Source organism: Mytilus californianus, unplaced genomic scaffold (assembly GCF_021869535.1).
Source record: "Mytilus californianus isolate M0D057914Y unplaced genomic scaffold, xbMytCali1.0.p SCAF_2, whole genome shotgun sequence".
Lineage (NCBI taxonomy): Eukaryota > Metazoa > Mollusca > Bivalvia > Mytilida > Mytilidae > Mytilus > Mytilus californianus.
In genome coordinates, this window is record NW_026262668.1 from 115,978,990 (window position 1) to 116,051,078 (window position 72,089).

Below are 72,089 nucleotides of genomic sequence, written 5' to 3' on the forward strand. Positions count from 1 at the left end.
TTATGGTAAAATTTCACAGAGATCCATTCACTTAAACTAAAGTTAGAGTGCGAAAACTAATGCGTATTCGGACGACGACGCTGGACGACGACGACGACGCCGGACGACGACGACGACGACGCCAACGTCATACCAATATACGACCACAAAAATTTTTTTGCGGTCGTATAAAAACTGCATTTGACCCCTATGTTCTATTTTTAGCCATGGTGGCCATGTTTGTCAATGGATCAAAACTTCTGATACAATTTATAAACAAGATACCCTAAGAAACATTTAGTTAAAGTTTGAAGGTAATTGGCCCAGTAGTTTCAGAGGAGAAGATTTTTAAATGTTAGCAAACTTGATGAACAAATTGTGTAAAATTGTCTTTAAAGGGCAATAACTCCTTAAGGGGTCAATTGACAATTATGGTCATATTAACTTTTTTGTAGATCTTACTTTGCTGAACATTATTGCTGCTTACAAAACTGCAAAATTTTGTTAAAACTTCCAATTCGGTGGCAGCAACCCAACAATGGGTTGTTCGATTCATCTGAAAATTTCAGAGCTGATAGATCTTGACCAATTGAACAATTTTACCCCATGTCAGATTTGCTCTAAAAGCTTTAGTTTTTGAGATATAAGCCAAAAACTGCATTTGACCCCTATGTTCTATTTTTAGCCATGGCGGCCATGTTTGTCGATGGATCAAAACTTCCGATACAATTTATAAACTAGATACCCTAAGGAACATTTAGTTAAAGTTTGAAGGTATTTGGCCAAGTAGTTTCAGAGGAGAAGATTTTTTAAATAGTTTACGACGACAGACGATGACGACGACGGACGCCAAGTGATGGCATAAGCTTACATGGGGCCCTTTGGGCCCCGGTGAGCTAAAGACACTGAATAAGAATAAGGAGTACAAATCTTTTATTCACTATACAGATTATACATATTTGATTGTATTGACAATGAAATTATGTTTTATTGGACTGTTTTATGAATATATTCAAATATTGCAATATATAACAGGAAAAAGATGTTTCTTATTTTGAATTTCAAACAATAGATGGTTATATCTATGCTCCTAAAAATACCAACCATCCACTAAGATAAAAGTTTTGACACAAAAAGATATTTATGAACTATTAAAGACACATCAAGTTATAAACAATTTCAAGACTGTATTCAGATGTTTTAAATAAGTCATTATCATGTCTAAAATCACATACAAAACCAATCATTTTAAAAACAAATTTTTAATAAATATAAAAATACCCTTTTCAATTATTACTTGAATTAATGCATTCATAAGTTAAAAGTTTTTAAATTGCATATTTTCAGACTGTCAACAGAATTTGAATTCAGGATTAAAAGTATTATAAAGTATCTGATTAAAAAAGTAATGTAACCTTTTATCTTAATAAATAAAAATAACAAATACAAAAACAATTTGCCATTAAAAATATACAAGATGACCCTGAGTAAAAACAAATTAGAAAATCTGATGAAGAAAAAAAAAGTAAATCTCATGTAAGAAGATAAGGCAGGTTTAATACTGTTGCAAATTCTTCAAATCCCACAATTTATATTGCCAGTTCTTTATTCAGCTATTGACTCACAATTTAATATAAGACAACTTGCAGCTTGCTTCAAATGAATTTTTGTTTTAAATGTCTCCATCATAACATTTACTTCATCCCAATTTAATTTATCTCCAATCAAACTTCAGAGAAAATCTACATGAAGGTAATTAAGAATCCAAATGAAAATAACACTATATAAATGTTGTTCCTCCAAAGCACTTTTCTGGGCAATTCTCTCCGTCCTACTTCCAGAAAAATAAACACAACAAAGATACCCTCTTCATAAATTAGACAGATAATTCTACATAAAAAATAAAGTGGAAATAACAAAATGCATATAGATTTATAAAACTTAAAATTAGACTAGTTACTGAAAATATTATGGTAAAAGATACTACAATTTCTTTGTGTGGATTAAATACTTCATTTTCATGTTAGAAATTCCATGTCATCTTCATATAGAACATGTGAACTATGTACAATAAACATTAAGATGACAGGTATCAAATCAGCTGAACACTTTTTTCCATAGCATACAAGATGTTATCCCAACAAATCTTTATTCAATTATGATTAATTTATTCATGAATAACTTACAATGAATTGACAATGACACTTACATAATAGAAAAAATTATTTCATAGTAATCATATACACAGTGGTCAACCATAGTTTGGACAAAAGCTGCAAGGTACTGATAGTGATAATAAAATATAAAAGTTTATGTATAAAATACAGAATGTTACGAAACATTTAATGACTACTTTATCATTCATTTATATGATAGTATTTAGTGTTAAAATGACTATAAACATTACACAGGGGATTTTTAGTTCTCTGCTTTCTTCTGTAGTGTATCTAAGTAATATAAGTTAACAACATACTGATAGTATATATACACAACGAACATTAACACACAGAAATGAAATGATGCGTAATTACAACTTTAGAGTATCAGAAAAAGGTTCAAAGTTCATTCTAGGTTCAAAGTTCATTCAAATACTTCTTATCGTCTTGTTGCAGCCTTAATGTTCTGAAATATAAAAAAAAAACATTATTATTATGTTTACTACCATAGTAAGATTCTGAACTTCCACAACATGTAATTATTTAGATCTATCACTCATTATTATTTTGATTACTACCATAGTAAGATTCTGAACTTCCACAACATGTAATTATTTAGATCTATCACTCATTATTATTTTGATTACTACCATAGTAAGATTCTGAACTTCCACAACATGTAATTATTTAGATCTATCACTCATTATATTTTGATTACTACCATAGTAAGAATCTTAACTTCCACAACATGTAATTATTTAGATCTATCACTCATTATTATTTTGATTACTACCATAGTAAGATTCTGAACTTCCACAACATGCAACTATTTAGATCTAACACTCATTATTATTTTGATTACTACCATAGTAAGATTCTGAACTTCCACAACATGTAATTATTTAGATCTATCACTCATTATTATTTTGATTACTACCATAGTAAGATTCTGAACTTCCACAACATGTAACTATTTAGATCTATCACTCATTATTATTTTGATTACTACCATAGTAAGATTTTGAACTTCAATAACATGTAATTATTTAGATCTATCACTCATTATTTTAAAAGACCATGTTCTTCAGTTCATTGGAGCCTGCAGTAAAACACTGATGTTTATTACTTTTTGCAGTAAAAAAATGATTAAGAATTCTGATACTCACTTCAAGTTTGTTCCTTGATACTTAAATATTTTTATTAATGTATACTCATTCTTTAACAAGAATATTTTTTTTAAAACAAATTTAGGGTATATATGGTTGTATGAGAAACAGCTGCGCCAAGAGCGCATGATACACCCTTGTTATGTGTTTTGAAATTGTTGCAAGAAAAAAAAAGGGATATTTGAAGGCATTTAATCATAAAATAAAGTGATTCTGTACAAAAACATGCCTGAGGATACAGTTTTTTAAATTAAACAGTTTGGTATGTTCACCAATTCCAACATTTATGTAAAATCTCCACTAAATCAATCCAAGCAGACTCAACTTCAAGTTATGGTACAATATATGAAATGTACTAAAATCTGACAATTAAAGTCCCATAATTCTGGAGGGACAAAAAGGGAGCTTCCTTTCCACAATAATGTAAAGTTTGAAGGAAATCAATCCAGCAATTCTGGAGTTGGTGCACAATTTGTGAAAAATTGCCTTAAATGTAACAGTTAAAGTTCAGTAACTCTGGAACGACAAACTGGAAAATTAAAGAAATCTAAATATAGCTTCCTTTCATCAATTCCCACAATAATGTAAAGTTTGGAGGAAATCAATTAAGGAATAATGGAGAAAGTGCACTATTTATGAAAAGTTGTCTTATATCTAAGGGTCAAAGTTCAGTAAGTCTGGAATGACAAAGCCAATATAGAGCTGCGCCATGAGCGCATGATACGCCCGTTGCTTTTTCAATCGAATTAAGTTCACGAAGTCCTCAATGTCACATCAGAAATTTATAAAAAAAACTAAAGTGAGCTTATTATAATAGATATAAACCAGTCATCAAAGCATTTTTGAGTTATTGCCCCAAAACTGGAAACCCTCCCTTTTTTTATGAATAAAATCCCACAACTCGGAAACGTAAACTCTAAAATTTATGAAAATCGAAAGGGAGCTTTTGTCAATAGATATAAACAATTCGTTGAAGTTTCCTGAAAATAGGTTAAAGCGTTTTTTGAGTTATTGTCCAACATGTTGATGACAGACAGATAGACGGACATGGTATACCTAAATACATCCCGTAAACGGGTGTATAAAAATAAAGCTGGTCATGACGGAACAACACACATCTTCTTACGGTGTTACACCACATGCACAATATCATGACAATGTTCTAGCTCAGAAATGCCAAATCTAATCCCAAAAATCCTTCAGATAAAGAAATAAAATAGATGCAAAACTACATCATGAAAGTAAAATTCTATACAAGTTTCACAAAATTTTGCCCAGTGGTTAAGGAGCACTTACGAATACAAAAGTGGAACAGAAGGATGAATCAAGAGGAATAAACAGAAAGAAGAACAAACCAAAATAAACTGTTAACACAGAGATATGTCTCGCCTTTTTAGCTCACCTGGCCCGAAGGGCCAAGTGAGTTTTTCTCATCACTTGGCGTCCGTCATCCGGCGTCGGCGTTAACTTTTTACATTTTGAACTTCCTTCTAGAGAACCACTGAATGGAATGAAACCAAACATGGCATGAATGTTCCTTATGAGGTGCTGACCAAGTGTTGTTACTTTGTAGCGGATCCATCATCCAAGATGGCCGCCAGCGGGGGACTTAGTTTAACATAGGACCCTATGGGAAATACATACAAATGTCTTCTTTTAGAGAACCACTGAATGGAATGAAACCAAACATGGCATGAATGTTTCTTATGAAGTGCTGACCGAGTGTTGTTACTTACAAGCCGATCCATAATCCAAGATGGCCGCCAGCGGGGGACTTAGTTTAACATAGGACCCTATGGGAAATACATACAAATGTCTTCTTTTAGAGAACCACTGAATGGAATGAAACCAAACATGGCATGAATGTTCATTATGAGGTGCTGACCGAGTGTTGTTACTTTGAAGCCGATCCATAATCCAAGATGGCCACCAGCGGGGGACTTAGTTTAACATGGGACCCTATGGGAAATACATACAAATGTCTTCTTTTAGAGAACCACTGAATGGAATGAAACCAAACATGGCATGAATGTTCATTATGAGGTGCTGACCAAGTGTTGTTACTATGAATCTGATCCATAATCCAAGATGGCCGCCAGCAGGGGACTTAGTTTAACATTGGACCCTATGGGAAATACATACAAATGTCTTCTTTTAGAGAACCACTGAATGGAATGAAACCAAACATGGCATGCATGTTTCTTATGAGGTGCTGACCGAGTGTTGTTACTTTGAAACCGATCCATAATCCAAGATGGCTGCCTGCAGGGGACTTAGTTTAACATAGGACCCTATGGGAAATACATACAAATGTCTTCTTTTAGAGAACCACTGAATGGAATGAAACCAAACATGGCATGAATGTTTCTTATGAGGTGCTGACCGAGTGTTGTTACTTTGAAGCCGAACCCATAATCCAAGATGGCCGCCAGCGGGGGACTTAGTTTAACATGGGACCCTATGGGAAATACATACAAACGTATTCTTTTAGAGAACCACTGAATGGAATGAAACCAAACATGGTATGAATGTTTCTTATGAGGTGCTGACCGAGTGTTGTTTCTTTGAAGCCGATCCATAATCCAAGATGGCTGCCAGCGGGTGACTTAGTTTAACATGGGACCCTATGGGAAATACATACAAATGTCTTCTTTTAGAGAACCACTGAATGGAATGAAACCAAACATGGCATGAATGTTCCTTATGAGGTGCTGACCAAGTGTTGTTACTATGAAGCCGATCCATAATCTAAGATGGTCGCCAGCGGAGGACTTAGTTTAACATAGGACCCTATGAGAAATGCGTACAAATGTTTTCTTTTAGAGAACCATTGAATGAAATGAAACCAAACATGGCATGCATGTTCCTATTGAGGTGCTGACCAAGTGTTGTTACTTTGAAGCTGATCCTTCATCCATGATGGCTGCCTAAAGGGGACAATGTTTAACAAAGGACCCTATGAACAATACATACAAATGCTTCTTCTAGAGGTGCACTGAATGGAATGAAACCAAAACATGGCATAAATGTTTCTTATGAGGTGCTGATTAAGTGTTGCTACTTTGTTGCCGATTTACTGTTCAAGATGGCCACCAGGATTTTTTTATTAAATTTCAGGACCAATATTAAACCAAATTTGGCCTCACTCATTATTAGGGTATCTGTTATGATTTTAATCTATTTTTACATGATTTCCAAAACCAAAGTAGAATCAGGTGAGCGACACAGGCTCTTGAGAGCCTCTAGTTGTTATTTTGATAATGCAAATGTTGAAATTAAAATAGCAATACTTTAACATGTAAGTTATACAAATATTCAAAAAAAATATTCAAACAATGACTGAAGGTACAGGGCTAAACAATCTCCATGGAAATGAGATGTGCCAATAATAATACAACTGCATACAAAATACCATTGACTTATTATAAGTCGTTCTCTTTAAACAAACCTAAACACAAACATTAACATTAACTTGTAAACTATGTAAAAGTTTCAAAGTCAATAAACCATGATGAGGGGGTGGTGCTATATAATCTCCATGGAAATGAGAATTGCAAATGCCAATACATTTGCATACCAATTATCATTGACTTAACATTAGTGGTTCATCGATCTAATCATAAACTAATACATGTAAACTAAGCAAAAGTTTCAAAGTCACCATACCATGACTGAGGGGTAAGGACCAAATAGTCTCCAAGGAAATGAGAATTACTAATGCTTATACAACTGCATATCAATTATCATTGACCTACCACTAATGGTTCCTCTTTAACTGACCTAATCACAAACTAAAACATGTAAACTAAGCAAAAGTTTCAAAGTCAATAGACCATGACTGAGGGGGCGGGCCAAATAATCTCCATGGAAATGAGATGTGCCAATACTAATACACATATACAGACAACACATGGATTACTGAACAATTATTGACTTCAAATGAAGTGTATTAAATAATTTATAAACTCAAAATACTATATTTACAGAGACAATATTAAAGCAAATGCATATGATTTTATGTTTGTTTTTTCTGAACATAGTAAATATCCAATTTCATGTTGAATCATAGTACACAATCTTTAAATACAATTATTTCATAGTAATTAAAGATCCTCAAAATATATATTCCATAAAAATATATAAGTTCTAAATACAAACAGTTGATATAAAAATTTATTTCAAATACTTGAAAATCCACTTGTTTTAGAGGACAATAAATAACTATTTTCATCACTGGAACTATAAACTTGGTAAATGAAATCATATTGAATGAATACAATTTGTAACAGAACTATCAATTACAATGAAAAAATAAAACATAGCTAATACTTACACAACTAACTTATCTGATCTGCTAATTAACAATACCAAACAAATATTGTAGCTTTTTTTCTTAAGAATTTGTTTTTTAGCACAATGTTAGAGGGATATTTTGCAATAAAGTTTTACAAGTCCTCCTTATGTTTGTATAATTCTACTCTAAACAAATTTTCAGCTGACAAAATGCTATTGCTACACAAACTTAGTTTATAACCTGAGTTAGTTTTGATTGATTCTTGCTTGCTTCACCTCCTGTGGCTGATTTGACCATTCCTTTAACAGTAACTTTAAGGTAGTTCCTGATATTTTTACACCTTTGGATTTATCAACTTTTGTATTTGAGTATACCTGATGATTGATATGAATATCCACACATAGAAATTAACACTGACCTATTTTATCAAAACTGAACCTATGTATATCATATTTACAGAGATTTTGTGATAAAATTTCACGATATGGCTGATGGGTCTACCCTCATCATTTAGAAACCAAAAGAATAACTGAAACACATTAACAGATTAAAAGACATGAATATGATAACATGCTAAAGATATTTTTAGCTGGGGTTCTTAACTCTTGATTTCTGGACTAACCTTTGAAATATTAATTCCTGTCAAACTTTCTACAACATGAGGAATCTTCTCCATAATATCCAAAACTTCTCCAGCAACCTTGGAAGCTCCCACTGGTCCTTTACCACTGGAAACCATGGTGATCTTCTTACAGTTAGTCAATGGGGCTGAAATCTCGGCAGCAATCTATAATATAAATGTAGATAGTTTTCACTTCATACAAAATATTGCAGTTTATTCAAATATACACTTTTAAACTTGTTTTGGCTCATGGTTCAAATCATTTCTTACAATTTCAGAATTCTTTCATTCAAAGAAGATCAAATCTAGATTAAAGCAAACAGCTGACCAGATTTGACTAAGCAGTAAAAATGTGCATAAAGTTCTTACCTATTTTGACTGGAATCACCAAATGCTTCTAAAGATGGCAGTTATTTGAGATATGTCCACCCATGATAATGTTTTCATAAAATTCAATCTTAAATATCCATTTTTACATAATCAGATAAGAGATAATTAAAATATCATCCATCATCAACTGTAAATAAATGTACTGATTTTTATCCACTAATAATGAAAATAAAGGTAAACCTTTGGTAGTGTTTCTAGAATCATGTCAACCATGGCAGCATCTTGGTAATCTTTCCAGGCATCAGCTTTCTTGGCCATCTGTTCAGCTTCAGCTTTAGCCTTGGCTTCAATGGAGTAGGCTTCTGCATCACCCCTCAACTACAATCAAATTACTTCTAATAAGAATATCATTTGATGTATTGTTAGATCAATGTACAAAAATGTACGGTAAAGTCCAATAATTTTAGTTATGGATACCACATTTGAGTCAGATTTGCTTCATTAGCTTCTATAAACATGTGTGTCCAAGTTTTAAATGACAGTTTAGAAATAATTTAACAATTAACTTTCTAAAATTAATTTATTTTAACTGTATCAAATTTAGTTTTACCAGGCTTTGGTTCACTGTCGTTTGTAACTATATTAAAGGTACTTAAACTTGAAAGTAAGATTATGTCTGTACTAAAGGAAAATTATACCTTAACTGACTCTGCTTCAGCTTCAGCTTCAAGAACAATTCTCTTTCTATAAAATAAAAAGTTCACCATGTCATAAGTATATCTTTTTTTTATATTTTCCTAAATAAACGACCCAAGGAAACATACTGATGCTGATTTCATATTCAAATTGAAGTCATTTCAGACAATAGTGGTATAAATAAATTTTTTCAGTAGTTTTTAAAAGAAGACTTGTATGATAAAGGCTTGTTGTCATGAGAAAGACAAAAAAAGTGTTTTATTGTAATTTGCTTGACATCCAGTGGCAAATATATCTGATTATGAGAACAGATTGATTTTCTTTGTAGTTCTTATGCTGACTTTCAAACTGCCTATAAACTTCAATCAAAGTGTTTGTGAGCACTGAAGGGCAGATTGCTTTCATTTTGCAATGTGAACTTAAAATTAAACATTGAATTGCAATGGAGCATATTTAGGCAATATTTTAAATTTAAGTTATCTTCCTTTTTCCATAATTGTAGTCAACTTGAACCTTTTATAGAACAGATAGATTCATTCACCATGCAAGATTGATGTAATCTTCAATAAAATAGTATCAGTACCTAATCTAGGATTTTTGAGAGGGAGACGTGACTTCTCCTCCCATGAGAGAGTTGGGTGAAGTGGTCAATTTCTTGGAGAAGTGAAATTCCATTACCGTTTCGTTTGCATAGTGTTTTCGTGCACATCATTAAGGGAAACATGTTTTATTTGTGCAATAAAAAATTTACTTGCAGTGTTTTATATGATAATGATATTGTATAAAATGTAGGAATTGAAAATTCTTAATAAAAAGGTTTAGACAATGTAGTTGTTATTTATTCATTCAACCTTTTGTGCTGTCAACTTGAAATTTATTTTGTTGCTTGCCTAGTAATATTATCATGCATTAATCCCATGTGCATCTGCTTCAATTTTTTTAAGTCCAGAAAAATATGACTCCCAGTTTATGTGATGACTTTTTAATGACTGGGCAATTTAATGTTTATCTTTTGTAAAATATTGACTGTCCAGGACATCATGTCAGCTGTAAGTTAAGAATCTTGTGAAAGATTGTAAGCCTATATATAAATAAAAATATTTATCAATCACATTTTAATAAATCGATAAAGAGCTATTTTTTATCATTTTGTTACAAAAAATATCTCCCTCATTAACAAATTGGTCGTGAAAAACCCACTGCTGATCACAAGCTGGCCATGTGTTGTATGTTACTCTTTGCAACCAACTTATCCATTAGCTGTCTTTCTACCTTTTATATTTCAATTTTTAATAAAAAAAATATAAAAAATCTGCCGTTCATTGCCATCCTTAAACTACCAAATAGTAAAATTGATCGTCTCACAAATCAGCTGAGTGATTACGCAACATCCTCAGATGAAAATCATCGTAAAGTGATAACTCAAACAGACGCTTGGTTTCTTATTTCAATAGTTTTGAATGTTAAATCCATGGATGTTCAAAGTCACCGTTGTATTTATTTCATTTAAACGTCGACAGTATTAGTCCTGGGTCGTTTCGAAAAATTTCAATTTTCTTTGTCGGTCGCCATTTTTGTTTGGTTTTGTTTACCTGTGAGACTTGTAAAATTCAAGTTGTCTCCCTTTTACCTATTTTGATAGCGATTTGACTTCGACATGAAGTCAGTCGGACGGCGAGTTTTAGCGATTTTCAAAACTCCTTGGCAACTTAAATCGTCATTTCGCCGGCAAGATTATGGCCTGAGTATTCTTGATAGGTATGGTTATACACATTCACATTTATTTTGTAACTTAAATATAAGAGCATCAAATTATTTATCAAATACTTGTATGGGCATGAATGTGATCTAAAGAATATTCACCTCACTGCACCATGTTATATGAAACCTAAAAGGTCAAAATGAGGCTTGGAAGATATAGTTATCAAGCCACTTACATAAAGGTTTTGAATAATTTTCATGTTATAAACTTTTAAACACCTTTACATCATGCACATTAATAGAACAATCTTTTCATCATTTTAACACTTTACCCCTTACCTATTAGCCTCAGCAATTTTTTCAAGTCTAAATTTCTCTGCTTCAGCTGGTTTGCGGATTTGAGCGTCAAGTTCACGTTCTCGTCTGGTGATTTCCTGCTCTTGTAACTGAATCTGTTGTGACCTTTCAATGACCTTGATTTGCATCTGTTCTTCTTTGATGGCCTGTTTAGTTTTGGCAGCCTTTGATAATAAACAGAAATTACAATAATTTGTTTGAAATAACAAAATCCTTGTTAACACTTTCGGCAGTTTTTAGTAATTTTCCATCGATTTTCTTCATAGGACTGTACAAAGGAGTTATTATGCAATGTTTCATAGACTTTCAAGGATATAATTGTTCCAGATTATATGAGTGTATACTCATTTGGTTGTTAATGAGTGGGACCATACGAGTATTCAGACCATATAGGTATTTTTTCGAGTAAATTCTAACTTCCTTCACAGAAATATATAACTTGTTCTCCGAACCACAATTGGCCCAAGTTTACTAACTGAAATCCTTTATCGTTGACAAATTGTTTGAATTTTTGGTGCATCTGCTATTTTTCCTTTGCTAGAGTGACTTTAAAGTGCCTTTATCCAGTGGAATTTTTGGTGTATCTGTTATTTATCCTTTGTTAGAGTGACTTTAAAGTGCCTTTATCCTGTGGAATTTTGGTGTTTCTGTTATTTTTCCTTTGCTAGAGTGACTTTAAAGTGCCTTTATCCTGTGGAATTTTGGTGTATCTGTTATTTATCCTTTGCTAGAGTGACTTTAAAGTGCCTTTATCCAGTGGAATTTTGGTGTTTCTGTTATTTATCCTTTGCTAGAGTGACTTTAAAGTGCCTTTATCCTGTGGAATTTTGGTGTTTCTGTTATTTTTCCTTTGCTAGAGTGACTTTAAAGTGCCTTTATCCTGTGGAATTTTTGGTGTATGTTATTTTTCCTTTGTTAAAGTGACTTTAACGTGCCTTCATCCTGTGGAATTTTGGTGTATCTGTTATTTTTCCTTTGCTAGAGTGACTTTAAAGTGCCTTTATCCTGTGGAATTTTGGTGTTTCTGTTATTTTTCCTTTGCTAGAGTGACTTTAAAGTGCCTTTATCCTGTGGAATTTTTGGTGTATGTTATTTTTACTTTGTTAAAGTGACTTTAAAGTGCCTTTATCCTGTGGAATTTTGGTGTATCTGTTATTTTTCCTTTGCTAGAGTGACTTTAAAGTGCCTTTATCCTGTGGAATTTTTTGTGTATGTTATTTTTCTTTTGCTAGACTGACTTTAAAGTGCCTTTATCCTGTGGAATTTTTGGTGTATGTTATTTTTCTTTTGCTAGACTGACTTTAAAGTGCCTTTATCCTGTGGAATTTTTGGTGTATGTTATTTTTCCTTTGCTAGAGTGACTTTCAAGTGCCTTTATCCTGTGGAATTTTTGGTGTATGTTATTTTTCCTTTGCTAAAGTGACTTTAAAGTGCCTTTATCCTGTGGAATTTTTGGTGTATGTTATTTTTCCTTTGCTAAAGTGACTTTAAAGTGCCTTTATCCTGTGGAATTTTTGGTGTATGTTATTTTTCCTTTGCTAAAGTGACTTTAAAGTGCCTTTATCCTGTGGAATTTTTGGTATATGTTATTTTTCCTTTGCTAGAGTGACTTTAAAGTGCCTTTATCCTGTGGAATTTTGGTGTTTCTGTTATTTTTCCTTTGCTAAAGTGACTTTAAAGTGCCTTTATCCTGTGGAATTTTTGGTGTATGTTATTTATCCTTTGTTAGAGTGACTTTAAAGTGCCTTTATCCTGTGGAATTTTGGTTTTTCTGTTATTTTTCCTTTGCTAGAGTGACTTTAAAGTGCCTTTATCCTGTGGAATTTTTGTGTTTCTGTTATTTTTCTTTTGCTAGAGTGACTTTAAAGTGCCTTTATCCTGTGGAATTTTTGTGTTTCTGTTATTTTTCCTTTGCTAGAGTGACTTTAAAGTGCCTTTATCCTGTGGAATTTTTGTGTTTCTGTTATTTATCCTTTGCTAGAGTGACTTTAAAGTGCCTTTATCCTGTGGAATTTTGGTGTTTTGTTATTTTTCTTTTGCTAGAGTGACTTTAAAGTGCCTTTATCCTGTGGAATTTTGGGTGTTTCTGTTATTTTTCCTTTGCTAGAGTGACTTTAAAGTGCCTTTATCCTGTGGAATTTTTGGTGTATGTTATTTTTCCTTTGTTAAAGTGACTTTAAAGTGCCTTTATCCTGTGGAATTTTGGTGTATCTGTTATTTTTCCTTTGCTAGAGTGACTTTAAAGTGCCTTTATCCTGTGGAATTTTGGTGTTTCTGTTATTTTTCCTTTGCTAGAGTGACTTTAAAGTGCCTTTATCCTGTGGAATTTTTGGTGTATGTTATTTTTACTTTGTTAAAGTGACTTTAAAGTGCCTTTATCCTGTGGAATTTTGGTGTATCTGTTATTTTTCCTTTGCTAGAGTGACTTTAAAGTGCCTTTATCCTGTAGAATTTTTTGTGTATGTTATTTTTCTTTTGCTAGACTGACTTTAAAGTGCCTTTATCCTGTGGAATTTTGGTGTATCTGTTATTTTTCCTTTGCTAGAGTGACTTTAAAGTGCCTTTATCCTGTGGAATTTTTTGTGTATGTTATTTTTCTTTTGCTAGACTGACTTTAAAGTGCCTTTATCCTGTGGAATTTTTGGTGTATGTTATTTTTCTTTTGCTAGACTGACTTTAAAGTGCCTTTATCCTGTGGAATTTTTGGTGTATGTTATTTTTCCTTTGCTAGAGTGACTTTCAAGTGCCTTTATCCTGTGGAATTTTTGGTGTATGTTATTTTTCCTTTGCTAAAGTGACTTTAAAGTGCCTTTATCCTGTGGAATTTTTGGTGTATGTTATTTTTCCTTTGCTAAAGTGACTTTAAAGTGCCTTTATCCTGTGGAATTTTTGGTGTATGTTATTTTTCCTTTGCTAAAGTGACTTTAAAGTGCCTTTATCCTGTGGAATTTTTGGTATATGTTATTTTTCCTTTGCTAGAGTGACTTTAAAGTGCCTTTATCCTGTGGAATTTTGGTGTTTCTGTTATTTTTCCTTTGCTAAAGTGACTTTAAAGTGCCTTTATCCTGTGGAATTTTTGGTGTATGTTATTTATCCTTTGTTAGAGTGACTTTAAAGTGCCTTTATCCTGTGGAATTTTGGTTTTTCTGTTATTTTTCCTTTGCTAGAGTGACTTTAAAGTGCCTTTATCCTGTGGAATTTTTGTGTTTCTGTTATTTTTCCTTTGCTAGAGTGACTTTAAAGTGCCTTTATCCTGTGGAATTTTTGTGTTTCTGTTATTTTTCCTTTGCTAGAGTGACTTTAAAGTGCCTTTATCCTGTGGAATTTTTGTGTTTCTGTTATTTATCCTTTGCTAGAGTGACTTTAAAGTGCCTTTATCCTGTGGAATTTTGGTGTTTTGTTATTTTTCTTTTGCTAGAGTGACTTTAAAGTGCCTTTATCCTGTGGAATTTTGGGTGTTTCTGTTATTTTTCCTTTGCTAGAGTGACTTTAAAGTGCCTTTATCCTGTGGAATTTTTGGTGTATGTTATTTTTCCTTTGTTAAAGTGACTTTAAAGTGCCTTTATCCTGTGGAATTTTGGTGTATCTGTTATTTTTCCTTTGCTAGAGTGACTTTAAAGTGCCTTTATCCTGTGGAATTTTGGTGTTTCTGTTATTTTTCCTTTGCTAGAGTGACTTTAAAGTGCCTTTATCCTGTGGAATTTTTGGTGTATGTTATTTTTACTTTGTTAAAGTGACTTTAAAGTGCCTTTATCCTGTGGAATTTTGGTGTATCTGTTATTTTTCCTTTGCTAGAGTGACTTTAAAGTGCCTTTATCCTGTGGAATTTTTTGTGTATGTTATTTTTCTTTTGCTAGACTGACTTTAAAGTGCCTTTATCCTGTGGAATTTTTGGTGTATGTTATTTTTCTTTTGCTAGACTGACTTTAAAGTGCCTTTATCCTGTGGAATTTTTGGTGTATGTTATTTTTCCTTTGCTAGAGTGACTTTAAAGTGCCTTTATCCTGTGGAATTTTTGGTGTATGTTATTTTTCCTTTGCTAAAGTGACTTTAAAGTGCCTTTATCCTGTGGAATTTTTGGTATATGTTATTTTTCCTTTGCTAGAGTGACTTTAAAGTGCCTTTATCCTGTGGAATTTTGGTGTTTCTGTTATTTTTCCTTTGCTAAAGTGACTTTAAAGTGCCTTTATCCTGTGGAATTTTTGGTGTATGTTATTTATCCTTTGTTAGAGTGACTTTAAAGTGCCTTTATCCTGTGGAATTTTTGGTGTATCTGTTATTTATCCTTTGTTAGAGTGACTTTAAAGTGCCTTTATCCTGTGGAATTTTGGTGTATCTGTTATTTTTCCTTTGCTAGAGTGACTTTAAAGTGCCTTTATCCTGTGGAATTTTTTGTGTATGTTATTTTTCTTTTGCTAGACTGACTTTAAAGTGCCTTTATCCTGTGGAATTTTTGGTGTATGTTATTTTTCTTTTGCTAGACTGACTTTAAAGTGCCTTTATCCTGTGGAATTTTTGGTGTATGTTATTTTTCCTTTGCTAGAGTGACTTTAAAGTGCCTTTATCCTGTGGAATTTTTGGTGTATGTTATTTTTCCTTTGCTAAAGTGACTTTAAAGTGCCTTTATCCTGTGGAATTTTTGGTATATGTTATTTTTCCTTTGCTAGAGTGACTTTAAAGTGCCTTTATCCTGTGGAATTTTGGTGTTTCTGTTATTTTTCCTTTGCTAAAGTGACTTTAAAGTGCCTTTATCCTGTGGAATTTTTGGTGTATGTTATTTATCCTTTGTTAGAGTGACTTTAAAGTGCCTTTATCCTGTGGAATTTTTGGTGTATCTGTTATTTATCCTTTGTTAGAGTGACTTTAAAGTGCCTTTATCCTGTGGAATTTTGGTTTTTCTGTTATTTTTCCTTTGCTAGAGTGACTTTAAAGTGCCTTTATCCTGTGGAATTTTTGTGTTTCTGTTATTTTTCCTTTGCTAGAGTGACTTTAAAGTGCCTTTATCCTGTGGAATTTTTGTGTTTCTGTTATTTTTCCTTTGCTAGAGTGACTTTAAAGTGCCTTTATCCTGTGGAATTTTGGTGTTTCTGTTATTTATCCTTTGCTAGAGTGACTTTAAAGTGCCTTTATCCTGTGGAATTTTGGTGTTTTGTTATTTTTCTTTTGCTAGAGTGACTTTAAAGTGCCTTTATCCTGTGGAATTTTGGGTGTTTCTGTTATTTTTCCTTTGCTAGAGTGACTTTAAAGTGCCTTTATCCTGTGGAATTTTTGGTGTATGTTATTTTTCCTTTGTTAAAGTGACTTTAAAGTGCCTTTATCCTGTGGAATTTTGGTGTATCTGTTATTTTTCCTTTGCTAGAGTGACTTTAAAGTGCCTTTATCCTGTGGAATTTTTTGTGTATGTTATTTTTCTTTTGCTAGACTGACTTTAAAGTGCCTTTATCCTGTGGAATTTTTGGTGTATGTTATTTTTCCTTTGCTAGAGTGACTTTAAAGTGCCTTTATCCTGTGGAATTTTAGGTGTATGTTATTTTTCCTTTGCTAAAGTGACTTTAAAGTGCCTTTATCCTGTGGAATTTTTGGTGTATGTTATTTTTCCTTTGCTAAAGTGACTTTAAAGTGCCTTTATCCTGTGGAATTTTTGGTGTATGTTATTTTTCCTTTGCTAAAGTGACTTTAAAGTGCCTTTATCTTGTGGAATTTTTGGTGAATGTTATTTTTCCTTTGCTAAAGTGACTTTAAAGTGCCTTTATCCTGTGGAATTTTGGTTTTTCTGTTATTTTTCTTTTGCTAGAGTGACTTTAAAGTGCCTTTATCCTGTGGAATTTTGGGTGTTTCTGTTATTTTTCCTTTGCTAGAGTGACTTTAAAGTGCCTTTATCCTGTGGAATTTTTGGTGTATGTTATTTATCCTTTGTTAGAGTGACTTTAAAGTGCCTTTATCCTGTGGAATTTTTGGTATATGTTATTTTTCCTTTGCTAGAGTGACTTTAAAGTGCCTTTATCCTGTGGAATTTTGGTGTTTCTGTTATTTTTCCTTTGCTAAAGTGACTTTAAAGTGCCTTTATCCTGTGGAATTTTTGGTGTATGTTATTTATCCTTTGTTAGAGTGACTTTAAAGTGCCTTTATCCTGTGGAATTTTTGGTGTATCTGTTATTTATCCTTTGTGAGAGTGACTTTAAAGTGCCTTTATCCTGTGGAATTTTGGTTTTTCTGTTATTTTTCTTTTGCTAGAGTGACTTTAAAGTGCCTTTATCCTGTGGAATTTTGGGTGTTTCTGTTATTTTTCCTTTGCTAGAGTGACTTTAAAGTGCCTTTATCCTGTCGAATTTTTGGTGTATGTTATTTTTCCTTTGTTAAAGTGACTTTAAAGTGCCTTTATCCTGTGGAATTTTGGTGTATCTGTTATTTTTCCTTTGCTAGAGTGACTTTAAAGTGCCTTTATCCTGTGGAATTTTTTGTGTATGTTATTTTTCTTTTGCTAGACTGACTTTAAAGTGCCTTTATCCTGTGGAATTTTTGGTGTATGTTATTTTTCTTTTGCTAGACTGACTTTAAAGTGCCTTTATCCTGTGGAATTTTTGGTGTATGTTATTTTTCCTTTGCTAGAGTGACTTTAAAGTGCCTTTATCCTGTGGAATTTTAGGTGTATGTTATTTTTCCTTTGCTAAAGTGACTTTAAAGTGCCTTTATCCTGTGGAATTTTTGGTGTATGTTATTTTTCCTTTGCTAAAGTGACTTTAAAGAGCCTTTATCCTGTGGAATTTTTGGTGTATGTTATTTTTCCTTTGCTAAAGTGACTTTAAAGTGCCTTTATCCTGTGGAATTTTTGGTGAATGTTATTTTTCCTTTGCTAAAGTGACTTTAAAGTGCCTTTATCCTGTGGAATTTTTGGTATATGTTATTTTTCCTTTGCTAGAGTGACTTTAAAGTGCCTTTATCCTGTGGAATTTTGGTGTTTCTGTTATTTTTCCTTTGCTAAAGTGACTTTAAAGTGCCTTTATCCTGTGGAATTTTTGGTGTATGTTATTTATCCTTTGTTAGAGTGACTTTAAAGTGCCTTTATCCTGTGGAATTTTTGGTGTATCTGTTATTTATCCTTTGTTAGAGTGACTTTAAAGTGCCTTTATCCTGTGGAATTTTGGTTTTTCTGTTATTTTTCCTTTGCTAGAGTGACTTTAAAGTGCCTTTATCCTGTGGAATTTTGGTGTTTCTGTTATTTTTCCTTTGCTAGAGTGACTTTAAAGTGCCTTTATCCTTTGGAATTTTGGTGTTTGTTATTTTTCTTTTGCTAGAGTGACTTTAAAGTGCCTTTAGCCTGTGGAATTTTTGGTGTATGTTATTTTTCCTTTGCTAGAGTGACTTTAAAGTGCCTTTATCCAGTGGAATTTTTGGTGTATGCTATTTTTCCTTTGCTAAAGTGACTTTATCCTGTGGAATTTTTGGTGTATCTGTTATCCTTTGTTAGAGTGACTTTAAAGTGCCTTTATCCTGTGGAATTTTGGTTTTTCTGTTATTTTTCCTTTGCTAGAGTGACTTTAAAGTGCCTTTATCCTGTGGAGTTTTGGTGTTTCTGTTATTTTTCTTTTGCTAGAGTGACTTTAAAGTGCCTTTATCCTGTGGAGTTTTTGGTGTAGGTTATTTTTCCTTTGCTAAAGTGACTTTAAAGTGCCTTTATCCTGTGGAATTTTTGGTGTATGTTATTTTTCCTTTGCTAAAGTGACTTTAAAGTGCCTTTATCCTGTGGAATTTTTGGTTTATGTTATTTATCCTTTGCTAGAGTGACCTTTAAATGCCTTTATCCTGTGGAATTTTGGTGTTTCTGTTATTTTTCCTTTGCTAGAGTGACTTTATCCTGTGGAATTTTGGTTTTTCTGTTATTTTTCCTTTGCTAGAGTGACTTTAAAGTGCCTTAATCCTGTGGAATTTTGGTGTTTCTGTTATTTTTCTTTTGCTAGAGTGACTTTTAAAGTGCCTTTATCCTGTGGAATTTTTGGTATATGTTATTTATTCTTTGCTAGAGTGACTTTAAAGTGCCTTTATCCTGTGGAATTTTTGGTGTATGTTATTTTTCCTTTGCTAAAGTGACTTTAAAGTGCCTTTATCCTGTGGAATTTTTGGTGTATGTTATTTTTTCTTTGCTAGAGTGACGTTAAAGTGCCTTAATCCTGTGGAATTTTTGGTGTATGTTATTTTTCCTTTGCTAAAGTGACTTTAAAATGCCTTTATATTGAGGAATTTTTGGTGTATCTGTTATTTATCCTTTGTTAGAGTGACTTTAAAGAGCCTTTATCCTGTGGAATTTTTGGTGTTTCTGTTATTTTTCCTTTGCTAGAGTGACTTTAAAGGGCCTTTATCCTGTGGAATTTTTGGTGTATGTTATTTTTCCTTTGCTAAAGTGACTTTAAAGTGCCTTTATCCTGTGGAATTTTTGGTTTTTCTGTTATTTTTCCTTTGCTAGAGTGACTTTAAAGTGCCTTTATCCTGTGGAATTTTGGTGTTTCTGTTATTTTTCTTTTGCTAGAGTGACTTTAAAGAGCCTTTATCCTGTGTAATTTTTGGTGTAGGTTATTTTTTCTTTGCTAAAGTGACTTTAAAGTGCCTTTATCCTGTGGAATTTTTGGTGTATGTTATTTTTCCTTTGCTAAAGTGACTTTAAAGTGCCTTTATCCTGTGGAATTTTTGGTATATGTTATTTATTCTTTGCTAGAGTGACTTTAAAGTGCCTTTATCCTGTGGAATTTTGGTGTTTCTGTTATTTTTCCTTTGCTAGAGTGACTTTAAAGTGCCTTAATCCTGTGGAATTTTGGTGTTTCTGTTATTTTTCTTTTGCTAGAGTGACTTTAAAGAGCCTTTATCCTGTGGAATTTTTGGTGTAGGTTATTTTTTCTTTGCTAAAGTGACTTTAAAGTGCCTTTATCCTGTGGAATTTTTGGTGTATGTTATTTTTCCTTTGCTAAAGTGACTTTAAAGTGCCTTTATCCTGTGGAATTTTTGGTATATCTTATTTATTCTTTGCTAGAGTGACTTTAAAGTGCCTTTATCCTGTGGAATTTTTGGTGTATGTTATTTTTCCTTTGCTAAAGTGACTTTAAAGTGCCTTTATCCTGTGGAATTTTTGGTGTATGTTATTTTTTCTTTGCTAGAGTGACGTTAAAGTGCCTTAATCCTGTGGAATTTTTGGTGTATGTTATTTTTCCTTTGCTAAAGTGACTTTAAAATGCCTTTATATTGAGGAATTTTTGGTGTATCTGTTATTTATCCTTTGTTAGAGTGACTTTAAAGAGCCTTTATCGTGTGGAATTTTTGGTGTTTCTGTTATTTTTCCTTTGCTAGAGTGACTTTAAAGGGCCTTTATCCTGTGGAATTTTTGGTGTATGTTATTTTTCCTTTGCTAAAGTGACTTTAAAGTGCCTTTATCCTGTGGAATTTTTGGTTTTTCTGTTATTTTTCCTTTGCTAGAGTGACTTTAAAGTGCCTTTATCCTGTGGAATTTTTGGTGTATGTTATTTTTCCTTTGCTAGAGTGACGTTAAAGTGCCTTAATCCTGTGGAATTTTTGGTGTATGTTATTTTTCCTTTGCTAAAGTGACTTTAAAATGCCTTTATATTGTGGAATTTTTGGTGTATCTGTTATTTATCCTTTGTTAGAGTGACTTTAAAGAGCCTTTATCCTGTGGAATTTTTTGTGTTTCTGTTATTTTTCCTTTGCTAGAGTGACTTTAAAGGGCCTTTATCCTGTGGAATTTTTGGTGTATTTTATTTTTCCTTTGCTAAAGTGACTTTAAAGTGCCTTTATCCTGTGGAATTTTTGGTGTTTCTGTTATTTTTCCTTTGCTAAAGTGACTTTAAAGTGTCTTTATCCTGTGGAATTTTTGGTGCATGTTATTTTTCCTTTGCTAGAGTGACGTTAAAGTGCCTTAATCCTGTGGAATTTTTGGTGTATGTTATTTTTCCTTTGCTAAAGTGACTTTAAAATGCCTTTATACTGTGGAATTTTTGGTGTATCTGTTATTTATCCTTTGTTAGAGTGACTTTAAAGAGCCTTTATCCTGTGGAATTTTTTGTGTTTCTGTTATTTTTCCTTTGCTAGAGTGACTTTAAAGTGCCTTTATCCTGTGGAATTTTTGGTGTTTCTGTTATTTTTCCTTTGCTAAAGTGACTTTAAAGTGTCTTTATCCTGTGGAATTTTTGGTGCATGTTATTTTTCCTTTGCTAAAGTGACTTTAAAGTGCCTTTATTCTGTGGAATTTTTGGTCCATAAGTGAATCCACAGGAGCCAAGTCTTTTTTTTTTGGTTCCCCCCCCCCCCCCCTTTCCAATAACCAAGATGGCGGACAATAAACAAACATCGCAAAATCGAGTTTTTTTCTTGTTTCTTGCTTATAGTACATCCTGTCAAGCAATTGTAATGTTGGAGTATAATACCGTGGACAACATAGGGTGACATAGTCGCTCACTTCCCCTGGTGTGGGACCCCTGAAAGGGGCATAACTCTTTAAAAATATTTGAACTCCATTTATTTTCAAAGTGTCAAAGACATTGCTGATATAAACCTAAGATATAAATTTCAAACAATTCTGGCAAGAATTGTACACATGAGAGTGCTAACAATGCAATTTTCCACATAATTAATATCTCTAAGGGGCATAACTCTTTTAAAACTAATTTATCGCCAAAGATTTTTTAATTCATCTAAGACATTGCTGATATAAATCTATAATATAAATTTCAAAAAAATCTGGCAAGAATTGTACAAATGAGAGCACTAACAATGCAATTTTTCATATAATTAATTAATGTTTCCAAGGGCATAACTCTTTTAAAAATAATTGATCATCACTGATTTTTGAACTCATCCGGGACATAGCTGATATAAACCTACAATATAAATTTCATAAAAATCTGGCAAGATTGTACACATGAGAGCGCTAACAATGCAATTTTCCTTATAATTAACATTTCCAAGGGGCATAACTCTTTTAAAAATAATTGATCGGCACTGATATAAACCTATGTTATAAGTTTTATAAAAATCTGCCTATAATTGTACATGTGAAAGCGCTAACGAGACCTGAAACCGGCCGGTATTTCTATGTCCCCCCACCCCCCATGTGTAGCGTGGGGCACAAAAAAGGAAATAAATGGAGAATGTGTCCCCATGGACACAGATGATGCCCGCTTGCATACAACATTATAAAGGGACATAACTCAAGAACAGTGACGCTACCCAAATTTCTGCTTGATCTGAGTTTTGTGGTAATAAGTATTGTGTAAAGGTTTCATAATGTTTGGTTGGGGAAAACTTAAGTTACAGAAGGGAAACTAAAAATTTTGCATTTTTTTCCATTTTATAAAGGGGCATAACTCGATAATGATTAAAGTGACGCCACCAAAATTCAACTTGATCTGTGTTTTGTGGTAATAAGTATTGTGTATAAGTTTCATAACATTTGGTTGAGGCAAACTTAAGTTAGAGAAAGGAAACTAAAAATTTTGTAATTTTTCCATTTACAAAGGGGCATAACTCTAGAACAGTTAGAGTGACGCTACCAAAATTCAAACTTGATCTGTATTTTGCGGTTATAAGCATTGTGTATAAGTTTTATAACATTTGGTTGAGGCAAACTCAATTCAGAGAACAGAAACCAATTTTGGGACGAACGGACGTACATACAGACGGACAAGGGTAAAACTTAATGTCCCCTCCGCTACGGCGGGTGCATAAAAATTTAATTTCTACTTTTTTTGTGTTAAACAGTCGACTTCTTGTTTAATTGTTCATTTAAATTTTTTAAAGATATTACTTAAGTCAATATAGTGTTTTGTGTAAGGAAAAATCAATAGTGACCATGTAAAATGTTTTGACTATATAGTTATAACTAGTGAGTAATATTCACTTTATTTCATTAATCATGTAACAATGATTACCATATGATTGAATAAGTCAAAATTTCATGTTTTGAAACTCTAAATTTATGATACATTGAAGGGTTGTCATACCTTATGCAATTAATGCTAAAAGAAACTTTTCATTTTCATCGTATTAATTACCAGGACCATGTGAGTATTCAGACCATATAGGTATTTTTCGAGTTAATTCCAACTTCCTTTGCAGGAATATACAACTAGTTTTCCAAACCAAAACTGGCTCAAATACTCATACAGTCTGGAACATTAATACAGAACTTTTGTATGTAAATCAATTTTCAATAGAATCATTTTTATATTCAACAAAAAAATATTCATTATTATATTTGTTTTAACATATGAAGAACAAAAATAAGTCCATAGTACATGGGTGCCCCACTCGCACTATCATTTTCTATGTTCAGGGGACTGTGTAATTGGGGTCAAAACTCTAATTTTGCATTAAAATTAGAAAGATCATATCATAGGGAACATGTGTACTAAGTTTCAAGTTGATTGGACTTCAACTCATCAAAAACTACCTTGACCAAAAACTTTAACCTGAAGTGGGACAGACAGACGAACGAACGGACGCACAGGCTGAAAAACATAATACCCCTCTAATATCGTAGGTGGGGCATAAAAATTGTACCTGTAGGTCATAAGCTAGTTCTGAAGTTGCAGCTTTTGTTTGAATTTCCAGGTCATAATGTGCCTTCTTCAACTCGAAATCTCTCTGGGCCTTTGCAATTTCTACATCATTAGCATAGCGAGCAGTCATTCTTGCCTCTTCTGCAATGGCTTCCTGTTTTAAAATGTACCATATAATAATGATGTATAAACATTAAAGCACTAATTGAAGATCGCAATAATATTTTATTTTCCCATTAAAAAATTATGTATCATTAACTCCTGCAAAAACATTGTTTGGACTACAGTAAACATTAGGGTAAAAAACTGTCAACACCGATATATCTCATTCTTTCTTTGAGGCAAAAATATAAAGATGGATTGGGCCATATGTGCTAGTATACAGAAACCACTAGATAGCAAATATGAATTTGACCTAGGAAATATAGAGCTAAAATAAATATGGATCTATTTCCCTCCCCCTTATATGACTGTGATCTTAACCTTCGATGTATATTTTGTCTTATCCTTTGGTAGAACTGGTTTATTTTAAATCGTAACAAAACCAATCGTCTAAAAAGGGTTCTCCTGAAATTTTGCCTAAAAAACAATTTTACTTTCTTATTTTTTTAAGTACTTTATAAGAAAATGGCAACAAGATAGTAAATCATATCATTCAACATAATGTGTATTGTCCATATTTGATGCATTCATGTATAAAACCAATACACCTCACATCAAACTATTTGAATCAAAAAAACATTGATCATTTAACCTAGAAATGAAGGTCAAACTGAGGACTTAACCTAGAAATAAAGGTCAAAATGAGGACTTTACCTAGAAATGAAGGCCAATCTGAGGACTATACCTAGAAATAACGGTCAAACTGAGGATTTTACCTAGAAATGAAGGTCAAACTGAGGACTATACCTAGAAATGAAGGTCAAACTGAGGACTAGACCTAGAAATAAAGGTCAAACTGAGGAAAAAACCTAGAAATGAAGGTCAAACAACTTTTTGTTGTTAATTCACATCTTAATGTAATCATGGTGAAGTTTTATGTAGATCTACAGTGCTATCCACTACTACCAGACAACCTTACTAGTGTTCAATATTTGCTCATATGTAACAAAATATTTCATAGCTTTATTTAAAATCAAATCTATAGGGAAATCAATCAAAATATGAAAATTCATTATTCATATTTGAAGACATATTGGCAGTATCAACAGACCATTTGTTTCTACAAACATATCTCATATTGATATCAGAAACAAAAATCAATAGAAATTAATGCATGAACAATTAGACATTCCTATGAGAATAACAGCCATGCTTATAGAACTAGATGATATTGATCTTATCAGAAATAAACATGAAAACTACAACATGTATTTATATTCAGAGCCAAATAAATTACTAAATAAAGCTATTTTCAATTGTAAAAGAAAAATCATTTACAGATTGGGTTTTTTTCATTATGCAGTTATACAACCAGTTTGTTTTTTTAATATTTAAGTGTGATAGTGATTTCAGTCAGTGCAAATGTTAAAATGGACCTCTGTGTAGATGCTTAACAATTCAATCAATGGTCAGTAGCATTGTCATGACTAGGAAAGGAAACAAATAAAAGACTATTTGATTATAAACATTTATATATTGTTTTGTGACAAATACTAATTCTCATTTATAACTGGAGATACTTATGTAATTTACAAATCAATAATAATCAATTAACTTGACATTAATATTTATTCAGTGCATTCAATTTGACTTCTTTCCACAAAACGTGTATATCTCTAGAAAACATTTATTACCAGTAAATTTTCATACTTATACACATTCTTAGTGATCTGCAATCTTATACCTTCTTATTTAACAGTGTATTATATTAAATATCTGTCCGAGTACATAAAAGTCAATCTATTTATAATTTGGCAGGCAAGCAAATTTTTCAAGAACATACATTTTCCTCCTTAACATGTCATAACATTTTTTTAATTGCAAAAGGGTTTTCAATGGTTTTAGTTAAGTTTGGCAATCACTAAATTGAATGAATTCTATACTTTGAGTATTTGAGAATCAAAATATTTTACTAGATATGACCACAGCAGACATATAAGGGTTCTGTTTCCATATATTAAATATTTAGTTGGTTTATACAGCTGTACAAATACCTTTATAACATGTATAAGTATAAAAGGAACTATTAACAGTTATAGTTAATGAGGAAACTCTGAGATTGTAAAATTATTGATGCAAAAAAAAACTAGTTCAAATCTGTTTTTAATTTCTCATGCTTAAGACAACAATTTCATAAAACTAGAGGCTCTCAAGAGCCTGTGTCGCTCACCTGATTCTACTTTGGTTTTGGAAATCATGTAAAAATAGATTAAAATCATAACAGATACCCTAATAATGAGTGAGGCCAAATTTGGTTTAATATTGGTCCTGCAATTTAATAAAAAATCCTGGTGGCCATCTTGAACAGTAAATCGGCAACAAAGTAGCAACACTTAATCAGCACCTCATAAGAAACATTATGCCATGTTTTGGTTTCATTCCATTCAGTGCACCTCTAGAAGAAGCATTTGTATGTATTTCCCATAGGGTCTTATGTTAAAGGAAGTCCCCCCATTGGCGGCCATCATGGATGAAGGATCAGCTTCAAAGTAACAAAACTTAGTCAGCACCTCATAAGGAACATTCATGCCATGTTTGGTTTCAATCCATTCAGTATGTGGTTCTCTAAAAGAAGACATTTGTATGTATTGTCCATAGGGTCCTTTGTTAAACATTGTCCCCATCTGGCAGCCATCATGGATGAAGGATCAGCTTCAAAGGTAACAACACTTGGTCAGCACCTCAAAAGGAACATGCATGCCATGTTTGGTTTCATTCCATTCAATGGTTCTCTAAAAGAAAACATTTGTACGTATTTCTCATAGGGTCCTATGTTAAACTAAGTCCTCCGCTGGCGGCCATCTTGGATTATTGATCGGCTTCATAGTAACAACACTTGGTCAGCACCTCATAAGGAACATTCATGCCATGTTTGGTTTCATTGCATTCAGTGGTTCTCTAAAAGAAGACATTTGTATGTATTTCCCATAGGGTCCTATGTTAAACTAATTCCCCGCTGGCTGCCATCTTGGATGATGAATCAGCTTCAAAGTAACAACACTTGGTCAGCACCTCATAAGGAGCATTCTTGCCATGTTTGGTTTCATTCCATTCAGTGGTTCTCTAAAAGAAGACGTTTGTATGTATTTCCCATAGGGGCCCATGTTAAACTAAGTCCCCTGCAGGCGGCCATCTTGGATTATGGATCGGCTTCAAAGTAACAACACTTGGTCAGCACCTCATAAGGAACATTTATGCCATGTTTGGTTTCATTCCATTCAGTGGTTCTCTAAAAGAAGACATTTGTATGTATTTCCCATAGGGTCCCATGTTAAACTAAGTCCCCCGCTGGCGGCCATCTTGTATTATGGATTGGCTTCAAAGTAACAACACTCGGTCAGCACCTCATAAGGAACATTCATACCATGTTTGGTTTCATTCCATTCAGTGGTTCTCTAAAAGAAGACATTTGTATGTATTTCCCATAGGGTCCTATGTTAAACTAAGTCCCCCGCTGGCGGCCATCTTGGATTATGGATCGGCTTCAAAGTTACAACACTCGGTCAGCACCTCATAAGAAACATTCATGCCATGTTTGGTTTTATTCCATTCAGTGGTTCTCTAAAAGAAGACATTTGTATGTATTTCCCATAGGGTCCTATGTTAAACTAAGTCCCCCGCTGGCGGCCATCTTGGATGATGGATCCGCTACAAAGTAACAACACTTGGTCAGCACCTCATAAGGAACATTCATGCCATGTTTGGTTCCATTCCATTCAGTGGTTCTCTAAAAGAAGACGTTTGTATGTATTTCCCATAGGGGCCCATGTTAAACTAAGTCCCCTGCAGGCGGCCATCTTGGATTATGGATTGGCTTCAAAGTAACAACACTCGGTCAGCACCTCATAAGGAACATTCATACCATGTTTGGTTTCATTCCATTCAGTGGTTCTCTAAAAGAAGACATTTGTATGTATTTCCCATAGGGTCCTATGTTAAACTAAGTCCCCCGCTGGCGGCCATCTTGTATTATGGATTGGCTTCAAAGTAACAACACTCGGTCAGCACCTCATAAGAAACATTCATGCCATGTTTTGTTTCATTCCATTCAGTGGTTCTCTAAAAGAAGACATTTGTATGTATTTCCCATAGGGTCCTATGTTAAACTAAGTCCCCTGCTGGCGGCCATCTTGGATGATGGATCCGCTACAAAGTAACAACACTTGGTCAGCACCTCATAAGGAACATTTATGCCATGTTTGGTTTCATTCCATTCAGTGGTTCTCTAGAAGAAGTTCAAAATGTATAAAGTTAACGCCGACGACGGACGCCAAGTGATGAGAAAAGCTCACTTGGCCCTTCAGGCCAGGTGAGCTAAAAAAGTAGGTTATAAGTCATATATCAAGGGAAAGTTGCTTCCTGTTAACTTGAAATCTTGCAAAATTGCAACCAACTCTTTTCTTTTTGCTTAAGAATTTACATGGACATAAAATTTCCAGATACCAAAGCAAGGAATGACATGCACATGAAAATTCAATATACATGTATCATTCATTTATAGCTACCTCTAAGATAATTAATTACAAAACTAAAAAGCTGTACTAGATCATGAGAAAATCAAACTAATAATGAAAGATGAAGATATGTGTGAGTGTATTAATGTGAGCAAGCATAAGATAACACAATAGTGAATTACATGTATATAGGAATTAAATTAGAAAATTTTGAATTTCACATTCAAACATCAGGTAAGTTTAACTTGTCTCATATAAATTATATACTTATATGTTAGTTATTGTGAAAAAATATTCACTTTTAACAAAATTTCATGAACATGTATTTGAAGATTTTTATAGCTAAAAATTAAAACTTTCAAAAGCCCACAAATCTTTTTTAATAATAATTCATTCTGAGAAGTGATATTTATGATATGGTCGTTTGTTTGATTAAGATTCAGTAGAGTAAAATATAATAACTATGTCAATATTGAAAATTGGACTGATATAGGTTGTGTAAAGTCAAAGTATGGAATGATACAGGTCCATTACAGGATCTGGGGAATAGTTCCAGCATCTACTGATATTTGGTATGGGGTCAAAGCATGGACTGATCCATAGAAGGGAGAGATTCAAGCATCTAATGGTATTTGGTATGGTCAAAACATGGATTGATCCATAGATGGGGGAATAGTTTCAGCATATACTGATATTTGGTATGGGGTATGGTCGAAACATTAACTGATCCATAGATGGGGGACTAGTTCCAGCATCTAATGATATTTGGTATGAGGTATGGTCACAGCATTTACTGATCCATAGAAGGGGGAATGGTTCCAGCATCAAATGGTATTTGGTTTGGGGAAGTGTCAAATCATGGACTGATCCATAGAAGAAATAGTTCCAGCTTCTAATGATATTTGGTATGAGGTATGGTCAAATCAGGGACTGATCCATAGAAGAGAGAATAGTTCGTAACTTTCAGCATCTAATGATATTTGGTATGAGGTATGGTCAAATCAGGGACTGATCCATAGAAGAGAGAATAGTTCGTAACTTTCAGCATCTAATGATATTTGGTATGGGTTATGGTCAAAACATGGACTGATCCATAGAAGGGGGAATAGTTCGTAACTTTCAGCATCTAATGATATTTGGTATGGGTTATGGTCAAGACATGGACTGATCCATAGAAGGGGGAATAGTTCGTAACTTTCAGCATCTAATGATATTTGGTATGGGTTATGGTCAAAACATGGACTGATCCATAGAAGGGGGAATAGTTCGTAACTTTCAGCATCTAATGATATTTGGTATGGGTTATGGTCAAAACATGGACTGATCCATAGAAGGGAGAATAGTTCCAGCATCTAATGATATTTGGTATGGGTTATGGTCAAAACATGGACTGATCCATAGAAGGGGGAATAGTTCGTAACTTTCAGCATCTAATGATATTTGGTATGGGTTATGGTCAAAACATGGACTGATCCATAGAAGGGAGAATAGTTCCAGCATCTAATGATATTTGGTATGGGTTATGGTCAAAACATGGACTGATCCATAGAAGGGGGAATAGTTCCAGCATCTAATGATATTTGGTATGGGATATGGTCAAAACATGGACTGATACATGGTATGGTATGGGGGAAAAGTTACAGCATCTCCTGATATATTGTATGAGGAATAGTATGGTCTGGAACTGAGGATTGATTATTTGTGGGATACCAATATTGAGTAGTTTGTGGAAGTAAACCACAAATGTCAATGAAGTACAAGTTTTCTATAATCTTGTGTGTTCACTTTTGCAATACACACAAAACACAATTCTTTCTTTAACAGTAAATGGTATTGGGAATTGTTACTACATCTACTGATATATGGTATGGGGAATAGTCAAAATATGGACTAATACATAGTATGTGGAAAAGTTACAGCCTGTACATAAAGCATTGTATAGGAAAAGTCAAAACATGGAATGATTTTAATTTGGTATGCCAAACACATGTTTTGTCTACATAAGAATCTTTGATGGCACACAAAATAAAACAGTTGGAAGGCCAAATCAAAAAGGAAGTTGAAAAGCATTTAAAAGTTAAAAGTTCAAAATTGTGCTTAAGCCATCTATACCTCTGGATAGAAAAACATTGGAGTTTCAAATGATTTTAACATGTTATGGACAGTAGTGAAACATGACTGATGTCAATAATATATTATGTCAGTACAGACTACTGGGCTTGTGTTATCATCAGGGACAAACAATACACTAGCAGTGGTATCGGCCTAGTAGTTGTAATAAAATGCTCCGCTGGGGCGCAGCTTGATACGACCGCAGAGGTCGAACCCTGAACAGTTGGGGCAAGTATGGACACAACATTCAAGCTTGATACAGCACTGAATTTGGATTGTAATTAAATATTTGACACAGCATAGGTTCCTCACACAGAATGAAAGTGGTCTAAGAACTTAAAAAATTTTAATTTACCTATCCAAACCATATCATTATTATTTGCTTTTATATATAAATCAGAAATAACCAATTTAAAATGGAAAATTTTAAAGAAAAAAAAAGGAAAAAAATATCCCCCCCAATTTTTTGAACCCCCTTATGATTCATCACCTCCAAACTCAATCCCAGCCTTCCCTTTGTGGTATGGTACCTTGCAGTACAATTTCAGAGAGATCCATACACTTGAACACAAGTTATTGTCTGGAAACTAGAAAAATGCTTGTTTTTTGGCCCCTTTTTGGCCCCAAATTCCTAAATGTTTAGGACAATTACCCCCAAACTCAAACCCAGCTTTCCCTTTGTGATATGGAACCTTGCAGTACAATTTCATAAAGATCCATACACTTACACACAAGTTATTGTCCTGAAACTAGAAAAATGCTTGTTTTTTTGCCCTTTTATGGCCCCTAATTACTAAAATTTTGAGGGAATTACCCCCAAAATCAATCCCAGCCTTCTCTTTGTGGTATGGTACCTTGCAGTACAATGTCAGAGAGATCCATATATTTGAACACAAGTTATTGTCTGGAAACTAGAAAAATGCTTATTTTTGGCCCCTTTTTGGCCCCTTATTCCTAAACTTTTTGGGCAATTACCCCCAAACTCAATTCCAGCTTTCCCTTTGTGATATGGAACCTCACTACAAAAGTCTAAAAGTCTGAAAAGACCAGTTTTTGTCTTAATTTGCATGAACTTTTACTCGACATTCTCCAAAAGTATGACTTGTGTCTTAATTTTTCTTGACAAATTCTCATTTATATTAAATTTGTATGAAATTTACTCGACATATTCTCGACATTCTGAATATGGTCTTAAAATTTCTTGACAAATTCTTGACATTTGAATACTGTCTTGAAATTTCTCGACATATTCTCGACATTCTTATTTTTTCTCAGTATGGCTTGACATATTCTGAACATTTTGAATCGTGTCTTAAATTTAATTGACAGTTCTGAGTTTTACAAATCATGACCAATATTCTTGATATAACTTTAATCTTTATTTCTCTTTATATGATATACTGTTGTTTCAAGTTACACTTCTTTACAACAAAAATAAAAGTTGGGCATGTAAAATAATTGAAAATTTGGGTATATAAATATTTTTACAAATGCAAATATGGCTGAAATCTAAAGTATAAAATAATTCAAATGTGGGTGTGTTGATATAAAACAATTTCAATGTGGGTTTTTAAATAATTACAAATTTTGATTCCTAAATCTTATAAATTAAATGATTCAAACCAATCATACTGTAGACATATTTCATTCTACATTCATAATATTCAATGTTGATATGGTAAATAATTATTATACCAAAATGTGGTTTATATAAATAGCAAATTATGATGATATACAAATCATTCATTTAACAGAAGAAAAATTAGTGTTATGTCATCTGTTGGAATATATTAAGTATTACACATGGACAGGATGTTCCCCATAAAATTAAGGTATTCCACACCCCAGAGTACATGCAACTGTCAAATAGAAGTTATTGCTTTACCTGTAATCAGCCATACAACTTATCAGTTGACCGACCATGCCACTACAATTTATAAAGTTTGTTGATAGATGAAAATGTAAATCATCATTTTGATGAAAAAAAATTGAATTGAAATGGATTTTCTTCATCAAAATTATGAAGTTAATTATTTTAACATAAAAACAAATTGAATAATTCCCAAAGATTAAAAGAAAATTATTATCTACTCCAGGAATAATAAAAAAAAAAAGTATTTATAATGGGTCCCATCAATGATTTCTATAGAAATCATCGGTCTTATGAAATGGTTCTCAAACAGACATGCATAATAAAGATCTAAACATTTTTTTCTTTTCAGGAAGGAGTTATCACAAATATTTATTTTTGATAAAAAATTATAAAATTCAACACTCAAATTTGAATAAAAAATGTTTTTGGGTTGTTCTAAAAAATGAATAAGGTTTTTGAATCAAGATGGGAACAAATTCTTTGACCTAAACGAAAGCCCCCCCCCCCCCCCCCTCTTTTTTTAGCCACACAAACCCAAAAGATGAATTGTGGGGTCCAAAAGAGATACAAGACACCTATTTTAGTAAAGCAAATTTGACTGGCAGTTTTGCGACTGGCAAAAATCTAAATGCTGTTTGTCAATACCTTTGACTTATATTCCAAGTGAAAACAATTACTTAAATGTTTAATAAAAACAAGGATTTGTATAGTGAGAAGGATTGGAATCTCGTGGACTATTTGCATTGCCTGTATTGAAATAAGCTGCGTATGATGAGATTTTGCGAGATTTACCGTGATGCATCTCGTTAGTCGTTTTTCGTCCACCATTACAAGTTGAATTTATGTCAATTCCAGATAAACTCGACGTTTTGTAAGTATACTATAACAAAATTACATGATGTGATACTTTTAAGTGTAAGTTTATGACAGTTCTGATTCAAAAAACAGTTGATATCTTTACAAAACACATTGTCTGCATCTAAATATACCATGCATTTTATCTATTGGTCATCGTAATAATCCCGCCCAAATAGGCGGTCCAAACCACAATTTAATCTCAATCTCCTCCTTCATAATACGGAATTGTGTTCAGAAACTTGGATTATATGAAATAAATGTGTGTGGTGCGTGCATATTATAAACTATATAGTGTAAGGAGCTTTCGTTATTGTTATTTTAATGGTTATTTCAGACCAACCGTCAAAAATCGTCCCGCGTCAGTGCAAAAAAGGGTGGACTGATAAAATATCAATAAAGTGCCACAATCGGTCGATTTCAACACCAAAACGTAATTATATCAATTTATCATAGTTTATTTGTTGTACTTTCTAAAACATTTGGCTTGTAAAATGATAACGTGTGATATTATCATATTTTCAAAATACCGCTACGGTTACTAGATGCATCCAAAAGTCGTTATAATGGGCGGGACCAAATTAACATAAATAAACTTCCTGTAGTCCCTCGAACGTGATGAAAAATGTTTACAGTATAATATATAGTTTGCATCTGTCGTTTCATGGACATTTACACCAAAAGGTATTGCTTTTTCCGTTAGAATTGATGTGAAAATGTACTGGGAAATTCTTTTTGCCTTCAAGGGTTTACAGAACCCTGCTTATTTACGTTCACCACACATGAGTATATCATACTGCACATAGGCTACTGTCATAGGTGATAGCATATTTTGGCAGTAGTATAAAGTGAAAATATAGGGACACTATTAACTTACAAGTTAAAGGCGTGTTCTTACTATCATATATTAAGACTGTCTATCTCTCCAATTTTTTGGTATACCTCAGGCCTGTACCAAAGATAACAGGAGATAGTTACATTTGTATATGTGTAAATATGTGCTTAAAAGTGTGGGGGATAAGGGTACGATTTCAGTGCGACTAATTCAGTTAATGAAATAAAAAATATATATTGCCGTCTTCAGGATAAATCACAAGCGCTCGTCCCAGACCAGTATAATTTTTCTAACTGCCCAAATGAATAAAAAGAAATTTTATGAAAGACTATTTTTCAGGCTTTTACTTTGTTGTCAAAAAGTGTTCCACAATACACAAACTTTCTTAACACTCATAAACAAAAACCAAAAAGAAAAGAACGGTCCATTCACATGTACATGTATGGAGAATTTGAAAGTAAAATTAGGCACTTCATCAAGGAGCAGTTATAAACTCTCAGCTCACTACTATAAACTCTTCATACATGTATTGTCAGGACTCTTGGGCGTCTGGGTTCATCATTTGAAATATAAAGAAATACCAAAATAGTAAAAAACTTTATGTTGTCATGGTCAAACATTTGATATTCTTGGGATGGCTACATGTCTTCTAAAGTACATAATTAATCCTTGTTACCCCAATACAATCAACCGGTTATGTACTTGTATAGGATGCATAATGTGCAAATGCGGACTTTAAAATTCTGAACTTTTTCTGACCAGACTCCACATTCTACATAAATTCATGTCTTGTATTTTATTATTTTTGTGATGTATTATGAACTGTGTTACTTTGTTAATGTTCATATATATATATATATATATATATATATATGTATACCATAAAACCCACGATAACTGGATTAATTTCAATAAAATACATATCCCAGCATTATTATAGTGAACATGTAAATTACATCTGTTTACATGGTTTAAACAGTAACAGATTAAACATAACCCAGCAGTGACGAGTGCCCAATTATTCGTTTTTAAATTACTGCAAAATTCTCTAAATGTTATTTGATAAAAAATAATTGTTTAGCTTTTATATATGGACAGCTAGGAGAGTAGCTTACTCTTGATACATAAGTAATAAAATTTCAGTTACTGTGTATAATTGTTTAACATCATATTTGCATTAAGTTTTTTACTTTCAGATGTAAAAGTTATTTTGTGTTCTAATAGTACTTCTCTCTGAAGACAATAGTTGGTTATGGCTGTGGATAATAATCAGGTAACTACATTATTAAATATATAAAATAATACTGATACCAGAATTACTTTAAAATCATTATATTCTTAGTTGAATTCTATCCAGCTCTGACAGCTTTCAGCACTAGTACTAGTACTGCCACAAAATGTAATTTTTAGATTCTTATTCGTTTTTAATTTGTAGTAGGCAGGTGTATTTTGTTTTACATGTAATGTTTTATTTTTTTTGCTTTGAAATTAAATGGATTAATATTATAATTTTACAATATGGAAAATGTCAGGGAAACCCTAATTATATTTTATGTATTTTAGTCTTACAAAAAAAAATGTTTGTTATTTTCAGGAAACCAAGGTTAAAGAAAGGAGATATGTTTCTTTGTGGTGAAAGTGCAAGAAATAACACCATATTCTGACTTACAAAATGATCACTCATACTGCATGCAATACAGGGAAAGGCATCAAATCAAGCCTCTAGAAGACATACATTTGTAGAATGTATTTTCTATGATGTACACGTCGCAGAGGATACTTTATGTTCCAAAAATTCAAATACAAATTGTGTCAGCTCCTGTGACAAACTTAAGACGGAAGTTAACCAGAGTATGAAATCACCATTATCAATATGTAAAATCCAACCAGTGACTATATATTTATTTATTCAAATAGTGTCATGAATGGAATTAAAAAAGGACTTGGAAAATTAACATGTTTTAATATTGCTTTGTGTGTTAATAAAATTTGTCAGCAAGAACAAACTTCTTCCATTCTCAATTTTATTCTTTTATTACAAGACATCCAGAATACATGTCTTCATACATGTCATAGCAGGTACCAGCATTTCTGTGGTTGGGTGTTCCTAGATAGTTTAGTTTGTAACAATGTTCCATTTTTTTGGTCTTTCATGCTTGGTTCATAAGGAATGTAAAAAAATATTTCATGTGGGTATAAAAATAAGGAGATGTGGTACGATTGCTATTAAGACAACTATCAGGAGATCAAAGGACAAGGATGTAAACGAAGACAGGTCAGTGTTCACTAAGATAGGTTTTCTAGGTACAATGTAGGTACTTTTCGAAAGTGGATAACCAATGGATTTATTGGGTCAATGGGATGAAGGTGGGGTGATGTGGGAATGAATATTTTAGCTTGGTGAGAATTAGTAGAAGAAATAATGTTGCCCGTTCAAGATGAAAATGAATAAGCTGCTGCATTTCTGCCTCACATTAAGCATGAAAAATTATGTAAAAAAGTGAAAATGAAGCATTGTGACATAAACAATCTGAGCAACAGATAAAAATGAAATAATATTGACTATTTGTGAATAATCTGTCCAAGAGAACTCCTCCTGCCTTACCCCCTAAAAATGAAATGATTGTCCACTTATATATGCTCTTAATGCTAATAAAAAATGTCAAATCTTTACCAATATAAAAATAAGGAGATGTATGAATGCCAATGAGACAACTATCCATCAAATTCAAATGAAGTGGATGTAAGCAATTATAGGCAACTGTACAGCCTTCAACAATGAGAAAAACCCATATTGTATAGTCTCTAAAAGGCCACAACGTGAAAAATGTGAAACAAATTATGAGTAGGGTGTATGACACAATAAGCAGATAACCCATCAAAGTTATTCGTTAAATGCTATTAGTTGCTTGTGTTACTAATGTTTTTCACAAGGGAAATTTACTTGTACTTGCCATGGGTACAACCATTGATTTTAGGATATGAATGATACATTTATTGTTGAAGACCCTACATCAACTGTCAAGATGAAGAACAGGAATAAAAGCCATGTTCATTGATAATTTTCTATGTTTTCTATGTATTGGGTGCGATTTAGTCCCATGTACATGTACATTTACTCCATATCATTTCAGTTTCTATTTTACTGTTGTTTATAATCATGAACTTATTTTTAACTTCCTGCCAGTCCTTCAATGAACTCAAACCTCTATAGTTCCAGTTACAACTCATGTATTTGCAGTTTGAACAGACGAGAATTCTTGAAAATCAATGAATTCATTTAATTTCTCATTTGTTGCGGACCTTACATTTGTACATGTATATTGATTCTGTTAAATTTATTCATAACTTAACTATGATAAAAAATCAACATACAGATATTGTATGGAGACTGACTATACTGAAGACTGTATGATTTCCTCTAACTGTCAACATGGTCAATGCTCTTGTGGTAGTTGGGTCAGTTTCATATACTAGAAGAAAGGACAAAGACAAGCTGCGAAAATAAATAATTGTTTTGACCTTCTCTTTGGGGTTATCTTAAACAGCTATTACAAGTATCATAAAGACGTGTTGGGCTACTCAAATTACGATCACTAGAAAAACAACAACATAACTACGATAATTTTCGGCAACTGCCAAATGTAAACGACTATCAAAGTTTATTTTCCAGCTTGAGAGAGGTCCTCAATATGACATACTCAGAAGGAATCGTGATATCTTTGCGAATTAAAACAAAATATTGAATAAAGATGCTAAAACAAACTAAACCTAACAACAAACAAGTCAGAAATGATTATCTTGCAATACACGCTGTTCGACCGGATGTTTACTAACAGGCGCGTATAAATTTATAGTGGCGAGTACGCAACATCTCACGATACGCGAGAAGTGTCGATATACCGCGAGATTCCAATCCTTTTCACTATACAAATCCTTGATAAAAATAAATCAAAATTAAACTACATGGGGGATTATTCAGGGTATTCCAACTTAGTTGCACCAAAAGGGTATCTTACTATACCAAATTAATCCTTGATTCTTCAAAGTTTAGTTTAGCCATAATAAAAAGGAGTATACAACAGCAATAGAATGTCATAAACAGTGCAGAATAAGTCTGTTCACATTTCAGGCGAAATTTAAACTGTTGAGATAGTGTCAAGACATATTTAAGACTGTCAAGAATGTGTCGAGACATATTCAGACATTATTTAGAATGTCAAGAATATGTCGAGACATATTCAGACATTATTAAGAATGTCAAGAATATGTCAAGACAGATCGAGACAAATTTAAGACAGTCAAGAATTGGTCGAGACTAATCCAGACTCTTATCAGATGATACAGGAAGTGTCGAGAAATTTTAAGACAATGTTCATACTGTCAAGACACTTGTCAAGAAAAATCAAGAACCTTTTTAGACAAATTCATACTATGTCAAGAATTTTTTTAAATTATTCAGACAAATTAAGAATGTCGAGTAAAAATTCATGCAAATTCAGACAAAAACTGGTCTTTTCAGACTTTTTGACTTTTGTAGTGCCTTGTAGTACAATTTCAGAGAGATCCATACACTTACACACAAGTTATTGTCATGAAACTAGAAAAATGCTTGTTTTTTGCCCCTTTTTGGCCCTTAATTCCTATAATTTGGAGGCAATTACCCCCAAAATCAATCCCAGCATTCCCTTTGTGATATGGAACCTAGTGATACAATGTCAGAGAGATCCATACACTTACACACAAGTTATTGTCATGAAACTAGAAAAATGCTTGTTTTTTGCCCCTAATTCCTAAAATTTGGAGGCAATTACCCCCAAAATCAATCCCAGCATTCCCTTTGTGATATGGAACCTTGTGGTACAATGTCAGAGAGATCCATACACTTACACACAAGTTATGTCTGGAAGTTACAAAAATGCTTATTTTTGGTCCCCTTTTTGGCCCCTAATTCCTTAACTGTGGGTACCATAACCCCCAAAATCAATCCCCACCTTCCTTTTGTGGTATTGAACCTTATGGTAAAATTTCATTGAGATCCATTCACTTTAACTAAAGTTAGAGTGCAAAAACTAATGTGTCTTCGAACGACGACGACGCCAACGTCATACCAATATACGACCACAAAAATTTTTCTGCGGTCGTATAAAAACTAATCAAAGAAACCAGGCTTATAATTCAATTCATGAATAATAGTAACATCATGAACTGATAAATTGTATGGAATAGTTTAAATCAAGGACTGATACATGGTATGGGGAATAATACAGCATATACTGAAGCATGGTATTGGAAAGGTTTAAGCATGGATTTGAAACAAGGTAAGAGGAATAGTTACTGATACATAGTATATGATTGATTAAAGGCATTGGTTTGCATTTATCCTAATAATAAATCAGTTTTCTTGGACAAGTTTAATGCTTGAACAGGTTTAAAAATGTTACAGACATTAGTCACACGATTTGCATGCATAATTCTTTTTTTGGGGGTATTTCACTAAAAAAATATATCAAGGAAAAACGAATTTGATCCAGGTAAAAATATCTATAAAAAGCATGTCTGCACATACTCTTTGACAGAGATCAGTTAATCTTCATGATGACAGGACAGAGGTTTTGTAATCTGGACAAGTCCTACAGATGCACAGGGTCATGGCAGAAAATCAGAGCTTCAAGTCTATGCCCATGAATGCATACCCTAGGCCTGGTTTAAAAAAAAACCATTTTACTGATGCAAGGAACAAATATAGCCACAGCATGTACTACTATGGAAGTCCAGGAAAAGGTAATTAAATCCTAACCATGGTAAATAGTTAATGTAGTGTCAGTACAGACTACAAGATAATATAGCTGAAAATGATTAATTGAGATATTAATGCTTAAAATTTATGAATTCTACCATTTCAACAAAGTTTAGGTGGCTTCTAAAATAAATTGATTCGTTTTTAAAATTATGATTTTAAAATTTTAAATTACCTTTTTTTTTTAAATTGTATAAAAACTCAATATGTCATATTGATTTAAATTTATTTTAATACAATTTCACCTACAAATATTACAGAAAGTGCTGATATTAAATTTTAGCAGCTTATCTGCTGAGGTGTGAATGTGATTTCCTAATAATTCCTCCCACTCACTGAAAGGGCAGTACACAACAAGATACCTTAATACCGGCATCTCTTCTGGCCTCTGCCTCACCAATACGAGCATCTCGCTTAACTTGAGCAGTACGAGCTAATCCAAGTGACTTCAAATATCCCTAATGAAAAATGTTAGTGCTTGAGAGAACAGGGTTTATATTAAATAAATGTACAACGTAAACAAGTGGCAAGCAGTGACTGCATTCTTTTGTCTGCCGTGTATAATGATGAATGCCCCTGAAATAAATATGTGATATATATAGAAAAACTTCACCTTGATTCCAGCATCACGTTTTGCTTCAGCTTCACCAATTCTAGCAGCACTTTTTACTTCAGCAGTACGTTTCATACCCAAAGCATGTAGATAACCCTGAAATTTGTAATGCATTTACCAATCATTCTTAACTTTAGATATGATATCTTGTAATCTGAGTATCAGTTGGAGCCATTTCCTTCCAAGACATGCTACTAAATAAACATATGCATTAATTTTATTCATGATTAACAAATTAAAGTCACTGCCTATATAAAATATTTTTCCACAAGCTGAAAACATTTTAAATGTCAAAACAAATGTTCAAATGTAAATTGATTAAAGTAAACATCACATGGACAAACCTTAATATTAAAAGAGAACACACATTGAAATGTCTCACCAGCTTAAATGACCATGATTTATTTTATTTGAAAGTCTTTAAGATATAAGTTTTCCTACAGGAAACACGAATAAATTGCCTAGCTGTGCACAGCTGGATACGACCGCAGATGTCCAACCCTGAAAAGTTGGGGCCAAAATGGACACAATATTCACGCTTGATACAGGTCTGAATTTGGATTGTAACTAAATTTTTGACACATAATAGGTTTCTGACACAGAATAACTGTAGTCAAAGAACTTCAAATTGGTTATATGATTTGAATTTATATTCAATTTTTTGCTTTAGTGCAATACATTATGCTGTTGCGAATTGACCCCCCCCCCCCCCAAAAAAAAAAAAATTTACCCCGGTTTTTTGCTTTTGGGCAATACACTATGCTGTTGAATATTAACCCCCAAAAATAAATTTGAAGAAATTTTCTTTTAATTTCTGAAATCTGAAATGAGAAAAATTGTCCCCCCCCTCCAATTTTTTTCACCTCCCCCCTTTCCCTTATTCCCCAAAAAAAAATCTTTCCCTCAAGATATGGTCAGTATCTCTATTCAAATTTCTAATGGAGTTTGCAACCATAATTACCCATTTAAATACATCATAAAAGTTTTAAAATATAAAATGACATACATAGTCATGGCTAAAATTAATATTAATTAATAGTAACTGCTAAAAATAAATTGACAGCTAATCACCTCAAGACAATTAACATTTCTAAATACATAATTTACAAGCAGTGTAAGGGAGGTAATCAAACAGTGTTCTTTTAATTGATTTGGATTACCTCCCTTACACTGCTTTTAAATTGTCTCAATTGTCCTTTCACCAGAAAAACCCTTGTTTTTCCCCTTTTTTTGACCCTAATTACTAATTGGTTTGAGCCATAACCCCCAAAGTCAATCCTAACCATCCCTTTGTAGTATGGAAACTTGTGTTATAATTTCAGAGAGATTCATACACTTTAACACAAGTTATTGTCTGGAAACTACAAAAATGTTTATTTGGGCCCCTTTTTCTATCGAGAGGTCTCGTAGTTAAGGTCACTGCATAAGGGAAAATATCGGCGAATTTAACGGTGTAAGACAATAATTCAATAGCAGTTCATTTATGAAGATTTTGATAAAGGATTCTTTTACAAGAAAATGGTATCCTTTATCGTCAGTGCCTTTAAGTTTATGTTGTACTGTGGCATTGCTGATGTATAAAGTGTTCAAAAATAACGTATAGGCACAACTGAAACATAATGTTACAAGAAAAAGAACTTAACAGGAGACATCACATGTCACAATACACCTGAATCAGATAGGTACATTTCAAAGGGATCCCTATTTACCTAGTGTCAACAACATAAACTGCAGCTCCATCATTTGACATTTGCAGCTGAGCTGTCAAACAGGATTATTTAAGTATACATGTAATAAGGAGTCCTACTCTTTAAAATGGAATGAAATATAAAGAAGTTACTAGTTTTTAATGTAACTGTCAGTACTTTAACAGTTTCAAACTTGCACTAAAAATAGGAATGCAACTGTCTCTTGAGAAGACCAATAAGAATTTCTGTTGCAAAATGAATTTCCATCTTATTAAGGTGGTACATTACACTACAGGGAAATAACTCTGTAAAAATCAGCTGAACGTTTTAATCTTGTTCTATTGTTAGGGAAATATTAAGCTTCTCATTGATCAAAATAAGTGTTTGTCAAACTGCTATATATCCAATGAAATTTTTCCAATAATGTGTGTGGTTCAAGGTTTTTGAAATTTTGATATTTTTGTCAAAGGGTCAAAGTAAATATTTTGTCAAAATTTTATGAAAATTAAACGAGCCAAATTAATTTTAGTCGAGGTCTTTGGTACCACCTTAACCCATATATCATTCTAAGATTTGACATGGCTAAGATTTTCTTAATTTTGTAAAAACATTCATGAAAGTGAGAAAAATGTACAAAACATGAAGATAATAATATGAAACCTCCAACACAAGTTTCTAATAAAGTCCATGAATTTGAAACAAATGGTTTTTATTATATATGCCTACCTCACTATCCCTGATATCAGTAATGGTATAACTGACAACGAATATTCCCATGTTCACCAAGTCAGATGATGCCACCTCAAACACAGCCTTCGAAAACTTCTTACGATCTTTGTAGATTTCCTGATTAAAACAAAACAATGTAATCATTATATACATGTATATACAGCTAACTATTTTAGGATTTGTCCTGCAAATCTTTCTTTTTGGCATAAAAGACTTATTGATAAATAGAAAATATCATATAGCTTTTCAATATCACATCTGTATCGACCCGAGACACCAATATAATCCCAAGAGCTCTGCTAGAGGGATTATATTGGTTGAGGGTTGATACGGTATGTGATATTGAAAAAGCCATATCATATACACTTTATTATATACTTATACCTCACATAGATGTTTTTTATGTGACATGACGTCATACAGATAAGGAGGTTTGAAATGACGTCATACAGATTATAGGTTTGACATGACGTCATACAGATTAGGGGTTTGATAAAGCCTTTGCAACAGTGACTGCAATCAATGACGTGATGTCATACAGATTAAAGGTGTGATAAAGCCTTTGCAACCGTGCTGATATCGATATCATCACGGGTGGCTGATACAGCTCCCTTGCCAATGATTGTATTACACATACAATTTATCTGTATTTACTACTCTAAGTATATAATAAAGGTTTTTAATGCTGGGATCAATATCAATTCATTTATCTATAACTTGAAACAAGACTTAAATGCTTCTTTTTATCCAGCATACAAATTAACTTTTGGCATTGCATAAGATTGTGTTTTCCCATCCTGTTTACTATGTTTACTATTGCTATACACAATCTACTGTGAAGTACAGACACCAGTATCAGTGTAGGACAGCAAGATTCATATTAGTAAATATACAACTGTGTGCTGTAATCTTCTAATTACCCTTTGTTTTTTCGCTGATAGAATTTAGAAGGGGGTTAAGCCCCAAATGAAACTATTTAATGGCAACATATGTTTAAATGTTTGTCCGCAGTCAGAAAAAGCAACACAAAATAAACAATAAAACTAGAGATGACATCTAGAGGTCGACATATGGTCAACAACAACACACAGGCTTCCACATCATGTGTCAACCTCTCAGGCTCTGTCACCAAAATAAGAAAACTTATTATGTTAAACCCAATTTTCAGAGTTCAGTATTTCTGAATAGAAAAATTTTGTTTTATGATGGCAATTGACACCATAATGGCAATTCTCAAATAGCTAGCAATGGTCCTATTAGCCATGGAACCTTAAAGATCTCTTAGTCGTGAAACAATGGATTGTCTTATAGTATCTCTGCCACATGTATAAGTGCCATATCCAAGTCAATAACTAGGACAATGGTTGTATTTTTGAGTGTAACCATAGTGTACATACTTCAACTGTCATGTTTCCCATGATAGCTCTCTGGTGTCCTTCAAGTGTCTCCTGGGCAACATTTCTGATCTGTGCTTCTGACTTCCCCAAAAACAGCTCACAAGCAGATGCTAACATGTCCTGGTTAGAGCCTTGAATTTTTACCTATAATAAAAGTTGTAAAATATAATAATGACAATACTAAAACATATCTTCAAATACATAATATACTATACTTTATGTATTATGTTAACAATTAGTACTGAGCAGCTAAATTAGTCTTTTAACAATGTAATTACACAAATACTTTTAAACATTTAAAATTATATTATTCATTTCCTTAATCATTTGTGTTAATTTTAGTAGCAGAGGTTACTGATATTTTTTAAAAATCTCAAAATTACATTAAAATTGTCACTTCAGATTTGTTTATGAAAATGTAAAACAAAATATTATTTAAGACCCTGATATATCTTAAATCAAATGTGAATATACAACTGCTATCTGAAATTTAAATTGAATGTAAAAAAGTGGTGTTAGCAAGATTAGAATATTATACATAGTTTTTCTATAACAAGACAAATGTAGTTTCATATAACTTCAATTATTTGAGTAAATCTAATGTATATGTATTGCTAAATGTATTATTGATGAAAGTATAGTGAAATAAATGTGGATAGTGTCCACATGTGGACACAGATGATGCCCCCGCTTGCATATCATATAGTTATAAAGGGACATAACTGAAGAACGGAAAAGTGACGCTACCCAAATTTGAACTTGATCTGAGTTTTGTGGTAATAAGCATTGTGTGTAAGTCTATTAACATTTTGTTGAGGCTAACTTAAGTAGAGAACAGAAACTAAAATTTCAGCAATTTTTCTATATGTAAACACGCATAACTCTAGAACGGTTGTGTATAAGTTTTACAACATTTGGTTGAGACAAACTAAAAAATTCAGCAATTTTTATGTTTATAAAGGGACATAACTCTAGAATGGTAAAAGTGTTGCCACCTAATTTCATACTTAATCTGTATTATGTAGTAATAAGCATTGTGTATAAGTTTCATAACATTTGGTTGAGGCAAACTCAAGTTAGAGAACTGAAACAAAAAAATTGTACTTGATCCTTACTGAGTTTTGTGGTAATGAATATTTTGTATAGGTTTCATAATGTTTGGCTGGGGAAAACTTCAGTTACAGAATGGAAACTAAAAAATTTTGCAATCTTTCTATTTATAAAGGGGCATAACTCAATAATGGTTAAAGTGACACTACCCAAATTCAACTTGATCTGTGTTTTATCAGTTGGAAGTCAAAATTAAACATTGCATTGTATAAAGCAATGATTGTAGTTGATTCAACTATAATCATGGTCAAAGGAAGATAACTCCAATTTTAAAAATATATTATATAAACTTGATATTTAGAAGAAAATAAAAATTTTGCAACTTTTCCTTTTATAAAGGGGCATAACTCTAGATCGGTTAAAGTGACACCACCAAAATTCAAACTTGATCTGTGTTTTGTGGTAATAAGCATTGTGTATAAGTTTCATAACATTTGGTTGAGGCAAACTTAAGATAGAGAACGGAAACTAAAAATTTTGCAATATTTCCTTTTATAAAGGGGCATAACTCTAGATCGGTTAAAGTGACGCCACCAAAATTCAAACTTGATCTGTGTTTTGTGGTAATAAGCATTGTGTATAAGTTTCATAACATTTGGTTGAGGCAAACTGAAGTTAGAGAACGGAAACCAATTTCGGGACGTACGTACGTACGTACGTACGTACAGACGGACAAGGGTAAAACTTAATGCCCCCTCCGCTACGGCGGGGGCATAAAAAGTGGATATTTGCTCCATATATATTAGCCTGAAGAGATTTCATTTTCATAAATTTTTCTAGAAATTTATCCCCTTCTTTTTACCTATTTTCAGGATTTCATATGAGGCACCAACCCTCTCTCATTGAAATTTTTGTTCAAAATTAAAGAATATTTCGCCAAAAACATTTGTTGGCAACTAGAGGCGCCACTGTTAATTTTTCTGAAAACTGTCTAACCCGAATAATTCAGTCATTATATTCCACTGCTCTACGATGGCTACATTAACGCCTGAAGGCCTAGTCAATGAAAAATCGTCAAAAAATCATTCGGAATTAGCTCGGGATTTACCTATCTCGATAACATTTAGCTATTAGCTGATTGGCTCTCTCTCACAGAAAGCACCAATCAAAATCCTGGATTCGTGACACATTTTTATCGTATAAAGAGTTCAAGCCCTCCCGAGTGGGAGAGTCGATCACGGGGAGGGACTGAATTATTCGGGTTAAAAACTGTCATATAATTTGCCAAATTATGCAAAATTTCAGGTTAAAGAAATTCACCTGCACTGATGCGTCACAAATGAGGCAATTGGTGAAAATCTTTTTTAACTGAAACATTTGGACATTTTCACAACATTCCCACAATATTATTAATATTGCAGTTAAATTTTTCAGGTTTTTAGAGCCAAAATTATGAGTTTATAGTAAACCAACTCCTTTACAAATATAATAAAATGCTCCGCTGGGCGCAGCTTGATACGACCACAGAGGTCGAACCCTGAACAGTTGGGGCAAGTATGGACACAACATTCAAGCTTGATACAGCTCTGAATTTGGATTGTGATTAAATATTTGACACAGCATAGGTTTCTGACACAGAATGAATGTGGTCTAAGAACTTAAAAAATTTTAATTTACCTTTCAAACCATATCATCATTATTTGCTTTTATATATAAATCAGAAATAACCAATTTAAAATGGAAAATTTCGAAGAAAAAAAAAAGGAAAAAAAATATCCCCCCCCCAAATTTTTTGAACCCCCTTATGATTCATCACCCCCAAACTCAATCCCAGCTTTCCCTTTGTGGTATGGTACCTTGCAGTATAATTTCAGAGAGATCCATACACTTGAACACAAGTTATTGTCTGGAAACTAGAAAAATGCTTGTTTTTTGGCCCCAAATTCCTAAACGTTTAGGGCAATTACCCCAAAACTCAAACCCAGCTTTCCTTTGTGATATGGAACCTTGTAGTACAATTTCATAAAGATCCATACACTTACACATAAGTTATTGTCATGAAACTAGAAAAATGCTTGTTTTTTGCCCCTTTTTGGCCCCTCATTCCTAAAATTTGGAGGCAATTACCCCCAAAATCAATCCCAGCATTCCCTGTGTGATATGGAACCTTGTGGTACAATGTCTGAGAGATCCATACACTAACACACAAGTTATGTCTGGAAATTACAAAAATGCTTATTTTTGGCCCATTTTTGACCCCTAATTCCTTAACTGTTGGTACCATAACCCCCAAAATCAATCCCAACCTTCCTTTTGTGGTATTGGACCTTATGGTAAAATATCATAGAGATCCATTTACTTAAACTTAAGTTAGAGTGCAAAAACCAATGTGTCTTCGGACGACGACGACGCCACGCCAACGTCATACCTATATAAGACTGTAAATTTTTTATGCGGTCGTATAAAATATAACTTTTAGGTAAAAGTCTATTTCAACAACAATTTATACAAAATCTATACAATAGAAATACTACATTTGTATGCACATCTGATATGTAAACTACTGCATATAAGGATTTAACATATAAAAGAAGAATTGCAAAGAGATGGTGAGTGCTGGACAGGATTTAAATTCCATAACTTTTGGTTAAGGTTCCTCATAACCTTTCAGCCAATAATGGCTCAGAGTTGACACCTCTAAATTTGTTCTGAATACTGCCAAACCTGTATAACTTTTTTGGCATTACCTGGACCTAGATATATGTAAGTTATATATGCATTCTGTGTTTCAGAAAGTTAACCTTTTTTTATATTACAGTAATACTGCGAATGCATACAAGTCATCCTTTAACCTTGTCTGGCTTGTGCTACGCCACAAAAAAATTAGTAACAAACTCACCTGAAATATATTGTATTATTAAGTATACTGTTCTTACCTGTGCTACGCCTTTAATAGATACAGCAACACCTTGCAGGGTGTACACATTTGGAGAATCAATGTGGAGGGTCATAAGATTAAGGTCAAGCCTGAAAGCAAATCAGTTTTCCTCCATTTCAACAAAACAGTCACTACTGACATGCAAATCAATTGCACCTATTATAAGGTATTTAACTGAAGTGACTTAACATGTACAATAAACTGTAGCTATCTTCCAACATGTATGAAGTTTGATTTCAATTTACAAAGGAAGACAACCCTCTACCACAGCTATATGTACATGTAAACTAAATCATAACGTAAATATTCATACTTACATACTTTGCAACAGTGAATGATGGCAAAAAATTCAACTCTTGCTGATAGTTACCTTCTTACTCTAAAATAAATCTAGTGAATTTGTATGTTGGGGAAAAACTCATGCAGAGGGAGGTCACACTCATGAAAGTGAAATATGAAAACCACATACATACATCATGTATATCAGACATCACTTCTTACCTGTGCAATTCCTTTTAAAGAAACTGCTACTCCTTGTAGTGTATGTATACACATTAGGACTGTTGATATGGAGAGTCATTAAATTAAGGCTTACTCTGAAATCACACAGCACTCAAAATCAACAAAAGATCATGCATATACAGCATTGCAAGTTTCTAGTGATCTTTTATGATACTTTGAAAATTTGTCAGCAACATTGATAAAATATAGACACAATACAGACAGAATGAAGTTTTCTATAGAAATTCAAAAACTTGATTAAGGGACTAAAAATAATTATCTGAATACTTCCTGTCTAGTAATATTCACTATTCATAATAATAATAAAAAGAAATATTTAACATCTTGAATGGCCAAGCTTTTTTTTTAATTTTTAGTTCTCAATGTTGAAATCTCTTCAAAATTTCCAATGCATCATTATTCACAGCTAACATTCTATTCAACTGAAAACATGTTTCTTCTTCTTCTGCAGGCTAAACAAGACCATGCAATACATCACCTGGGCAATACCAAGTACTGAAATAGCTACACCATGTTGTGTATAGACATTTGTACTCTCTACGTGGATAGTCATGGTATTAAGCGATAATCTGAAAACAAAGCAGTACTACAAAGCAAGTAGCAACAAAAAAATAAACAAATCATAAAATGTCACAAAGGTTTTGAGGTAAAAGCATGCAAAACTTAAGACACTGAGTCTAGTATAGAAAGAAAAGCATTGGCAAAGCAATAGTTTGTTATGCAATGTCTGCCAATATTGATTAATTTATAAAAATGTTTAGAAAAACACACATGCTTATTTTAACAAAGACATGCATATGAACAAGTCACTGTACTTCTTTTTGCTTTACCAACAAGAAAACCTAATAGTATTGGTTAATACAAGAAGTGGTAACTTATATCACTATTAATGCACTTTGAAGATTAAAGTATCTCAACTTGTATACAAAAAAAGGAAGATGGGCAATTTCTCGATTTAAGAAAAATTTTGCTTGCAAAAGCTCTCAAAAGGCATATGGAACTGAATTTGAATATAAAATAAATGGAGAATGTGTCCATGGGCCACAGATGCCCCGGCTTCTAAATATTATTATTACTTATAGTTTCTGAGATATTACCTTGACTAGTAAACTTACACAAATGTCTGATCACTAATACATGAAATGAGGTCAAGGTCAGATTACCACTGTCTGAGGGACATGTCAACTTTGAAAGGATTCCATATATGTTATATACACTAAATATAGTTGTCAGACAGAAACTCGAGACCATAAGGCATCTGTATACAAGATATGAAATATTCAGGACTTCTACCTTCTGAAATTTTATATAAAGCTTTATACAAATATTTAAGCAGTCGTTGTTAATGCCAGCATTCCTATGTCTCACATTTGAAATGATTCGTTGCAGTAACCAAAGTTTGACACAGGTAGAAATAATTGTAAAACCTAACATGGGGAAAATTGACAGAAAAAAAACTGATAAAAAGACAAATTATAAAAATCTATAATAAAGGAGAAATAACTGAACGCTGGCATAAGGAAAAGTAACTGAAAATCATAAGAAAAAAATGACAAAAAATAAGACATAGGGAAAAATAATTAAATCAAAGTCCATTCATATATTATATTTGGTGCTTTTAAATTCCACTGATGTTTACATTTTTCAATAACCTAAAAAAAACAATCAAATTTAGTAATAAATATTTATGTAACATTGTATGTACATCACCTCATAATGCAAACTGAAATAAATTACCACTTCTGCTTGTCAGAACCATGCATTTCTGGCTTATGTTAGTATGCGAAAAATACATGCGTACATTAATTGCATATGCAAAATGCAAATGTTAGCAAGCTGATGCTTTGTCCAATAAAATGAGTTCTTAATTTGTCATAAGTTGTTTCTTTAAATTCATTGTGTAATATCATGAATATAGTAACGTTAAAATCTATTACTTATTAAAATTTCTTTCTGGTTCTTAATGCGTAATTTATATGTACCAAAATAAATTTAATTGTGTAATACTAATTTTTGCTTGATAAACATCTGGGACTAAATCTATATATTATGTCCTAGTATACATGTACAATGCTAAAAATGTAAAAAGGCAACCAGTATTACCTGCACAAAATAAATTTCAATTGACATACATGTATATATGGAATCATCATGACCATAAAAGCTTACTTTATTGGACTAAGAAAGATTTGTTAAAGTGGTAAGTCCCAAAACTTTGAATGTTGTTAAATGTTTTTTCTCACCTGGGCAACACCAGTAACCGAAATAGCTACACCAAATTGTGTGTACACATTTGGACTTTCAATGTGTAAAGTCATGGTGTTAAGGGAGAGTCTGAAAATCAAATGCTTCAAAATTAACAAAAATTATGCAAAACAGCATTACCTTTGCAAACATAAAACAAAACTAAACTAAAACAGGATTATGCATATATACACACAGGTGCAATACATATCTCTAATAGGGAAAACTGTACAAGCAATGCCAACACACGGGTCACCTGGAGAAACTGTACATGTGTTTGTGATGCTTGGTCTCCCCCCTTTAAGTTAAAATATTTTAAACTTTAGATGCTGATATCTTTATTTTAGAAATTTTGGACAAGACAAAATTTTCTGTCATAGTACTTCGAAAAATTGCATTATTTCATAAAAAATTTTCTATTACATTTTTCAAAACTCCAATTTCTGTTGTCCATAAAAACATTTTTGTTGGTAAAATTTTATGTAAAAACGCATGCCTGACCTTTTAGGGAGTTAGTTATGTTTTGAAATTTTATCAATATTGTTATTGATCGTGTTGAGTACATTATAACTTTGATACTGTACACTAGACAAATGTTAGACAACAGAATTTAAGATCAGACAGTCAAAGAATATAAACATAACTAACTTGTTTGCAGAAAGACATAAAGATGCAATTTTGAAGGGAGATTTATTGAGTGTAAACAAAAAGGTGACTAAAAAGTTTCTCTTTCATGAAACGGATTTGAACGATGCAAAAGAACAGCAATTAAACCAAAATATGACCAGGCAACAACAACAGTATGCATGACAATACTCTACCTATTAAAACAAGAAGTTATGTATCACAATAAATATAATATTGACAGTCAGGGTTAACTTACTTGAGCCGTGCCAGTAACTGACACTGCCACACCCTGAGCAGTGTATACGTTTGGACTCTCAATAGACAATGTCATAGTGTTCAGATTCATTCTGGTCAGCACAAAAGAGTTAGTAATCATGTAATCACAATCAAATTTACAGCCACAAGAGGACAAGGATATAAACAACTAGATGGCACTGCATGTGCCTTCAACAATGAACAATAGCAATATATGAATGCTTCCACCTAAAAAGGACCTCTTTAAAAATCTTTTATTTGAGAGGGGACAAATATGTTTAACCTCTATTTATAGTGGTACGTTTATTGAAAAAATTCACACCTTATAAATTATCTGATGGTTTTAACAAAAATTGAGAGCTATTAGAATTTTAGTTTGTTCCTTTGGACAAGTTGGATTCATTTGTATATCTTAGAAGCAAAAACACAAGATTCTTTTTCATATTTGGTCTGGGCGGACTTTTTTCCACAAGTTTCAAATCTACTTTTAATACCCAAAAAGAACTGCACAAAAATTAAGTAAAGATAAATTGTAAAGTTAATACTAACATATTAATGAAGGTCATAAGGATTTAACACAAAATATATACATGTAAGCCTACATTGTAAAGTAATATTTATACAGCACCACAAATATTTCAAATATTGGCCTTAAGTTCCTGTTGAGACATTACCAATATCACCCTGACAGGAAATCTAGGTGACCAAATATTTAAAATGCTATGGAACTCATTACAATTGTTTCACTTTGTATATATTGAAAACACCATTGAGGTTAAAGTGACATGGACAAACAGATTTATACATTGAAGGAAGATTGATTGATTGTTTGTTGCTTAACATCCAGTAACTTGAAAGAGGATTGCAGGTGTGAAATATTATTGATATATATACCTTTATATGTAACAATGTTTGGAATAAAAAACTGCATTATTGTGTCTAGGATGTCAATAATGAGGACAATGTCATATCATAATACACATATATATACATGTAACTGTAAGGGGCACATAATAAGTACTGTATATCAAATAAAATATTGTTTCTACAACTGAGATCATGCATGTCATGCCTAATCTGTCAGCCATTTATCTCAAAACATGAGAATGACTTTAATATTTATGAAATATAATTGACAACAGACAAGTGAAGAGAAATGTAATTTTGAACATGACCCTGCCTTAGAATTTGTTTTCTCTTTCCCACAAGATTTAAAAATGAGACCTGCATTGTAATAAATGTATGAATAAGTACTATCTGACACTGATAAAAATAAATGGGGAATGTGTCCATGGGACACAGATGATGCCCCCGCTTCCATATCATATAAAGTTATAAAGGGACATAACTGAAGAACGATAAAAGTGACACTACCCAAATTTGTACTTGATCTGAGTTTTGTGGTAATAAGTATTGTGTATAAGTTTCATAACATGTAGTTGAGGCTAACTTAAGTAAGGGAACAGAAAGGTAAAAATTCAGAATTTTTTCCATTTGAAAAGGGGCATAACTCTAGAACAGTAGAAGTTACACCACCAAAATTCAAACTTGATCTGTATTTTGTGGTAACAAGCATTGTGTATACGTTTCATAACATTTGGTTGAGGCTCACTTAAGTTAGAGAACGGAAACGAAAAATTCAGCAATTTTTCCATTTGTAAAGGGGCATAACTCTAGAACGGTTAAAGTGACGCCACCAAAATTCAAAACTGATCTGTATTTTGTGGTAATAAGCATTGTGTATAAGTTTCATAACATTTGGTTAAGGCAAACTAAAGTTAGAGAACGGAAACCAACTTTGGGACATATGGACGGAAGCACGTACGTACGGACAAGGGTAAAACTTAATGCCCCCTCCGCTACGGCAGGGCATAAAAATTAATAACCAGTCAAGAAAAGTATCAATCAATATGTTTTTCTTTTCTTCTGTATTACAGTTCTTTATGTAGTTTTGTAGTCTATTATACAGAAAGTGAGTAAACCCCAACAACCAACCTATTTACCATGTATACAAAATATTTGCTTCATGTTTCATGTTTATGGATTTGAATGAGACTTATACTGTGTTCCAATACTGGTCAAAAGACATCCAGAAATCAAAATACTTTCTTTACATGTAAAATAGACAAGAGTCTATGCAATACATGTACATATGTCATGCTTTAAATCGTCTTTAGAATTTGTAAAATATATATAATAGATATAAAAAAGTGAGAAAAAGAGAGACATTCAGAAGGTTCCTGATATGAGACACCCCATAAGACATGATAAGATGTGGATTGGATAAACAATTTTTTCTAACTAACCCCTCTTCCTCTTAATTAATTAATGTCTGTCAGTGGAATCACAAAAGGTAAAAAGCAATGTGAAAGAACAAACAATGTTCAATAAAAATCAGTACACCAATGCACGAGCACTTCACTTTATAATACTGTTTAATATTAATGACTTTGTAGCTTACAAGGGGTATACAGGAATATGTAAATGTGTAGGGTCAATGAAAACAGTTGCATAAGGAACATCAATTAAAGAATAACTATTTTTTTGTACATATATATAATACACTGTACATTTATAATGCACATATGACTACATCTTATCTGTATCAGAATCATGTTTTATATATAATTATACATAGTTTGTAAAGAGCAATTCATTTTGTATAATCCAGGTGTACAAAGAGAGTTCTTAATTTGAAAAAGAAAAGATAATATTTCATTAAAATACATGTACACACTTTTTGTAGAGACATGATTTTAGCTGATGAATTGTTTGCTTATAATCCAGGGGTAAACAGTTCGTGCATTAAGGAAGTAAACAAACTAAACAATAAATCATATTACTAATTCTGCAAAAGGCCCCTACAGACCACTCAATTATTACTGTTACTGAGTAGTGATTCAGCATTCATAGAGAATGACACTCTCCTTACATTTAATCTCAAATTTCTGACTTAAGAACATGACGAAGGTGTTTTAAAATATACATGTATCTCTCTGCACACTCTGAAAATGTTAAATTATGGTCAATATGAATGTTCTGTACTATTTATGTATATTTACCTCTGTAATTTCTGTATAACTGGCCATACAAAACAACGACCACCAGGAACAAATAATGATCTACCATGACAACATCCTACAAAAGACAATAGTTACAATGCAGTACTGTTAAATATGGTCTTTTCAGACTCTGAGCAGTTTGTAGTGAACTTGAACCACACACATATTTTATTTGGCCTTATCACGGTACACTCAGGCTTTAATACTTTTCCAGGTGCACAGGTTTGTCTGTACTCAAGAGTGAAATTTGTGGTGTAAATAAAGCTGAAATTTGCCAAACAGTTGTAATGAACATTCAGATGAGGGTCTGGATGGGGTTTACAGAATAGAGAATAATGGACAAAACTTGCAAAATATAGGGCAAAAAAGGCCATTAAAAATAAAATATAGAGAATTATTGGGTACTAAAATGTAAAGAATAGAGAAAAATTACTTAAAAATTTTAAGAATACAAAATTGTTAAGGACACCCAATCGCCCCATACCTCCCCCCGGGGTACTCTCCCCTTTCCCACCAGACCCTCTTAGATTCTATCTTGCTGAATATATCTGTCCTTATAGGACTCCTCCCATGGGAATATGGATTATTTATAATGTTCTCTGCCTCCGGGACAGAGTTTTGGTGTAGCAACCCCCAAAAAATTATTTTAGCGTCAGTTCGCGGAATATATATGACCAGATTATAACAAAATCTTACCCGAAACAACCATTACTTCATTCGGTCCACATGTTTCGAACCCCATGTTGCAGACTTTTGCAAATCTGTGAACCCAACCCCACAAAATTTATCCAAGTTCCTGTTTATGCAAGCCGGACTGAATGAAAAGCTTGTCGTTGATTAGCCGAAACTAAAAAAAAGGTCAAGGTTGTCCAATTTCGCAAGAGCTGTTTATTTCACAATATCAGATATCACATGTCATATGTGTATTGATTAATTACGAATTCCTTACAATTTTTTTTATTTTATAAATAAATAATTATATTCAATCTCACGCAGGATAATAAAATGTCGCAAGACTTAAAATCAAAGTGCAAACATACTGTTTACTCCGCGGATAATAAGAATTAGAATAAGAATAAGAATATTTTATATCCAATTAAAGGGCCCTATAAAGAGCTTTCATCACATTACATACAAGTACATAAGGTTAGACATAAATTAGAGACATATAAGAAAACAACATCGTTTAATACTATTAAAAAGTCTATAAAAGGCCAGGACAGAACCAGATAATACAATTCACATCTTTGAAATATACCATTCAAAATCATATACCACTCAAAATATGTGTATTTGTGGCTAATTTGCATTTATTATCTTTGAACTTCTCCTTCTCTCAAGATTTTTAGATAAATACTTTCCCAAACATTTATACATATTTAAATTTTCTTGTGTAAATAGCCATGAAAACTTTAAAAAATTGTCTAAAGATTGAAAATTATTACAAGTTAGAGAAATTTCAGTAAAAAACTCATTTCTGTTATCAACATATAGTGGACATTCAGTCACAAAGTGTATCTCATCTTCAACTTTATTTAATGCACAGTATAAACATTTTCTAAGTGTTCTATTCAACAGTACCCATCAGCGTGTGTGAAAACAGAACCTATGTCAATTAAGAGCCGGAAGTGAAAATAGAACCATATGTTACACATGCGTTATAGCCTACTAATAGACATATATATCTACCCAAAAGATAATGTGAACTGTCACGATACAGGACTTATTATCAAATTAAGTAGCTGATATAAACACACTTTCTACACAATTATCAATGGACATCATTAAACTGCTGAACTGATAATAAAAAAATGCACGAATTAAATGGCAACATTTAAATATCTTGCTCTGTTAAAGACACATAAATTTATGTTCTGTTTGGCACTGATGAATGAGAGTCTGGATGGGGTTTACAGAAAAGAGAATAATGGTAAAAAAAAGGTGCAAAATAAATAAAGAATAGAGAAAAATTGGCAAAAATGATAATAAAAAAAATAGAGAAGAGTATGGTGAACAATTATAAAGAATAAAGAATAATGGGCATGCAAAATAAATAATAAATATAGAGAAATGATCTAAAAAAATTAAAGAATAAAGATATAAAGGAACCCCCATCCAGACCCTCATGAATATTTGGTTCCAGTTCTATCGTAATTATTGACAAACGCTTGTTGACCTTAATTTTGAAGATACAATTGTACAAAAAAAAAAAGAAATTATTGAAAGCTTAGGTATTGGGTTGATGAACGCTTCACTGTACCAGTAAAGTAAAAAAAAATGTGTATTTATTTTATATCTGGGACTAATTGAAACATTTATCTATTAGTCCCAGTTTTATACATATTAAATTAGTCTTATTCAAAATTAGAATGTAATATGTGTTTTTTTCAAAGATATCAGACAGAACGATCATGACACAATGTCTATAATTACTACATTTATGAGTATTTCTAAAATATTAAAATACGATTACTATTACACAAGCATTTTCTCCCCCGTGAAAATTACTTTGATTTAAATAACTTAAGTTCATTGACCAGAAAGTGAAACTATTTATGAGTAAAACAGAGGTTGGAATTTAAAGAGAAAGATTTATTTGACGTAGTTTATTTATGTAGGCATGTAAATGATTAAAAATCTTTAAATGACAAAAAAAATTAATATGATTATCTACTAAATGTCTACATTATTAAAGCGTCAAAACGAAAGCGATTTTTTTCTTCGTTCTGTTTAGTGGACGACTATTTGATTTTCGGGGGAGGGGTGGGGGGAGGAAATCCGCTAAAAAAATATGCATGCGTAGCCATGAACAGATGTAAATAAATAGCCAATCCACAAAAACCCAGAATATCAAATGCCCGTCCCCTTAAGTAAAATAAGGATGAAGCCATGTAAGAGGGTATGGATGGGGGATCCTTAATTTCTGTCTTCTTTAAATTTTTAGGGCATTTTTCTTTATCTGTAAGAATAACGCTTAAATAATTTTACAATTAAAATTTTCTGTAATTGGAGGATTTCTTTATTCTGTACATCGTTCATTTCTCTAATCAGTAAAGTATTACACAATTCTTTTATTTTCCAGTTATTCTCTATTCTTTATATTTTCTGCTCATTTTTCTCTATTCATTATACGTGTTATATTTTTTTGCCATATTTCTCTATGAATACCCCATCCAGACCCTCATGTTATTGTAACGTAAATCTCTGTAATTTATTGTTATACTTACACTGTATTTTTCCCCTCTGAATTTTTAAAATCTTCTTTCCCTTCGAAAAAGACTGAACAACGATACACCTATGTCTATATATATATATAAGGTGTAATTATGAACCAAGTCAGTATATGGAATATATATAACGTGTTAATCCAGAACCAAACATGCAAATTTAGAACCAACGCATTGTTAATCCAGAACCAAGTCTGTATATGGTATATATATAACGTGTCAATCCAGAACCAAACATGTAAATCCAGAACCAACACCTTGTCAATCCAAAACCAAGTCTGTATATGGTATAAATATAACGTGTCAATCCAGAACCAAGTTTGTTTATGGTAAAAATATAACGTGTCAATCCAGAACCAAACATGTAAATCCAGAACCAACACCTTGTCAATCCAGAACCAAGTCTGTATATGGTATAAATATAACGTGTCAATCCAGAACCAAACATGTAAATCTAGAACCAACACCATGTTAATTCAGAACCAAATGATTTAATCTGTTTATGGTATAGATATAACGTAAGCATCCAGAACCAAACATGTAAATCTAGAACCAAGTCTGTATCTGGTATCTATATAACATGTGAATCCAAAACCAAACATGTAAATCTAGAACCAACGCCTTGTCAATCCAGAATCAAGTCTGTATATGGTATATATATAACGTGTTAATTCAGAACCAAACATGTAAATCTAGAACCAACACCTTGTCAATCCATAACCAAGTCGTATATATGGTATAAATATAACGTGTCAATCCAGAACCAAACATGTAAATCTAGAACCAACACCTTGTCAATCCAGAACCAAGTCTGTATATGGTATAAATATAACGTTTTAATTCAGAACCAAACATGTAAATCCAGAACCAAACAAGTAAATCTAGAACCAACACCTTGTCAATCCAGAACCAAGTCTGTATATGGTATAAATATAACGTGTTAATTCAGAACCAAACATGTAAATCTAGAACCCACACCTTGTCAATCCAGAACCAAGTCTGTATATGGTATAAATATAACGTGTTAATTCAGAACCAAACATGTAAATCTAGAACCAACACCTTGTCAATCCAGAACCAAGTCTGTATATGGTATATATATAACGTGTTAATTCAGAACCAAACATGTAAATCTAGAACCCACACCTTGTCAATCCAGAACCAAGTCTGTATATGGTATAAATATAACGTGTTAATCCAGAACCAAACATGTAATTCTAGAACCAACGCCTTGTCAATCCAGAACCAAGTCTGTATATGGTATAGATATGACGTGATAATTCAGAACCAAACATGTAAATCTAGAACCAACACCTTGTCAATCCAGAACCAAGTCTGTATATGGTATAGATATGACGTGTTAATTCAGAACCAAACATGTAAATCTAGAACCAACACCTTGTCAATCCAGAACCAAGTCTGTATATGGTATAGATATGACGTGTTAATTCAGAACCAAACATGTAAATCTAGAACCAACACCTTGTCAATCCAGAACTAAGTCTGTATATGGTATAGATATGACGTGTTAATTCAGAACCAAACATGTAAATCTAGAACCAACACCTTGTCAATCCAGAACCAAGTCTGTATATGGTATAGATATGACGTGTTAATTCAGAACCAAACATGTAAATCCAGAACCAAACAAGTAAATCTAGAACCAACACCTTGTCAATCCAGAACCAAACATGTAAATCTAGAACCAACGCCTTGTCAATCCAGAATCAAGTCGGTACATGGTATAAATACAACGTGTTAATCCAGAACCAAACATGTAAATCTAGAACCAACACCTTGTCAATCCATAACCAAGTCTGTATATGGTATAAATATAACGTGTCAATCCAGAACCAAACATGTAAATCTAGAACCAAACATGTCAATCTAGAACCAACACCTTGTCAATCCAGAACCAAGTCTGTATATGGTATATATATAACGTGTCAATCCAGAACCAAACATGTAAATCAAGAACCAACACCTTGTCAATCCATAACCAAGTCTGTATATGGTATAAATATAACGTGTTAATCCAGAACCAAACATGTAAATCTAGAACCAACACCTTGTCAATCCATAACCAAGTCTGTATATGGTATAAATATAACGTGTCAATCCAAAACCAAACATGTAAATCTAGAACCAACACACCTTGTCAATCCAGAACCAAGTCTGTATATGGTATAAATATAACGTGTCAATCCAGAACCAAACATGTAAATCTAGAACCAACACCTTGTCAATCCAGAACCAAGTCTGTATATGGTATAAATATAACGTGTTAATCCAGAACCAAACATGTAAATCTAAAACCAACACCTTGTCAATCCAGAACCAAGTCTGTATATGGTATAAATATAACGTGTTAATTCAGAACCAAACATGTAAATCTAGAACCCACACCTTGTCAATCCAGAACCAAGTCTGTATATGGTATAAATATAACGTGTTAATTCAGAACCAAACATGTAAATCTAGAACCCACACCTTGTCAATCCAGAACCAAGTCTGTATATGGTATAAATATAACGTGTTAATCCAGAACCAAACATGTAAATCTAGAACCAACGCCTTGTCAATCCAGAACCAAGTCTGTATATGGTATAGATATGACGTGTTAATTCAGAACCAAACATGTAAATCTAGAACCAACACCTTGTCAATCCAGAACCAAGTCTGTGTATGGTATAGATATGACGTGTTAATTCAGAACCAAACATGTAAATCTAGAACCAACACCTTGTCAATCCAGAACCAAGTCTGTATATGGTATAGATATGACGTGTTAATTCAGAACCAAACATGTAAATCCAGAACCAAACAAGTAAATCTAGAACCAACACCTTGTCAATCCAGAGCCAAACATGTAAATCTAGAACCAACGCCTTGTCAATCCAGAATCAAGTCTGTACATGGTATAAATACAACGTGTTAATCCAGAACCAAACATGTAAATCTAGAACCAACACCTTGTCAATCCATAACAAAGTCTGTATATTGTATAAATATAACGTGTCAATCTAGAACCAAACATGTAAATCTAGAACCAACACCTTGTCAATCCAGAACCAAGTCTGTATATGGTATATATATATAACGTGTCAATCCAGAACCAAACATGTAAATCAAGAACCAACACCTTGTCAATCCATAACCAAGTCTGTATATGGTATAAATATAACGTGTCGATCCAGAACCAAACATGTAAATCTAGAACCAACACCTTGTCAATCCATAACCAAGTCTTTATATGGTATAAATATAACGTGTCAATCCAAAACCAAACATGTAAATCTAGAACCAACACACCTTGTCAATCCAGAACCAAGTCTGTATATGGTATAAATATAACGTGTCAATCCAGAACCAATCATGTAAATCTAGAACCAACACCTTGTCAATCCAGAACCAAGTCTGTATATGGTATAAATATAACGTGTCAATCCAGAACCAAACATGTAAATCTAGAACCAACACCTTGTCAATCCATAACCAAGTCTGTATATGGTATAAATATAACGTGTTAATCCAGGACCAAACATGTAAATCTAAAACCAACACCTTGTCATCGAGAACCAAGTCTGTATATGGTATAAATATAACGTGTTAATTCAGAACCAAACATGTAAATCTAGAACCAACACCTTGTCAATCTAGAACCAACGCCTTGTCAATCCAGAATCAAGTCTGTACATGGTATAAATATAACGTGTTAATCTAGAACTAAACATGTAAATCTAGAACCAACACCTTGTCAATCTATAACCAAGTCTGTATATGGTATAAATATAACGTGTTAATCCAGAACCAAACATGTAAATCTAGAACCCACACCTTGTCAATCCAGAACCAAGTCTGTATATGGTATAAATATAACGTGTTAATCCAGAACCAAACATGTAAATCCAGAACCAACAACTTGTCAATCCAGAACCAAACATGTAAATCTAGAACCAACGCCTTGTCAATCCAGAACCAAGTCTGTATATGGTATAAATATAACGTGTCAATCCAGAACCAAACATGTAAATCTAGAACCAACACCTTGTCAATCCATAACCAAGTCTGTATATGGTATAAATATAACGTGTTAATTCAGAACCAAACATGTAAATCTAGAACCAACGCCTTGTCAATCCAGAACCAAGTCTGTACATGGTATAAATATAACGTGTCAATCCAGAACCAAACATGTAAATCTAGAACCAACACCTTGTCAATCCAGAACCAAGTCTGTATATGGTATATATATATAACGTGTTAATCCAGAACCAAACATGTAAATCTAAAACCAACACCTTGTCAATCTATAACCAAGTCTGTACATGGTATAAATATAACGTGTTAATCCAGAACCAAACATGTAAATCTAAAACCAACACCTTGTCAATCTATAACCAAGTCTGTACATGGTATAAATATAACGTGTTAATCCAGAACCAAACATGTAAATCTAGAACCAACACCTTGTCAATCCATAACCAAGTCTGTATATGGTATAAATATAACGTGTCAATCCAGAACCAAACATGTAAATCTAGAACCAACACCTTGTCAATCCAGAACCAAGTCTGTATATGGTATATATATAACGTGTTAATTCAGAACCAAACATGTAAATCTAGAACCAACACCTTGTCAATCCAGAACCAAGTCTATATATGGTATAGATATAACTTGTTAATTCAGAACCAATCATGTAAATCCAGAACCAAACAAGTAAATCTAGAACCAACACCTTGTCAATCCAGAACCAACTCTGTACATGGTATAAATATAACGTGTTAATCCAGAACCGAACATGTAAATCCAGAACTAACACCTTGTCAATCCAGAACCAAGTCTGTATATGGTATATATATAACGTGTCAATTCAGAACCAAACATGTAAATCTAGAACCAACACCTTGTCAATCTATAATCAAGTCTGTACATGGTATAAATATAACGTGTTAATCCAGAACCAAACATGTAAATCTAGAACCAACACCTTGTCAATCTATAACCAAGTCTGTACATGGTATAAATATAACGTGTTAATCCAGAACCAAACATGTAAATCTAGAACCAACACCTTGTCAATCTATAACCAAGTCTGTACATGGTATAAATATAACGTGTTAATCCAGAACCAAACATGTAAATCTAGAACCAACACCTTGTCAATCCATAACCAAGTCTGTATATGGTATAAATATAACGTGTCAATCCAGAACCAAACATGTAAATCTAGAACCAACACCTTGTCAATCCAGAACCAAGTCTGTATATGGTATATATATATAACGTGTTAATTCAGAACCAAACATGTAAATCTAGAACCAACACCATGTCAATCCAGAACCAAGTCTATATATGGTATAGATATAACTTGTTAATTCAGAACCAATCATGTAAATCCAGAACCAAACAAGTAAATCTAGAACCAACACCTTGTCAATCCAGAACCAAGTCTGTACATGGTATAAATATAACGTGTTAATCCAGAACCAAACATGTAAATCCAGAACCAACACCTTGTCAATCCAGAACCAAGTCTGTATATGGTATAAATATAACGTGTCAATCCAGAACCAAACATGTAAATCTAGAACCAACACCTTGTCAATCCAGAACCAAGTCTGTACATGGTATAAATATAACGTGTCAATCCAGAACCAAACATGTAAATCCAGAACCAAACATGTAAATCTGGAACCAAACATGTAAATCTAGAACCAACACCTTGTCAATCCAGAACCAAGTCTGTACATGGTATAAATATAACGTGTTAATCCAGAAGCAAACATGTAAATCCAGAACCAACACCTTGTCAATCCAGAACCAAGTCTGTATATGGTATAAATATAACGTGTCAATCCAGAACCGAACATGTAAATCTAGAACCAACACCTTGTCAATCCAGAACCAAGTCTGTACATGGTATAAATATAACGTGTCAATCCAGAACCAAACATGTAAATCTAGAACCAACACCTTGTCAATCCAGAACCAAGTCTGTACATGGTATAAATATAACGTGTCAATCCAGAACCAAACATGTAAATCCAGAACCAAACATATAAATCTGGAACCAAACATGTAAATCTAGAACCAACACCTTGTCAATCCAGAACCAAGTCTGTACATGGTATAAATATAACGTGTTAATCCAGAACCAAACATGTAAATCCAGAACCAACACCTTGTCAATCCAGAACCAAGTCTGTATATGGTATAAATATAACGTGTCAATCCAGAACCAAACATGTAAATCTAGAACCAACACCTTGTCAATCCAGAACCAAGTCTGTACATGGTATAAATATAACGTGTCAATCCAGAACCAAACATGTAAATCTAGAACCAACACCTTGTCAATCCAGAACCAAGTCTGTACATGGTATAAATATAACGTGTCAATCCAGAACCAAACATGTAAATCTAGAACCAACACCTTGTCAATCCAGAACCAAGTCTGTACATGGTATAAATATAACGTGTCAATCCAGGACCAAACATGTAAATCTAGAACCAACACCTTGTCAATCCAGAACCAAGTCTGTACATGGTATAAATATAACGTGTCAATCCAGAACCAAACATGTAAATCTAGAACCAACACCTTGTCAATCCAGAACCAAGTCTGTATATGGTATATATATAACGTGTTAATTCAGAACCAAACATGTAAATCTAGAACCAACACCTTGTCAATCCAGAACCAAGTCTGTATATGGTATAAATATAACGTGTTAATTCAGAACCAAACATGTAAATCCAGAACCAAACAAGTAAATCTAGAACCAACACCTTGTCAATCCAGAACCAAGTCTATATATGGTATAGATATAACTTGTTAATTCAGAACCAATCATGTAAATCCAGAACCAAACAAGTAAATCTAGAACCAACACCTTGTCAATCCAGAACCAAGTCTGTATATGGTATAAATATAACGTGTAAATTCAGAACCAAACATGTAAATCCAGAACCAAACAAGTAAATCTAGAACCAACACCTTGTCAATCCAGAACCAAGTCTGTATATGGTATAAATATAACGTGTCAATCCAGAACCAAACATGTAAATCTAGAACCAACACCTTGTCAATCCAGAACCAAGTCTGTATATGGTATAAATATAACGTGTTAATCCAGAACCAAACATGTAAATCTAAAACCAACACCTTGTCAATCTATAACCAAGTCTGTACATGGTATAAATATAACGTGTTAATCCAGAACCAAACATGTAAATCTAGAACCAACACCTTGTCAATCTATAACCAAGTCTGTACATGGTATAAATATAACGTGTTAATCCAGAACCAAACATGTAAATCTAGAACCAACACCTTGTCAATCCATAACCAAGTCTGTATATGGTATAAATATAACGTGTCAATCCAGAACCAAACATGTAAATCTAGAGCCAACACCTTGTCAATCCAGAACCAAGTCTGTATATGGTATATATATAACGTGTTAATTCAGAACCAAACATGTAAATCTAGAACCAACACCTTGTCAATCCAGAACCAAGTCTATATATGGTATAGATATAACGTGTTAATTCAGAACCAATCATGTAAATCCAGAACCAAACAAGTAAATCTAGAACCAACACCTTGTCAATCCAGAACCAAGTCTGTACATGGTATAAATATAACGTGTTAATCCAGAACCGAACATGTAAATCCAAAACTAACACCTTGTCAATCCAGAACCAAGTCTGTATATGGTATATATATAACGTGTCAATTCAGAACCAAACATGTAAATCTAGAACCAACACCTTGTCAATCTATAATCAAGTCTGTACATGGTATAAATATAACGTGTTAATCCAGAACCAAACATGTAAATCTAGAACCAACACCTTGTCAATCTATAACCAAGTCTGTACATGGTATAAATATAACGTGTTAATCCAGAACCAAACATGTAAATCTAGAACCAACACCTTGTCAATCTATAACCAAGTCTGTACATGGTATAAATATAACGTGTTAATCCAGAACCAAACATGTAAATCTAGAACCAACACCTTGTCAATCCATAACCAAGTCTGTATATGGTATAAATATAACGTGTCAATCCAGAACCAAACATGTAAATCTAGAACCAACACCTTGTCAATCCAGAACCAAGTCTGTATATGGTATATATATATAACGTGTTAATTCAGAACCAAACATGTAAATCTAGAACCAACACCTTGTCAATCCAGAACCAAGTCTATATATGGTATAGATATAACTTGTTAATTCAGAACCAATCATGTAAATCCAGAACCAAACAAGTAAATCTAGAACCAACACCTTGTCAATCCAGAACCAAGTCTGTATATGGTATAAATATAACGTGTTAATCCAGAACCAAACATGTAAATCTAGAACCAACACCTTGTCAATCCAGAACCAAGTCTGTATATGGTATAAATATAACGTGTTAATCCAGAACCAAACATGTAAATCTAGAACCAACACCTTGTCAATCCAGAATCAAGTCTGTATATGGTATAGATATAACGTGTCAATCCAGAATCAAACATGTAAATCTAGAACCAACACCTTGTCAATCCAGAACCAAGTCTGTACATGGTATAAATATAACGTGTCAATCCAGAACCAAACATGTAAATCTAGAACCAACACCTTGTCAATCCAGAACCAATTCTGTACATGGTATAAATATAACGTGTCAATCCAGAACCAAACATGTAAATCTAGAACCAACACCTTGTCAATCCAGAACCAAGTCTGTATATGGTATATATATAACGTGTCAATCCAGAACCAAACATGTAAATCTAGAACCAACACCTTATCAATCTATAATCAAGTCTGTACATGGTATAAATATAACGTGTTAATTCAGAACCAAACATGTAAATCTAGAACCAACACCTTGTCAATCTATAACCAAGTCTGTACATGGTATAAATATAACGTGTTAATCCAGAACCAAACATGTAAATCTAGAACCAAAACCTTGTCAATCTATAACCAAGTCTGTACATGGTATAAATATAACGTGTTAATCCAGAACCAAACATGTAAATCTAGAACCAACACCTTGTCAATCCAGAACCAAGTCTGTATATGGTATAAATATAACGTGTCAATCCAGAACCAAACACGTAAATCTAGAACCAACACCTTGTCAATCCAGAACCAAGTCTGTATATGGTATAAATATAACGTGTTAATTCAGAACCAAACATGTAAATCTAGAACCAACACCTTGTCAATCCAGAACCAAGTCTGTATATGGTATAAATATAACGTGTTAATTCAGAACCAAACATGTAAATCCAGAACCAAACAAGTAAATCTAGAACCAACACCTTGTCAATCCAGAACCAAGTCTGTACATGGTATAAATATAACGTGTTAATCCAGAACCAAACATGTAAATCTAGAACCAACGCCTTGTCAATTCAGAACCAAGTCTGTATATGGTATATATATATAACGTGTTAATCCTGAACCAAACAAGTAAATCTAGAACCAACGACTTGTCAATCCAGAATCAAGTCTGTATATGGTATAAATATAACGTGTTATTCCAGAACCAAACAAGTAAATCCAGAACCAACGCCTTGTCAATCCAGAATCAAGTCTGTATATGGTATATATATAACGTGTTAATTCAGAACCAAACATGTAAATCTAGAACCAACACCTTGTCAATCCAGAACCAAACATGTAAATCTAGAACCAACGCCTTGTCAATCCAGAACCAAGTCTGTATATGGTATAAATATAACGTGTCAATCAAGAACCGAACATGAAAATCTAGAACCAACGCCTTGTCAATCCAGAACCAAGTCTGTATATGGTATAAATATAACGTGTTAATCCTGAACCAAACAAGTAAATCTAGAACCAACGACTTGTCAATCCAGAATCAAGTCTGTATATGGTATAAATATAACGTGTTATTCCAGAACCAAACAAGTAAATCCAGAACCAACGCCTTGTCAATCCAGAATCAAGTCTGTATATGGTATATATATAACGTGTTAATTCAGAACCAAACATGTAAATCTAGAACCAACACCTTGTCAATCCAGAACCAAACATGTAAATCTAGAACCAACGCCTTGTCAATCCAGAACCAAGTCTGTATATGGTATAAATATAACGTGTCAATCCAGAACCGAACATGAAAATCTAGAACAAACGCCTTGTCAATCCAGAACCAAGTCTGTATATGGTATAAATATAACGTGTCAATCCAGAACCAAACATGTAAATCTAGAACTATGCAACACCTTGTCAATCCAGAACCAAGTCTGTATATGGTATAAATATAACGTGTCAATCCAGAACCAAACATGTAAATCTAGAACCAAACAAGTAAATCTAGAACCAACACCTTGTCAATCCAGAACCAAGTCTGTATATGGTATAACTATAACGTGTTAATCCAGAACCAAACATGTAAATCTAGAACCAACACCTTGTCAATCCAGAACCAAGTCTGTATATGGTATAAATATAACGTGTTAATCCAGAACCAAATATGTAAATCTAGAACCAACGCCTTTACAATCCAGAACAAACCATCTGTTTTACGTGTTAATCCAGAACCAAATATGTAAATGTAGAACCAACGCCTTTACAATCCAGAACAAACCATCTGTTTAACGTGTTAATCCAGAACCAAACATGTCAATCCGAAACCAAGTCTGTAAATGGTATAAATATAACGTGTTAATCCAGAACCAAACATGTTTGTGAATCCAGAACCAAGTCGAATAAGTTCGATAGTCGGAAAATTCTAAAATGGGATAAAGTTTTCGAGAGGGGGACTTAAAAAAATCCTATTTAATTCAGATGAAGGTGTCCGAGAATTTTCAAGTAATCAAATTTAGGGATTTATTCGAAAGATCTGTAATGGGGAATTATTTATGGGGAGCGAGTTGTAAGATGATCTCATTATTTCTTGTCGATAGGATAACACCTGCATATTTCATCCGATCCTCTTTAGTATTTCGCGAAGCTTTCTACTCTTTAAAACTTCAAATACATTCAGATAATTAGAAATAAACTCATCATAGATACCAGGATTAAAATTTTGTACGCCATACTCTGCTTCCAAATAACGGGTTAAGAAAAATATAATGAGCATTAAACAATCAATATAAATCTACACTTTTGATTTGCTCGTGCTAATAAAAGCGATATATTATTATAAATTAATGACCATCAATACTAGTACAGTCTACACCTGTTCATTTGTTTGTGTAAGATATTTTCGCTTTTTTATTATTTTAGCAGTAAATATATAAATGAAGAATAAATTTATATAAATGCTTAATGAAAATAATTATTTTTCTTTTTGCAGGTCTCATAAATCGAGAAGAAATGACAATTACGAATGTAACCATCAGGTTTGAGTGAATGGATAATTTAATTTTCACCAAGCTTGCTAGTTATGTAATGTTTGTCACTATCAACAACTGCAATCAAACAAATAAACTGTAGTTCGGCAGACTACGATTTAATGTGAACGTATTTCCAAACATTAAATTTAATGTTTAAACGGCTATTCTATTGGTGAAAATAAAGCAACTTTTTGAAAAAATTATATATATATAATATATTTATATATCTATCCCAACAGTATCCCGCAGCCTAAAACTGACACTTTTCAGTCCTTTAGATTACTTGAGCGAAATTTCAAATTCTGCCTTTTCTTCTTCTTCAAATTGTATTACGCATTATATTGTTTTCTTCCAGGAGTTGACTTGGGTATAGAAACATAGTCATCCATTGTACATTTCCCGTCCAGCATTCAAACCATTGGACATTCATTTGTCTGTTCGGATGATTAAATACGAGCCTCCTCTGGTCGGAATGGAAACATGAAGCACCGAGCCACGTCTAGACAGAATAAAATGTTTTCTCACCGTTTAAGAACCCTTGCGACAACTCCTGAGTTTTTCATAGGATAACTTGTTGAAATGTAAAATTTTTGCCCCTATCCGAAATGAACTCACTTTATCAACCCAATTTTCAGAACCTGTTTAGTGCATTAATTGTTAATCTGTTCTTAGCCATGAATATGCATGAAGTACTTGCCACTGGACGTTAAGAAAAACTGTCCATCAATCACTCGAGGTATCTATTCGCTTGAATTTAGTTTCTATTCGAGCAAAGGTTACATTTCTTTGGATAATAAATTTCCGGGGAATACATTTTATCGCAAGTTATTACATTTATTTAGTCATATTATATATATATATATATATATATATATATATATGATTTCAAAATTTTAGGATTTTTTTTTTCTCAATTGTATACCTTAAAACCCTTTACACACACAATTGAACGTTCAGTTCAATCTTCTAAAAAAAAAAAAAATGGGAAATTGAAAAGGGATATTTGTTTTTTTGTTTTTATTTATCATAAAAATGTTATTTTAAACAATTTTAGCTATTCCCATCATGAGTGTCACGAAAGCTACCACTGACAATTAATAATTCAACTTAAGATTTTTCAGGCGAGATTTTCTTTGTTTTCACATTATATTATATGTTATGTTGTTTTCTTCCAGGGAACTTTTCGCTAGACTTTATTAACAATTTCAGTTACTATTCGAGCTAGGACTATCTCCTTTTGGGGTGAAATAAAATTATATGTGCAATGCATTATTATATCTCTAGTTATTTTACTATTTCCATACATGTATTTAATCCTATTCATTTATTCTATACAAAAAGAGAAAAAAATTGTATTGCTTTAAAATTTCACGAAAAGTACTCAGTTTCTTTTCAATTGTATTCTTTAAAACCCCTTTACATACACAAATAAAAGTGTACTTTCTATAGATATGAAAAGTGGGTTCCTGATATTTTATTTATCGTTACAATATGTGATGCCTGGTCAGTTTAACTTTAAATTCCTTTTATCATTATATCATGTGTTTGTACCACACTTGTATATAATAAACATTCGATTTATTGTTTTAAAGTCTGTGACTTGATGACTTCGTGATATAAATCTTTTTCAACATTGAGATAACCATTTGGAATATTTTCTTTGGCAATTTTATTTCTTTCTGGCATATGTCAATAAAGCTTTCTTGGGATATTTAAACATTTAGAGCTAATAATATTTCATTACTACATTTTTCCCTTTGCAAATAATTTTGATATCTATATGTATTTAAATGGTTTCTTCATTTTTGTTGTGCATGAAAATCCGTTGAATAATGTTCTACCAGAGTTCCAAAAGATGACGAAATTATAATCAGTGTAAGGTAAGACATATATTTGATATGCATTAATTAATTGCCGCTTAAAAAGAGGCATATATATATATATATATATATATATACACTTTACCATGTTAGTATCTGTTCATATGTAATCAATTAAATGCAATCAGATTCACCATTTCGTCAATTATGCGCTTTGTATGCATTTTTTAACTAGACCATGTGCAACAAATTGTTAAAAGTGTGACTTTCCATTATGACCCCTTCCCTCAAAGTTGGCGAACAGTGTAGCTGTCTGAAATTTGGTACTGTAGTACTTTTAAATACACAAATGTTGAAAGATAAATCGAGATTTTGTTTTACTTTATTTTAAGTCAGAAGTTGTGTTGCTTAACTTTTTTTTAGTAGTATATATATATATATTTCAGACAAGACATCATATATACGCACTACCATTTTTTTTTTAAATTCATGTAAATTAAGGAATCGTCTATTTTTAGGCAACCTAATCTTGATTTGCATATTATTTTATCATGTATCTTTTCCGAAGTATTTTTCTATAAATAAA

The 72,089-nt window shown here is 32.8% G+C and overlaps 1 protein-coding gene across 4 annotated transcripts; it reads right to left on the bottom strand.

Annotated features, from left to right (window-relative positions):
- Window positions 1-895: 895 nt before the first annotated feature.
- LOC127730827 (flotillin-1-like) lies at window positions 896-55,936 on the bottom strand. 4 transcript variants are annotated; one of them, XM_052239431.1, is made up of 12 exons: window positions 55,774-55,936; window positions 55,078-55,153; window positions 48,366-48,456; window positions 44,380-44,523; window positions 42,980-43,099; window positions 40,566-40,661; window positions 23,863-24,015; window positions 11,284-11,465; window positions 9,246-9,291; window positions 8,788-8,925; window positions 8,218-8,382; window positions 896-2,601 (listed from the first exon to the last, which is right to left on the bottom strand). In XM_052239431.1, the coding sequence occupies exons 1-12, from the start codon at window positions 55,817-55,819 to the stop codon at window positions 2,575-2,577; spliced, it is 1,284 nt and encodes a 427-aa protein (XP_052095391.1). In that variant the 5' UTR covers window positions 55,820-55,936; the 3' UTR covers window positions 896-2,574. The 4 variants fall into 4 exon arrangements, with proteins under 4 accessions (XP_052095391.1, XP_052095388.1, XP_052095387.1 ...); XM_052239428.1 differs by lacking the exons at window positions 40,566-40,661; window positions 48,366-48,456 and adding exons at window positions 40,315-40,410; window positions 49,368-49,458; XM_052239427.1 differs by lacking the exons at window positions 40,566-40,661; window positions 48,366-48,456 and adding exons at window positions 40,315-40,410; window positions 51,133-51,223.
- Between the last annotated feature and the right edge of the window lie 16,153 nt (window positions 55,937-72,089).

Bases quoted from the DNA above. Each gene is read 5' to 3' on its own strand.
- LOC127730827 (XM_052239431.1), bottom strand. From the start codon at position 55,819: ATGGGGTTCGAAACATGTGGACCGAATGAAGTAATGGTTGTTTCGG. The intron at 48,457-55,077 runs GTAAATATACAT...ATTTGCTTTCAG, and splicing joins GTTATACAGAAATTACAGAG to GCTTGACCTTAATCTTATGA. The intron at 44,524-48,365 runs GTAAGAACAGTA...CTTTTATTATAG, and splicing joins CTATTAAAGGCGTAGCACAG to GTAAAAATTCAAGGCTCTAA.